Consider the following 72,089-nt stretch of genomic DNA (forward strand, 5'->3'; position numbering starts at 1 on the left):
TGGCTGAGAAGGCTCTAAATATAAGAATTCCTGAGGAGATATTGCAACAAGATTCCTAGGAGCTGCTTGACCCTCTGTTCAACACAGATAAAATTGGGGAAAGGCCCATAATGAATGCCAAGGTTGATAGAGAGGATAATGATGACATTAATCATTGGGCAAGGTATGTCATCAAGATGACACAAGATTGGATCAAGAAACCATTTCAACTTAATTGAATGCCTGAGACTATAATTTTTTATGCACAAGCTTGCCCAATCAAAGGAAGAGGGAAGAAGATCACCATCCCTACCTTTGCAGACCAGTTAAAAATAATTCTAGAGATAGTATACCAACTTGATTGGCCAACTGGATGCTATCACCCCTCAAAGAAGAAAGGAAAGGGAAAAAGAAATAGGATTTCTCCTCAAAGAGCCAAAATAGAAGAGGGCGAAGTCTAGGCACCTCCTGAGTAGAAGGAATTAAATGTGCAAGGGCTAGAAGTTACTAGAGCTTCTCAAGATGAGCTAGACCCTCAATTGCCACAAACTGCACCCAACAAAGAAGTAACAAAGGGTGAAACCCAACAACTCTCTCCTCCTTCATAGGCAGAACTAGCATCCCCTTTCAAATCTAAGAAATAGAAGAAGATCAAGATTCCCATGAAGAGGAGGCAAAGGGTGACTAGAAGGATGGTTCCTTTCCCATCTATCCTGGAACCTATTCTTGAGGGAGAAGAGGAGGAAGAGGAAGATGAGGAGGAAGATGTGCCTTTACCAAGAAGAACACAACTAGCTAGAGCCACGAAACAAGAAAGGAGGAGAAGTTCTGTAGTGAGACTACCATCTATCCTTGAAGAACCTTTGGAGATAAGTACATCAGAAGATGAAGTACAACAATGGGTGGATGAGAAAAATGAAGAGGGTGATGACATATTCAAGATGTTAGATTTTGATTTTATGCCCATAGGGATGGAGCTAATTGGAGATAAGATCAAGGATACCCAAAAAGGTGAGCCCTAATAGAAGGACTGGATGCAAATGCCTTCAGAATCATAGGGTCTTGATCTTATTCCTTCATTAATAGTATAGGTTGTAGTGGTGGATAAAGGTTCTCTTACTCCTTCACCTCCAAGTTCAAAAGAAGAGCAGGTTCAAAAGGAGCCTTTAGAAGAGGAAGAAACATAGAAAATGGCAATTGATGAAGTGTCTAAAGAGGGACAAATGCTCAAGTATTCTTAGCAAACCTCCCAAGACACTGAGGTTCAAACTACAGGTTCTATATAAATTAAGACCACTAAGGGGGAGCCATCACAAAGAGAAAGAACTCCTGAGAGGAGTGATAAGGGGAAAGTAGTGGCTAAGCATACTCCTTCATCCTTGAGAGGCAAGCTTTCAGTTGAACAAGTTCCAAGGTGGCTAAGGAAGTAAATGATGAGAAACAAGAAGCTACAATTCCATGCAGATGAAGAGAATATGATTAAGTTGGCTAAAGTTCTAATCAAAACTATGTCCCCATTAGAGGAGGCAAGACCATTGGCATTCATCAATGGTACTTAGGATCAAGATTTATTTGCACAAGTGGCAGTCCCTCCTTAGGATGTAGATGTAGAAGACTTAAGCCCACAGGATTATTAGATCAAAGAGGTCATGCTCAAGAAGCCCACATTGGATACAGCCAGGTTGATGGTTACAATGGTATAAAGGAGGTTTTTAGAAGCTTGGAGATTGAATGGGCCAAACTTAGAACACTTCATAGGGAAAATGAAATCCTGAGGGGATATTTAGCTGAAATTGTTGGCCCTCTAGATCCTGATCACCCCAAGGAGACTCTTGGTGTTGTACTTAGATAAGGGGGAGGTGTACATTTAGACCCATTTTTGAAAGCCTATTAGCAATGGCAGGAAAGTTTTGAGGAAAAAGGTGTTTTAATCATCTAGGGGAATTTGAAGTTATTGCATGCTACCCAGGAAAATGTAAATAAGATGATCACAATTTTGAGGCACGATTTCAGCATAATGGATGAAGTATGGACCTGGAGTAAGGATTTACAGATTTTGCAATCTATAAACAGGTAGAGATATATGATTTTGATAGATGTGTATACAATAGAAGAGTTAGATTTGATTGATGATTGGATTGAGAAGATATTAGATAGTAATAAGGTAATGAAAACATTACATGTAGAGATCCACTAGCTCAAGGTCCAAGCCTGAGAGAAAATTTTGGAAGTAGAGAAGCACTATGGTGATGCAGGTCTTAATATTTTTGAAGATGATGAATGGGAGAAAATAATACCCATAGAGGTAGTAGTAGAGAAGTTCTAGAAGATTTTTGAGGAAGCTTCTAATGAGGATGACATCAGGAAGACATTCAGGATAGAGGAAGCCTTGTTAGAGTTAGATACAAAACTCAGAGATTTTGCTAAGACCCAAATCGAAGTAGACAACTATAGACAAAAGGTTTGTAATGTCCCCATTTTAGCAGTTGACCAAGTGTGTGTGCATTAGCCTTGTTCTACATGGTCTCGAGGGCTAATGAAGGGTTTAATGGGATCCTGGAGTGTTTTGGCCTAGTCATTTCCAGTTTGGGCCAAAACAAAGTTGATTTACTCAGTTTTAGGCATACTTACTATTTTTAGTAAGTTGGCAAGACACAGTGCAGGTCAATTTTGGTGATTGGATTCGATACTCCTCGATGAGAGCTTTTCAGTGAGCTATCACTTGCATTATTCGGAGTTCAATTGCTAATACATTTTAATGCCTGAAGTTTTATTAAAATAACGTCTAATTTAATTGTAAAATATTAAAGTGTTACTTTAATATTTATTTTATGGTGATGTGTACCCAAGGGAGACATAAGGGGTATTTTAATATATGTTTTATATATTACACATCTTTTATCCCACATTGCCCATATGAGTTGAGGGGACCCTGGGAAATAGAATAAAAGGAAGCATTTGTGACTTCATTAGGCAGGTTGAATATGAGAAGAAATGGTGTGTGAGTTGCAGCTCCGTTCTTGGCATTTGGATGTCTATCCTCTCTTGTAACATTCTAGACGTCATTCCCTTGGGGTTTGGCCTTTGGAATTCTTTGTTATTGGCTTCATTATCAGGCAGTTTAGTTGCATTTTTGGCTACAGACAAATTTGGTATTTAGCTCATATCTTCTTCACTACTTGTCCAACGCTTATGTTGCTTTGAGGAAATGGTATTATGAAGGTAGTGGACTGATTGAAGGACAAAGTATTGCAGCAGCAAGTTTGAAAGCATGGGCTGGAGTATTATGTCAATATTGCTGAAGTAATTAGTGAGTTGATAAATCTGCCATGTATTTGGTTTTATGAATTCTGAAAATAACATTTTATTAGCAGCGATTCATTTCCACTTTGCATATCATTGTAGTTTCTTTCTTATTTATGTTGTATGATACCAATTCCATGCATAAAACACAACAAACAAATAAACGTTTGATTTCCAAAATTATAAGGGGTTTAAAACATTAAATGGAGAAATAAGAAGTTGAATGCAAACTGTTTGACATAATTACTTTCAATAATTTGGTTTAGTTTTTTTTTTGGGACATCCAGGGGTGCCCATTATAGTGGTATTAGAGCTATAAGTCCTGCCATCCTATGGAGGTCTTATAGGAAATTTGGAACAACCGGATAGAGGAAAAAAGTGTTTGATGAAATGTCAAAACACTAAAATCAGAAATAAGTAAAAAACACAGGCTAAGAATTTATGTTTGAGCATGCGACAGGGGTCTTATAATTTCTGTGATACCAGAGCAAGACAAAATAGGATTTCAGACTTGCAAAGCAAATAGTCTAGTACGTCTGTGCAGGTGGACATTGAATCCAACCATACAGACACAAAGGAGATATTCTTTGATTAGGACAATAATATGGGTGATCGAGATGACAGGAATACAGGATTAGGCAGAGGCGGAAATGCTAGTCCAGATCAGGGGGAGGTACTACTCAAACAGTTACTGGATACATTAGAGCAAGGGCAGCATATGTAGCAGGAGCAAAATAAGCAAATGGACATGATGTTGTAGCTCATGGCTAGATAGATGGGTGTCAATATTAATCCAGGTGATGCCAACAACAGAAACAATAACAACGAGGGAAACAATAACCATGGAGGCCAAGGCAACAACAATGGTCCTGAGAATAATATTAATGGTAATAATGGACACGGAAACAATGGGAATGAGGCTAATAACTTTAGACACGTTGCACAGCCAGCACGGACTACGAGCTTGAGACCTCTTCTACCCACTTTCCCATCCAGAGATTCAGTTCAACCAGTAAACAAACCATAGATTACCGAGTTAAAGGATCAGTTCAGGAGGGACAAGGAGGCTAGTGGACTAGAGTTTCAAGCGGATATTTCTCTTAGAGATTATATGGACTTGAGGATGAGACAAATGCCTAAAGAAGGAGAGAGGAATCAAAACTTTGAGCTGAGGAAGAAAGTTGGAAAACTTTATTTACCTTATTATGATGCTTCAGGGAAGATGACTGCACAAGCTTGGCTGCAGAAGGTAGATACATACTTGCAGCTAAATCCTATGCTTGAGGAGGAGGCTATCAAGTATGTGGCTATGCACTTGGATGGCATTGCACATGAATGGTGGCATCATGGCATGGTGACTTTGGGGCATAATCAGATTACATCCTATGAGGAATTCATCGAAACATTGATTGAGAGATTTGACACTAAGGATCCCGAGTTACATTTCAAGGAGCTAGCACAGTTAAAACAATTAGGTTTTGTGGATGCTTACATTGTCGAGTTTCAGAGCTTGTCTATACTTGTTACTGATATCTCTCCTAGGAGATTGGTGGTGTTATTTTGTGATGGTCTTGTTGATCCATTACGAGGTTGGGTGAAGGGACATGATCCACTCACCTTAGCTGAAGCAACTAAAAAGGCACGAGATTTAGCCCCTTCGGTATACAAAGGAAAAAACCATTCAACAGATTCTTCCTACCGCAAGGACAAAGACAAAAAATTGTTTCAGAGAGAGTATAGAAAACCCAAAGAAGGATCAAAAGGACTAGACAATGAAACCTTGAATGAACTTTGAAAGAAGAAGCTGTGCTTCCATTGTAGAGAGCCTTGGGACTTATCTCATAAATGTTCTCTCAAGGCTAAGGCAAATCAAATGGAGTATTTTTCAGCAGAAGAGTCGGAGTCAGAAGGGGAGGATCAACACTTTGATTCAGATGAGGATAACACTATAGAGGAGAGCAACATTCCTAAGGATGATACATCATTGGCATGCTTGGCAGTGGCCTAAAAGGCAATCAAATTTAAGGGCAGGGGTACTATCTAGGGGCAGAAAGTGATATCTCTTATTGACACTGGGGCTACACATAACTTCATAGATGCACAGTTAGTAGCTAGGAGAGGGTTACAGATACAGGAGCATGATGGGTTTAGAGTCATGGTCGCTAATGGTGATAAGTTATTATGCACTCGGAAGATATCTAACCTTTGCATCAGGTTTGGAGATGGCTATGAGTTGGAGGATGAGTTCTATGTTGTGGACATAGGAGATTATGATGTCAGCCTCGGCATGACATGGATGGTTTCACTAGTTGAGTTCACACTCAATCTAGCAAAATTGGAGATGAGATTCTAGCATGAGGGTAGAACTGTGGTACTTAGAGGACTTTTAGATGGAGGTTGCAGAGTAGTGTCCTTGAGGAGAATGCAGAGACTTTTTCGTCATGATGACATAAAGTGGGCGGCAGAGTGCTACATTATGCCAACTTCACCAGAGCCACAAGAAAAGAGTCATCCACCAAATATCCAGAAGATACTTGATAGACACGCTAAAGTATTAGGCAATATTTCTCATGGGGTTCCTCCTGACAGAGGGATGGAACATGTTATTGAGCTCGAGGAGGGAGCCAAACTAGTTATGATTACTCCCTATCGTCATCCTGAGAAACACAAGGATGAGATAGAGAAGGCGATTAAGGATTTGTTGGAGATGGGGCATATTAGGCCCAGTAAGAGCCCCTTTGCTTCAGCAGTAGTATTGGTAAAGAAGAAGGATGGGAAGATGTGTATGTGCATCGATTACAGGGCACTAAATAAGAAAACAATTAAAAACAGGTATCCCATTCCTAGGATTAATGAGCTGATTGATGAGTTGCATGGGGCATGCTTCTTCACAAAAATTGATTTGCGATCCGGATACCATCAGATCAAGACGAGAGCAAAGGAAATTGAGAAAATAGCCTTCCGATGTCACTATGGCCACTTTGAGTTCATGGCTATGCCATTTGGTCTAACCAATGCACCTGCTATATTTCAAAGTTGTATGAACCAAGTATTCAGGAAGCAGCTGAGGAGATTTGTCTTAATCTTCTTTGATGACATCTTGGTCTTCAGTAAGACCTGGGAGGAGCACTTACATCATCTAGAGGAGGTATTATCTATTCTAGAGAGAGAGTCATTGTATGCCAAGCAATTTAAATGTGAGTTTGGCATGACTGAGCTCATTTACATTGGGTATATCATTAGTGCAGATGGCGTTCGGGTTGATCCCGAAAAGATTAGAGCTATTGTAGAGTGACCTACTCCCACAAACCTTACACAGCTTAAGGGGTTTTTTGGTTTATGTGGTTTTTATAGGAGGTTTGTTAAGGGATTCTCATAGATTGCTACACCCTTGATAGATCTTACCAAGAAAGGAGCCTTCGTGTGGACAGGGGCAGCACAGATGTGTTTTGAGAATTTCAAGCAGGTAATGTCTTCATGTCTAGTTCTAGCTCTAGCAAATTTCACGAAGCCTTTTGAACTTCATTGTGATGCATCAGGTGATGGGATTGGAGTAGTATTGATGCAAGAGAAGCATCCCATTGCATTCGAGAGTAGGAAGCTCTGGGGAGTTGAGAAAAGTTATTCTATCCATGACCGAGAGATGTTGGCCATAATGCATGCATTGGCAAAATTTTAATCATATTTGGTAGGTGGACATTTTGTGATCAAGACTGATCACAATAGTATTAAATACTTCATGAGCCAGCTTGATCTTAATGACTGGCAACAAAAATGGGTGACTAAATTGCAGGCTTATGACTTTGACATAGAGTTTGTCAAAGGTAAGAAAAATGTGGTGATTGATGCCTTATCTTAGAGACCTCACTTAGAGATTTTAGGAGATTGGAGAGATCGGATTATAGCAAAGTATTTCAGAGATGCTTGGGCTTCTGGATTGATTTCAGGTACCATACAAGATGATCACTGTGAGGTGATAGATGGATTGATCAGAGTTCAGGACAGGGTTTATTTGATTCCGTCATCACATTTGAGAGACGTGATACTGAAGGTATTTCATGATGCACCCACAGCTGGACATCCGAGGGTCTTCAAGACCTACAGGCAGATCCGAGAGCAGTTTTCATGGAAAGGGCTCAAGGATGATGTTCAGAGGTATGTCAGGGAGTGTGTGGTTTGTCAACAAAATAAGGGAGAGCACACATTTCCTGCAGGTTTATTACAGCCCTTGCCCATTCCTGATAGGAAATGGGAAAGTATTTAGATGGACTTCATCACTGGTTTACCACGAGTGCAGGGAGGGATTGCATCTATGTGATGGTGGACCGCTTGACAAAGTTTTCTCACTTCTTTGCTATTTTGTCCACTTACACAGCAGCACAGGTGGCAGATCTTTTCTTTAGAGAGATATTCAAGTTACATGGGCTGCCCAGATTCATTGTCAGTGACCGGGATAGTAAGTTTATGAGTGTTTTTTGGCAAGAGTTGTTTAGGTTGTGTGGTACAGATCTTACACCTAGCACTAGTTATCATTCACAAACAGATGGGAAAAATGAGATTGTGAATAAATGGGTGGAAGGATATTTGAGGAACTATGTAACTACACAACAAAAGGCTTGGATCAGATGGTTGCATATGGGAGAGTATTGTTATAACACCACTTATCATATGTCCATCAAGATGACTCCTTTCATGGCACTCTATGGTTATGAAGCACCTAGCTTCATGGATTTAGTTTTGGGGGACAGTAGAGTGCCCAAAGCCAAAAACTTATTGCAGGATAGTCAGGACATCCTAAAAGCGCTCAAAGAGAATATACGACAGGCCCAGAATCAACAAAATTTGTATGCTGATCAGCACTGAATAGAGCATAGCTTTGAGGTAGGGGATATGGTTTACTTGAGGCTACAACCATATAGAAAGTCATCACTCAAGAAGAGCGGAGCTAAAAAGTTGAAACCTAGATTTTATGGTCCCTACAGGGTGATTCCCAAAGTGGGCAAAGTCGCCTGTGAGCTTGAGCTTCCAGAGGGCAATCAAGTGCACAATGTGTTTCATGTGTCTAGGCTTAAGAAAGCCATTGGTCAGAGTGTAGTGCCTTCTGCAGATTTACCCCATTTGGATGAGGAGGGGAAGCTTGTGTTAGTACCCGAGGCTATTTTGGACACCAAAGAGAGGAAGCTTAGAAATAGGATAGTGAAGGAGTATTTGGTCAGATGGAAAGACCTACTGGAGGAAGATTCTACATGGGAGAGTGAGCAGGTTATTCAGTAGGCTGGATTGAGATTGCTTGAGGACAAGCAATTTCAAGGGGTTTGAATTGTAATGTCTCCATTTTAGTAGTTGACCAAGTGTGTGTGTGTGTGTTAGCCTTGTTCTACATGGTCTCGATGGCTAACGAAGGGTTTAATGGGATCTTGGAGTGTTTTGGCCTAGTCATTTCCAGTTTGGGCCAAAATGAAGTTGATTTACTCAGTTTTAGGCATAATTACTATTTTTAGTAAGTTGAAAGAACACAGTGCAGGTCTATTTTGGTGATTGGATTCGATACTCCTCGGTGAGAGCTTTTTGATGAGCTATCACTCGCATTATTCGAAGTCCGATTGCTAATACATTTTAATGCCTGAAGTTTTATTAAAATAACATCTAATTTAGTTGTAAAATATTAAAGTGTTACTTTAATATTTATTTTATGGTGATGTGCACCCAAGGGAGACATAAGGGGTATTTTAATATATGTTTTATATATTACACATCTTTTATCCCACATTGCCCATTTGAGTTGAGGGGAACTTTGGAAATAGAATAAAAGGAAGCATTTGTGGCTTCATTAGGCAGGTTGAATATGAGAAGAAATTGGTGTGTGAATTGCAGCTCCGTTCTTGGCATTTGAGGATGTATATCCTCTCTTGTAACATTTTAGACATCATTCCATTGGGGTTTGGCCTTTGGAATTCTTTTTTATTGGCTTCATTATCAGGCAGTTTAGTTGCATTTTCGGCTACGGGCAGATTTGGTATTTTTCTCATATCTTCTTCACTACTTGTCCGACGCTTATGCCGCTTTGAGGGAATGGTATTATGAAGGTAGTGAACTGATTGAAGGACAAAGTATTGCAGCAGCAAGTTCAAAAGCATGGGCTGGAGTATTATGTGAATACTGTTGAAGTAATTAGTGAGTTGATAAATCTGCCATGTATTTGGTTTTATGAATTCTAAAAATAACATTTTATTAGCAGCAGTTCATTTCCACTTTGCATATCATTGTAGTTTCTTTCTTATTTATGTTGTATGATACCAATTCCATGCATGAAACACAACAAACAAATAAACATTTGATTTTTGGAATTATAAGGGGTTTAAAACATTAAACGGAGAAATAAGAAGTTGAATGCAAACTGTTTGACATAATTTCTTTCAGCAATTTGGTTTAGTTTTTTTTTGGGACATCCAGGGGTGCCCATTACAGTGGTATTAGAGCTATAAGTCCTGCTATCCTGTGGAGGTCTTATAGGAAATTTGGAATAGCCAGATAGAGGGAAAAAGTGTTTGATGAAATGTCAAAACACTAAAATCAGAAATAAGTAAAAAACACAGGCTAAGCATTTATGTTTAAGCATGGGACAGGGGTCTTATAATTTCTGCGATACCAGAGCAAGACAAAATAGGATTTCAAACTTGCAAAGAAAATAGTCTAGTACATCCGTGTAGGTGGACATTGAATCCAACCATACAGACACAGAGGAGATATTCTTTGATCAGGACAATAATATGGGTGATCGAGATGATAGGAATAGAGGATTAGGCAGAGGCGGAAATGCTAGTCCAGATTAGGGGGAGGTACTACTCAAATAGTTACTGGATACATTAGAGTAGGGGCAATGTATGCAGCAGGAGCAAAATAGGCGAATGGACATGATGTTGCAACTCATGGCTAGACAGATGGGTGCCAATATTAATCCAGGTGATGCCAACAATAGAAACAATAACAACGAGGGAAACAATAACAATGAGGTAAACAATAACCATGGAGGCCAAGGCACCAACAATGGTCCTGAGAATAACATTAATGGTAATAATGGACACGGCAACACTGTGAATGAGGCTATTAACTTTAGACACATTGCACACCCAACACGGACTGCGAGCTCGAGACCTCTTCTACCCACTTTCCCACCCAGAGATCCAGTTCAACTAGTAAATGAACCATAGATTACCGAGTTACAGGATCAATTCAAGAGGGACTGGAGGCTAGTGGACCGAAGTTTCAGGCGGATATTTCTCTTAGAGATTATATGGACTTGAGGATGAGACACATGCCTAAAGCAGGAGGGAGGAATCAAAAATTTGAGCTGAGGAAGAAAATTGGAAAACTTTCTTTACCTTATTATGATGCTTCAAGCAAGATGACTGCACAAGCTTGGGTGCTGAAGGTAGATACATACTTGCAGCTAAATCCTATGCTTGAGGAGGAGGCTATCAAGTATGCGGTTTTGCACTTGGATGGCATTGCACATGAATGGTGGCATCATGGCATGGTGACTTTGGGGCATAATCAGATTACATCCTATGAGGAATTCATCGAAACATTGATTGAGAGATTTGACACTAAGGATCCTGAGTTACATTTCAAGGAGCTAGCACAGTTAAAATAGTCAGGTTCTATGGATGCTTAAATTACCGAGTTTCAGAGCTTGTCTGTACTTGTTACTGATATCTCTCCTAGGAGATTGGTGGTGTTATTTTGTGATGGTCTTGCTGATCCATTACGAGGTTGGGTGAAGGGACATGATCCACTCACCTTAGCTAAAGCAACTAAAAAGGTACGAGATTTAGCCCCTTCGGTATACAATGGAAAAAACCATTCAACAGATTCTTCCTACCGCAAGGACAAAGACAAAAAATCATTTCAGAAAGAGTATAGCAAACCCAAAGAAGGATCAAAAGGACTAGGCAATGAAACCTTGAATGAACTTCGAAAGAAGAAGCTGTGCTTCCATTGTAGAGAGCCTTGGGACTTATCTCATAAATGTTCTCTCAAGGCTAAGGCAAATCAAATGGAGTATTTTTCAGCAGAAGAGTTAGAGTCAGAAGGGGAGGATCAACACTCTGATTCAGATGAGGGTAACACTATAGAGGAGAAGAACATTCCAAAGGATGATAGATCATTGGCATGCTTGGCAGGGGCCCAAAAGGTAATCACATTTAAGGTCAGGGGTACTATCCGGGGGCAGAAAGTGATATCTCTTATTGACACTAGGGCTACACATAACTTCATAGATGCACAGTTGGTAGCTAGGAGAGGATTACAGACAGAGGAGCATGATGGGTTTAGATTCATGGTGGCTAATGGTGATAAGTTATTATGAACTTGAAAGATATCTAACCTTCGCATTAGGTTTGGAGATGGTTATGAGTTGGAGGATGAGTTCTATGTTGTGGACATGGGAGATTATGATGTCATCCTCGACATGACATGGATGGCTTCACTAGTTGAGTTCACACTCAATCTAGCAAAATTAGAGATGAGATTCCAGCATGAGGGCAGAACTGTTGTACTTAGAGGACTTTTAGATGGAGGTTGCAGAGTAGTGTCCTTGAGGAGAATGCAGAGACATTTTTGTCATGATGATATAGAGTGGGTGGAAAAGTGCTACATTATGCCAACTTCACCAGAGCCACAAGAAAAGAGTCATCCACTAGATATCCAGAAGATACTTGATAGACACGCTAAAGTATTTAGCAATATTCCTCATGGGGTTCCTCCTGAAAGAGGGATGGAACATGTTATTGAGCTCAAGGAGGGAGCCAAACTAGTTATGATTACTCCCTATCATCATCCTAAGAAACACAAGGATGAGATAGAGAAGGAAATTAATGATTTGTTGGAGATGGGGCATATCAGGCCCAGTAAGAGCCCCTTTGCTTCAGCAGTACTATTGGTAAAGAAGAAGGATGGGACGATGTGCATGTGCATCGATTACAGGACACTGAATAAGAAAATAATTAAAAATAGGTATCCCATTCGTACGATTGATGAGCTGATTGATGAGTTGTATGGGGCATGGTTCTTCACCAAAATTGATTTGCAATCCAGATACCATCAGATCAGGATGAGAGCAAAGGACCTTGAGAAAATAGCCTTCCGATGTCACTATGGCCACTTTGAGTTCATGGTTATGCCATTTGGTCTAACCAATGCACCTACTACATTTCAAATTTGTATGAACCAAGTATTTAGGAAGTAGCTGAGGAGATTTGTCTTGATCTTCTTTGATGACATCTTGGTCTTCAGTATGACCTGGGAGGAGCACTTACATCATTTGGAGGAGGTATTATCTATTTTGGAGAGAGAGTCATTGTATGCCAAGGAATCTAAATGTGAGTTTGGCATGACTAAGCTCCTTTACCTTGGGCATATCATTAGTGCAGATGGCGTTCGGGTTGATCCCAAAAAGATTAGAGCTATTGTAGAGTGGCCTACTCCCACAAACCTTACATAGCTTAAGGGATTCTTTGGTTTATGTGGTTTTTATAGGAGGTTTGTTAAGGGATTCTCGCATATTGCTACACCCTTGACAGATCTTACCAAGAAAGGAGCCTTCGTGTGGACAGGGGCAGCACAGAGGTGTTTTGAGCATTTCAAGCAGGTAATGTCTTCGTGTCTAGTTCTAGCTCTACTGGATTTCATGAAGCCTTTTGAACTTCATTGTGATGCATCTGGTGATGGGATTGGACCAGTATTGATGCAAGAGAAGCATCCCATTGCATTCGAGAGTAGGAAGCTCCGAGGAGTTGAGAAAAGTTATTCTATCCATGACCGAGAGATGTTGGCCATAATGCATGCATTGGCCAAATTTTGATCATATTTGGTAGGTGGACGTTTTGTGATCAAGACTGATCACAACAGTATTAAATACTTCATGAGCCAGTGTGATCTTAATGATCAGAAACAAAAATGGGTGACTAAATTGCAGGCTTATGACTTTGACATAGAGTTTGTCAAAGGTAAGAAAAATGTGGTGGCTTATGTCTTATCTCAGAGACCTCACTTATGTGCTCTGGTAGAGATTTCAGGAGATTGGAGAGATCAGATTATAGCAGAGTATGTCAGAGATGCCTGGGCTTCTGGACTGATTTCAGGTACCATACAAGATGATCACTATGAGGTGATAGATGGATTGATCAGAGTACAGGACAGGGTTTATTTGATTCCATAGTCACATTTGAGAGAGGCGATACTGAAGGTATTTCATGGTGCACCCACAGCTGGACATCCGGGGGCCTTCAAGACCTACAGGCAGATCTGAGAGCGGTTTTCATGGAAAGGGCTCAAGGATGATGTTCAAAGGTATGTCAGGGAGTGTGCGGTTTGTCAACAGAATACGGGAGAGCACACATTTCCTGCAGGTTTATTACAGCCCTTGCCCATTCCTGATGGAAAATGGGAAAGTATTTAGATGGACTTCATCACTGGTTTACCACGAGTGCATGGAAGGGATTGCATCTATGTGGTGGTGGACCGCTTGACGAAGTTTTCTCACTTCTTTGCTATTCCATCCACTTACACAGTAGCACAAGTCGCAAATATTTTCTTTAGAGATATATTCAAGTTACATGGGCTGCCCAAATTCATTGTCAGTGACCGGGATAGTAAGTTTATGAGTGTTTTTTGGCAAGATTTGTTTAGCTTGTGTGGTACAGATCTTACACCTAGCACTAGTTATCATTCGCAAATAGATGGGCAAACAGAGATTGTGAATAAATGGGCGGAATGATATTTGAGGAACTATGTAACTACACAACAAAAGGCTTGGATCAGATGGTTGCATATGGGAGAGTATTGTTATAACACCACTTATCATATGTCCATCAAGATGACTCCTTTCATGGCACTCTATGGTTATGAAGCACCTAGCTTTATGGAATTAGTTTTGGGGGACAGTAGAGTGCCCAAAGCCAAAAAAGTATTGTAGGATAGTCAGGACATCCTAAAAGCACTCAAAGAGAATATACAACAGGCCCAGAATCAACAGAAGTTGTATGCTGATCATCACTGAAAGGAGCATAGCTTTGAGGTAGGGGATATGGTTTACTTGAGGCTACAACCATATAGACAGTCATCGCTCAAGAAGAGCAGAGCTAAAAAGTTGAAACCTAGATTTTATGGTCCCTACAGGGTGATTCGAAAAGTGGGCAAAGTTGCCTATGAGCTTGAGCTTCCAGAGGGAAATCGAGTGCACAATGTGTTTCATATGTCTAGGCTTAAGAAAGCCATTGGTCAGAGTGTAGTGCCTTCTGTAGATTTACCCCATTTGGATGAGGAGATGAAGCTTGTGTTAGTACCCGAGGCTATTCTAGACACCAGAGAGAGGAAGCTTAGAAATAGGATAGTGAAGGAGTATTTGGTCAGATGGAAAGACCTACCGGAGGAAGATTCTACATGGGAGAGTGAGCAGGTTATTCAGCAAGCTGGATTGACATTGCTTGAGGACAATCAATTACAAGGGGGGTAGACTGTAATGTCTCCATTTTAGTAATTGACCAAGTGTGTGTGTGTTAGCCTTGTTCTACATGGTCCCGAGGGCTAACGAAGGGTTTAATTGGATTTATGAGTGTTTTGGCCTAGTCATTTCCAGTTTGGGCCAAAACGAAGTTGATTTACTCAGTTTTAGGTATACTTACTATTTTTAGTAAGTCAAAAGGACATAGTGCAGGTCAATTTTGGTGATTGGATTCAATACTCCTCGGTGAGAGCTTTTCGATGAGCTATCACTCGCATTATTCAGAGTCCGATTGCTAATACATTTTAATGCCTGAAGTTTTATTAAAATAACGTCTAATTTAATTGTAAAATTTTAAAGTGTTACTTAAATATTTATTTTATGGTGATGTGTACCCAAGGGATACATAAGGGGTATTTTAATATATGTTTTATATATTACACATCTTTTATCCCACATTGCCCATATGAGTTGAGGGGACCCTTGGAAATAGAATAAAAGGAAGCATTTGTGGCTTCATTAGGCAGGTTGAATATGAGAAGAAATTGGTGTGTGAATTGCAGCTCCGTTCTTGGCATTTGAGGATGTATATCCTCTCTTGTAACATTCTAGATGTCATTCCCTTGGGGTTTGGCCTTTGGAATTCTTTGTTATTGGCTTCATTATCAGGCAGTTTAGTTGCATTTTCGACTACGGGCAGATTTGGTATTTTTCTCATATCTTCTTCACTACTTGTCTGATGCTTATGCCACTTTGATGGAATGGTATTATGAAGGTAGTGAACTGATTGAAGGACAAAGTATTGCAGCAGCAAGTTCAAAAGCATGGGCTGGAGTATTATGTCAATACTGCTGAAGTAATTAGTGAGTTGATAAATCTGCCATGTATTTGGTTTTATGAATTCTGAAAATAACATTTTATTAGCAGCAGTTCATTTCCACTTTGCATATCATTGTAGTTTCTTTCTTATTTATGTTGTATGATACCAATTCCATGCATGAAACACAACAAACAAATAAACTTTTGATTTTCGGAATTATAAGGGGTTTAAAACATTAAACGGAGAAATAAGAAGTTGAATGCAAACTGTTTGACATAATTCCTTTCAGCAATTTGGTTTAGTTGTTTTTGGGACATCCAGGGGTGCCCATTACAAGGTCAAAGATAAGTATGATTTTGTAGATCTTTTTGATGCAGCCAAAATCACTAAGATTATAGATAAATTCAAGGGAAAACATCCCAACATAGCTTTGGGATGAAAGAGAACAAAACCTAGAAGATAGAATTTCAATTTTAACACTCAGTGAAAGTTTGCATTTTTGGATCTTTGAGGTGTGCAAGTTTGTAGGTATGCAGGTATGTAGGTGCATAGGTACATAGGTACATAGGTGCACAAGTGTATAGGTGAGCTAGTGTACTTTGCCAGAGTTGCACCAATAGTTAACTACCAATTCCAAAAATAGAGCTTTCCATGCATCGGAAATGCATTCTACCAACAGTTTAACTTTAGCAGATGCCTAGTGAAGGACCAATTTTTATTTTTGGCACTTCCAAACACTTCTACTTTGATCAAAGGCTTTCTTATTCTTATTCTCTCATAAATTATTTTTTCTATGACATGTAAAGCCTTATGCATCCAATTAATGAATAAAAAATTGATTGAGTCCTACTAAACATCAGTTAGATTGTTAGTTTATATATAATTAGTTTTTTATATTAAATTAAAAGTATTTTATTGCATGAAGATATCTCTCACTCTCAACACAAATTGAGGAGATGATTTCTTATAAATACAACATTGTAATATGTAATTGGGGTTGTCATTATTTTGCAATAATATTATACTTTTGGTGCTTGCATTTGGAGTGTAGTGATTCTCGCCTAAATGTGTGATTGTTTTGTGAATTTATGTTCATGGAATTATGATTAAGTAAAAATTTTATTACCTTGTTTTTGGTTGTGTGATCTTTTAATTCCAGATTTTGTTATGGTTTTAATGAATTCTGTTGACGTATCTAGCTCGAGAAGAAATCATCAAATTGTGCCTACATAACTCCTTGTCTCGCATGAGTGCACTTTTTGTGGCCTTGCAATTTTATGAAGAGTGAAATATCATATGGTTATTAAGTTTCCCATTGATAATTGCATCAGTGGAATCATGGAAGCATTTCTCTTATTTTCATTGGTTACCCACCAATTTCTTTGAAAGCTTAACTTGCAGACGTGTTGTTTTTCATAGCTTATGTCCATTATGTTATTTTCTTTAAATTTCTTGTTATTTGATTTACTAACCCCTTTTTTATTTATGAATTCATATAGTTTCAATGTTAGACTGCATTCATTTGAAAAATAGAAAATACTAAAAACATATCTCTTTTGTGGTTGATTTTGAAACAAGAAGTAGATTGCTCATCTTATCTAAATTGTTTGGAACCATCAAAGGCGTCCTCATGAACAAAAACATTTATCTTTGACTAAGTGGATTTTAGTAAGTCACAAGATCACCCAGAAGCTTAGAGTTGATCCCCAAGATTAACTTTTCAAAAGAGGAATTCGAAAGGATTCCTGCCATTAGGCATCATGCAAAATAACAGCTCAACACCTCCAAAATAATCACAATGATAACCAAATAACTCTTCAAAAGTACCCCCTTTTGAGTAAGTGCACCAAGTTGTGGTGGCAAAAACATGACACCCAAAATGAATTTTTTAAATTCTAAAAGCATGTACATGCTTTTTAAAATCCCACCTTTTTATATATGGGCTGCAAACACATGACCCATTTCATTTTTTGTTGTTGCATTATTTCTCCTCAATAACGCACATACAAGTTGCAAAACTTGAAGAACTTTCTCATCCACCTCCTCAAAATGTCTTTTTTTCACTAAAGATCAAGATCACAATCATGTAGTATGTTTTCTACTCTTTTTTTTGCATTGTATTATATGTTTTTGCATTATTTTGTAAGTTTATACATTTCTTTGTAGGTTTCTTTAGTTTTTCTTTAAATTTATTTATTTAGAATGCAATTGGTTTCTTATTAGAAAATGTGAATAATGAACAGCCAAATCCCCAGGTTGATCAACAAAATCAAAATGAAAACCCTCCACAAGATCCAAATCAAACCCCTCCACAAGATGAAAATCAAAACCCTCCATAAGAAGAGCAAGAAATTTCACAACTTCCACCAATTGAAAGACCTCCTCCTAGCACCCAAGACAACATAATGAATGAAATGGAAAGAGGGAAAAATGAATTAGAAGCACTCATTGGTAGGTTGAAAGAATGTGGAAAAAACAATCCTATGAGAGCACAATTGGCATCCTCATTTGAGTTCATTATGACTCATGTAGCTTCTATTAGTGGTTAGTTGGATATTTGGTATGTTAAGAGGGATGAAAAAAGAAGATATTATGCAAACAAATTATCCTATAAAGATGTAAGAAAAAAGGGAAAAGCAAAAGGTAGCATTTGTGCATTGTTTAAAAATCCTGAAGAACAAGACATTGTTTAACATACAATGAAAAGCTTCCCCATCCATTGGTGCATACATGATGATATTATAAATAACTTTTAGGATAGATGGTGGATGGTCTCTAATGCCCCTTCCTGCAATAATCACAAGTTTCCAATGTATTTCTTAAAGAAATTGTATTTTGAATTTGTCCTTAGAGAGATCCCCAATTATTTTGATATGTTAGAATCTTAGGGTAGAGATGGGAAGGGGAATTTTATGGCCCTAATGTAGTTAGGGAACCTATTATCAAGTGACAGGGTGAGCATGTGATTATTCTTTCAATTGTGAAGGAACATGTAGAGACCAACACTCTAGGGACTACAAATGCCTTGACATAGACCCTCATTCATTGTGCTAGTTCATTAGTTGAGGAAGAGCCTTCTATGCATCATAGTCACATATGCACATCATGTGGATCCTTATGCACATTTGGTAGTCATGTTAGAGATAGTATGGATGATAGGCTAATCACTAATGAGTTCTTGGGTGACACATGGGTAAATTACAATTATAATAAACTAATCTGATAACATTTCATATTCATAGTGAATGACTAATTAATTAGCATTATTGACATTGTTCAAAATTTAGGGTAAGAGTGTTGATGGCCCTAGTATAGATTCCCCAGCCTCATTTACGTCTCATCGATGAGTCAAGAGGTATGTATTGATTTAATCATTTAAATTAATGCATATATTTATTAAGTAATCATATGAAGGATTGACAAAAAATTATCCATGTGCATATGTTCTCTACTAGACTATTGATATTCACAAAGACGAGCTTCGTAGAGGTACATAGTTTCGTGTTAATTTAATTCATTTGATTATATTTGTTTCATGTTTCATGTTACATTTGAATTGTATAATATGGCATGTAGTTGTTGATTTTTGAGACTCCTCCTCATCTTCACCAATCCATCGATCATGAAGTTGTTGTTGCAATGGCTAGTTTAGAGCCATTGACCGAGGTATAAAAGAATTTACTTAGTTTAGTTGTTGTTTATAATAGTTAATATTGAAATTTCAAATGTTATTTATAAGTTATTATATTGATTGAATTGTTGTAGGGCCTTATTATACCCAATTGTCTATGATCCTTTAAGGTGGACATACAAAGTAACTATTTGATAGTGGTAAGAAAATAATTAATTTTGTGTATACATATATTTGATTTAAATATATAATAATTATTGATTCATATCTACTTTTTTTGTATCATCCCTAGTTAGATAATAGGGTAAAAAAGAGGATGAGTAAGTGTGTGAGGAAGACCCCATCATCCCCATCATCTCCCTCCATACAATGACTGAAGACCTCTAGGGATTTATTTCTTTCCCCTTGTGGGAAGGAGAATATATAGGTATAGACACACATGTATAGGTATTAGTGGGCATATATGTTCGATTTTATGTTAGTAGACATATTCAATATATATTTGATGTATATATGACATTTTATATTTGATGTATGACATATAATTCATGCATGACATTATTAGGATTATGACATTATTTTTTAATATATGATATATTTTTTCATGTATGACATTATTGGTTATCATAATATATATCTTGTTTTTCTTATTTACATTTTAAGTACATTCCATGTATTTCATTTTAATGTAATTTGTATCTAAAATGATGTAGAGTGCCCACACCAAATGCTAGCGGATTCCCAACAAGAACACTTTTAAGGAAAACTATCTTTCCCACCTTCCTAAGTATCTTCAAAGACACTTTCTAACATGATTACAAAATTGAACAAACTTCTACCCAACTTCACAGAACTACTTGATCACTTTCCCTATTCAAGACTTGGGAAGCAATAAGGGAAAAATGAGCAAATTTGAGAAATGGATCATAATAAACTTCTTGCTTCAAACTACCACCTTAGCCACTTCAAGGAACACCTAATAACTATCTAACAAACTTTATTCTATCATCCATTCCATCCTTCTAAGAGATGCTTCAACATCCTATGAGTGAAAATATTCTTCCAACATCTTATGACTGTAATTTCTTTGCAACAACATACAATTTGCTAATATTTGGCCAACTCTTCATAGAGGGTATTTTCATCATTTGACATCCATTCCAACTAATTACTAGTTGGTTTGATTGGTTACAAGGTTAATTTCATTGTTTTCTAAAAAAATTCTAAAATTGCCAGAAAGTTGTTAGTAACTTTTATTACAAAATGCAATTTTTGCACTAACTCTTCCTAGAACTTAACCAAGTGGTTTTTGGTAACACATAGGACCTATATAAGGTGTAATGACTCTCAAAATAATTATTGGGCCAAATTATTAACAAAAACAACAAAAAATGAAAAATCCTTATGACTAAGGAAACTTGGGTTTATAGGTGACCTCAAGTTCCTTGACCTTACAAACAAGAATTACCTCGTTACCATAAAAAAATAACATGTTAAAGATGAGGTGTATGATCACCCTTTTACCTTCTATCACGAGTCCCCATCAATGGATGAGATGAAATATCTAGTTTCCACTTAGGTGCCCTTCACCACAAGTTTTAGTATTACCTGGGATGGGATCACAAAATCAAAATGGAATCCACTCTCCGAAAAGAGAGAGAGGTTATTGTAGCTCTCCACAACATGGTCTTGTAGTACCTAGAATTGCATCATACCTCGCAAGATCACTACCCTATGACATTTAGTGACTTTTAGAGATGATTTGGTTTGGCATGCCTGAGAATATTTGAGCACTCAATAGGATGGGAGGAGCTTGGAGCTAGGGTTTACCCAACCACTTGGAGCTAATGGAACAAATATTTTGATCCCATAATGAACACTAAAAGTTTTAGCATCATGTGAGATGGGGCCAAAAAATCAAAATAGAATTAAATCTCCAAGAAGTGAGAGAGGTTATTGTAGCTCTCCACAAAATGGCCTTATAGCACCTAGAGTGACATCCATACCTTGCACGAGCTCTGAGATATGACTTGTCAAAGATTATTACCCTATGGCATTTAGTGACTCTTAGGGACAATTTAGTTTGGCATGACTGAGAATGTACAAGAACTCAATAGGATAGGAGGAGCTTGGGGCTAGGGTTTACCTAGCCACTCAGAGCTAATAGAATAGATAGTCTGATCCCACAATGAATGGTGAGTGAGAATCAATAGTTGGCAACTTTGTACTAGCCAACATTACAATTTTTAGCATCACTCAAGATGGGGCTGCAAAAACTAAACCAAATCAGATCTCTAAAAAGAGAGAGAATTTATTTAGATCTCCACAACATGGGCCTGTGGCACCCATAATTGCATCTATACCTCACACGAGCTTGGAGATATACCTTGTTAAATATTTTTGCCCTATGGCATTTAGTGACTTTTAGGGATGATTTTGTTTGGTGTTTCTAGTAATGTTCAAGCACTTAACAAGATGGTAGGAATTTGGGGCTAGGGTTTAACCAGCCACCCAGAGCTAACAGAACTGACAATTCGATCCTACAAGGCAGAATGAGAGAGATTTAGTAGTTGACAACTTTGTACTAGGCAACACTACAAGTTTCAGCATCACTTGAGATGGGGTCGCAAAATTAAAACAAAATCATATCTCCAATAAGTGAGAGAGCTTATTTTAGGTTTCCACAACATGATCCTATAGCACCCAGAAGTGCATCCATACCTCATACAAGCTCCATGATATGCCCTATCAAAGATTGTTGTCCTATCGCATTTAGTGACTCTTAGGGATGATTTGGTTTAGTGTGCCCGAGAATGTTTGAGAGCTCAATAGGATGGGAGGAGCTTAGGGATAAGGTTAACCCAGCCACTCGAAGCTAACAAAATAGATGGTTTGATTCCACAATGAATGGTGAGAGAGATTTAGTAGTTAACAAATTTTAACTAGCCAACACTACAAGTTTCAGCATCACCCAAGATGGGGCCACAAAATCTAAATGGAATTAGACCTCTAGAAAGAGAGAGATTTTATTCTAGGTCTCTACAACATAGTCATGTAGGACCTAGAATCATATTCATACCTTGCACGAGCTTTGAGATATGCCCTGTCAAAGATCATTGTCCTATGGCATTTAGTGACTCTTAGGGTCAATTCGGTTCAGCATGCTTGAGAATGTTCGAGTACTCAATAGGATGGGACAAGCTTGGTACTATGGTTTACATAGCCACTTAGAGGTAATAGAATAGATAGTTTGATGCCTTGACAAATAGTGAGAGAGATATGAACAAGATATGTATGCCTAGGCCACTTTGTTCAATATATGAGCAAAAGTTGCTAATTAGGAAAAATTGGGTCTTTTTGAGTTTTTGGTCAAGATAGCCTAGGATTAGGTATTTTTAGTTATTTTTTAATATTTTGGAACCTTTTCCAAGTCCTAGAAGTGAAATCTAGTGAACTTTGCAAAAGTTGTACTTTTTGTGCAAAATTATAAAAGTTGTAAAAGTTGCTTAAAAATACAAATCTGACTGGAAACCTTCTAATCTTTGAAAATATGTTTTTCATGCTCATATAACTAAGCATGGATAGTTACAACTTCCTAAACATCCATTTACAACTTTGAGCAATTTTTGCTCTTAACATATTAAGGTCAAATGGGTCCATCTAGGACTATTCTAGGACCCTAGTTAAGATTCCTAGGACCTATTAGGTAACCAAATACCTTAGTTTCTCATGAATATTCAAAGGCAATAAATAAACAATTTCTTACCAGCTACAAATATTTCAAAGACTTTGAAAATGATATATATTATTCTTTCAAGACAAATGAGGTATCAATTCTGAAAATAAGATTGAAATGACTCCCATCAATGGCATGGCCAAGAACTACCTTTTTAATACAATGACCAATAGTTGGCCTAACTCCCCATGCCTTCTCATTCCTATGGAGGAAAGCTTAATATACAAAGGAATTATAGCTACGTCTATTAAATATACAAAGGAAGATATAGAAAACCTTCTTAATAGAGAGATTAATGTGAGGGAAAAGGAGATTTCAGAATAAAATGGTTATCTTGGTGTCATCCAAGGTATGCCAATTACTTAGGATGAAGAGAAAAAACCTACAACTATTGGGAAAGAGTGCATATGTACACAGACACAAAATTTTTAGATAGATAAGTAGCAAGTGCTATAGAATTATCCATAGAGCAATGTGAAGTGAAGCCTCCAATTGGCTCATTAGTAGGCAAAGAATCTAGTCATGCACTTCATTCTAGTACCATAGATGTTTCAATTAGAAATGCCCGTTCATCAATGGCCTTGCATTTACAAGACTTGGGAAGCCAAGATACTCAAGTTGGGCATGATCCCTCAAAGTTCTCATTGAAATATATTAATGATCTTAATAGAATAACAAGAAGATCATTGCCACCTTTAAATGGAGAGTTGAGTTTAAATGGAGATTTTCAATTCCCAAACTTGTCCCAACCAAGTAGATGACCAAGATGTTTCTTGAGTAAAGGGGATACTAGTTTATTAAGGTATCTTTATGATCCCACTTGCATTCAGTTACTATTTTTTGAGTGGCTAGCTAGCTACTTCGGTGTGGGATTTATGTAATATATAATGCCCTCCTACAAGTACATGCCATTTTTTGTAAAAAAATTATATTGTAAAGGATTAGCAACCAATATCTATAATGTCCATTTTTGAGACTAAATAATATAACTATTAGAATCGCAAAGCTTCCATGCCGTTGTAATGGAGATTCTTTGCAATATCATTTTGCTAATTCTGATTTGCTCAATAATACTGTATACATATGTAAGAATAATCTAGTTCATATATATATATAGTTCTTAATTATCTAACTATTATGAATGACTTATTGCCTTTGGTTTGGAAAAATCTTTGTTGTATACAATACTCAATATTGGTATTCATTTTTTTTTTAATTGGTTAATGTTCATATATGCATATATATCCTTCAATGATGTTCCTTTTCTTTATTGGATGCACTTGCTTCAGATTCTTACAATGACTATTTATTACCTATTGGAGGGTTGTGTCTCTTTGAAATCTTGTCAAGTGTAGTGTCTCTTCCATGCATCCCCTTCTCTCTCTCTCTCTCTCTCTCTCTCTCTCTCTCTCTCTCTCTCTCTCTCTCTCTCTCTCTATTCAATTTAATGAACCTACTAGATGTGCTCTACATTTTAATGTCTCAAGTATTGCATTATGGTCTGACTCACAAACTTTCCAAAGAGTCTTATTATGTGATTTTCTACCATATTTTATCAAGTGAACATTTGATGTGACAAGATGGTTCGAATAACGAAGAATCTTCCTCTCTATTTTCCAATTCTAGAATAACCACAAGTTAGGGTTCTTCATAAAATATCATCTAAGCCATGTGCTAGTTACAACCACTACATCAATATGGTACTTTAAACCTTCACCATCTATAATCGAGTGATCCAATTTTTGTTTGGCTTGAACACAATGAGACAAATAATAATATGTCCCTTCTTTATTATCTTCAGGTTTAATAACAACAAAAAAATGGCTTGTAGTGATAAATGTACAAAATGTGGTCATTAATTCAAAAAATACTTAGGTAAAAGTTATAAAGTTACATATTGAAATTACAAAGATATATATACATTACTAGGTCACACTAGATCAGACAAATGGTCAAAGTTAATAGATGAATCTATCTCTACCATTTCCAGTGCTTGTGGGGGATTATAGGTGTCAATTAGGTCTACAACTCATATGTCCCATTTGTCCACCTATTTAGTCGACTCACACTCATCCCAATTTTCCTCTACACATGATGGATAATAGCATGCCATTTTTTGTGTGTGGATACTCCATGAACCTACATCAAAACTTCTAAAAGAGTGCAACTTACTTGATCCTATTAGTGTGCAACAATCCTAATATGGTGCAATGTTATTATTATCTATCAACCAAAAAAAATTTACAAACTATAGACTCACCTTCCTTACCTAGACCTATTGTAGCGTTACACCACTAGACATGATGGATTTCACATCTATCAATAGTTCTCCATATTTGTATTTTAGTTCTTCATGAGCTAAGGGTCTTTTCATGCATACACTTGCACCATCATGCTCTCCCTTTCCATGACCAGCTTCTATGAAATTTCACATATATTGAATTCTAGACAACTTATACATCCTGCTCAACTAATAGAACAACCATGGATTCTTGAATTGAGATGTGCAATTTTCTGACCAAATAATGTGTCGATGATATGGTATGCCCCTATTAGCCAAATATCCATAAAATAGTTGAAAACAACCATGTACAAACTCTATAGAATGTGATCAATCATTGCTGATGTAAAAATGGTACTCCCTCAAAATCTTCATGTCATCCTCTATACTTGTAGGTGAATGCATGAATGTTATGTGAACAAATATGGAAACATGTTGAGAAGTATAATACTTTGCTTGCACCTCATTTTCTAGTTGTAATGTGTAGTTTTCTATGAAGTCTACAACCAAAACAATGATATCTAGTGGAAAAGTATCCTTGCACAACTTGAATTGCAAATCCAACCATCAAGCTCTATGTGTATGCCTTGCATACTTGTAAATAATGTTTTCACAAAAAATCTTCATGAACTCATACACTGGAATCTTTTCAATGAATAAATCACATCTTTTACCCTATTTCCCATCTTTTAGAGCATATGTCATTTTCTTATATTTTTTGTAATCTACTATTCCATTTTCTATTGCATGTGTACTATCCACATTTTCACAAGTTGATAAAAGTTGCAAAGAACCACAAAATAAGCATGTACCATCAAGTGTGATGTCTTGTAAAATTTTTGGCCATCTTCTATTTCACATAAAATGTTGGATATGAATTCCCTTGGAGATCTAGGTGGCTCATTCATGTCACAATCTTGCAAAACAAACTTAGAATGCAAAAACACACATATATGCCTAAAACATCAAAATGGTTAGAAAATTCAATATGTATGCTTCAATAACAAGTTTTGTGTGTGATTTATCTTCACATAATTTTTTTTTTACCCATTTTTAAAAATCTTTGACTTATTCAAATTTGAGGATACATACTAATAAATTTTGCAAAAAATTGTGTTTGAGTTGAGTCCAAAAAAAAATTTGCACGTGGGTCATGATTTTGGCTACCAATCCTCCTTCTTATAACATATCTTTGATTAAGGGAAACATGTGTGTTATGTATCCAAAAATCTTTGATCAATGATTTCAAAGCTTCACTAATTTCTTTATCCTTTCACAGTAGTCTATCGCTAAATGTCCATAACTCATTTTTTGTTGGATCTTCCAATCTCTCATGCCTTAGCATGGCTCTCCTTAGAGTACCTCTACCAATTTTCAATGTGTTTCTTATGTTTCTCATGAGTCGATCTTTCTTCATTTGGTTACTTACTATTGTCAATGTTAGTACTCATCTTGTGATATTACTATCTTTGGTGCATGATTTAGAACCCACTTTATCATAAGCACTCATTAGATTCTTTATAATAATTTTTTATTTGAATGGTCTATCATTCTTAGCCCAAGAATCTTCATGATAGGCCTAAATTTCAAATTCCTCATCATTTCAACAAATAATTGGCATTGACATGTAATATTCAATTCTTCAAAGAATAATCTCCACATATGATTAACTTTTCTTTGACAAGTACGCTTGCTAATCTTGTCCAAGCATTGATTTCAAAATATTAGTATCAATATCAATCAAATTTTTTGAAATACTAAAACAAATTCTAGAAGGTGTTATAAACTCTTCTATTACATTAACATTTTGAACATCAACATAAGGTTGAGTGCTTTGCGTACCTTGAATTAAAGATGATGTGTCTTGGCAATAAGATGCAAAAGATGGAATATCACCTACTTGATATATTAATATCATACCTTCAATATGACATGATGGACTATGTAGATCATTGGATGTACAAATTGGCATCTCTTCAGCATGAGATGATGACATGACTCGAACATTGGAAGATGGTGTAGCTTCAAAATCCAATTATCTTCTTGAGGTAACAGTCTCATTCATTCTCTTTGTCTTTCCAATTCTTCCTCTTTGTTTCTTTGTATTGGTGGTTCTTGTTCCTCTTGAAAGGACAATTCTTCATTATTGCTAGGCAATTTTCTTTGTTCATGTAGTAGTTTCATTTTATCTCTTTTAATTTCCAAACCTCTCTACCTCTGTTTTGTTGTTTGAGTTTTTGGTTTCTCCCTTGGCATGATGATGATTTCTATATGTCAAATTATTCAAACATCTAAATTACTTACAATTTGTAAATTACAAATAATTCAAATACATATACAAATTACAATTATTCCAATGAATACACAATATATATTAAACAACTTGTCAAATTTCTAACAATTTTCAAATAACAATCCATTGAAACATAGAAATTTCAATGAATTTGTAGGGCCCATTTGCCGTTGCGCCAAAAGCCATGACTGTTAGTGAACATGGAACACCACATAATTAACCACCTGTGGGCAGGGGAGCGCCTCGCATCACCCAACAATCTCCCCCTCGACGCGCATACCAGGTGCTTACATGGGTCGGGAAGGCACCGGGGAGATTTGAACCCATGACCAGGCCAAAACCAGGCTCTAATACCAATTGTAGGGCCTGGTTTTGGCCTGGTCATGGGTTCAAATCTCCCCGGTGCCTTCCCGACCTGCATAAGCACCTGGTATGCATGTCGAGGGGGAGATTGTTGGGTGATGCGAGGTGCTCCCCTGCCCACAGGTGGTTAATTATGTGGTGTTCCATGTTCACTAACAGTCATGGCTTTTGGTGCAACGGCAAATGGGCCCTACAATTGGTATCAGAGCCTGGTTTTGGCCTGGTCATGGGTTCAAATCTCCCCGGTGCCTTCCCGACCTGCGTAAGCACTTGGTATGCGCATCGAGGGGGAGATTTTTGGGTGATGCGACGCGCTCCCCTGCCCATAGGTGGTTAATCACGTGGTGTTCCATGTTCACTAACAGTCATGGCTTTTGGTGCAACGGCAAATGGGCCCTACAATTAGTATCAGAGCCTAGTTTTGGCTTGGTCATGGGTTCAAATCTCCCTGGTGCCTTCCCAACCCGCATAAGCACCTGGTATGCGCATCGAGGGGGAGATTGTTGGGTGATGCAACGCGCTCCCCTACCCACAGGTGGTTAATTATGTGGGGTTCCATGTTCACTAATATTCATGGCTCTTGGTGCAACGGCAAATGGGCCCAACAGAATTCACTATATATTAAACAACTTGTCAAATTATAATGAAATTTGTCTCTATATAGTAACAAAGAATATTTAAAAAGGACTGCGCTAACCTCTTCTATAGAAAGAATATTCAAAAGGCCTTCAAATAAAGTATCAAATGATTGAATTTGGTGTTTGCTAGCTTCAAATATAATGAAAGAGTGTTCAAAAAGCCTTCAAATAGTGTATTTAATGATTGAATATGGTGTTTGCTAACTTCCAATAGCATGAAACCTATATTTTCTATTGGAACAACATAACACACAACATATAAAAAATAAAATACAGATTAGTAGGGACCCATACTTTCATTATAACTATTTTTTGGTGTTTTCATATAGTGTATATGCACTATAGTAGATATGCCCTTTAAAGCATGTGCACACTATAGTGCATAAGCCCTATGTAAAAAATCTCTCCCCTATCTGACACTCTCCAATCCCCTACTCTCTCTCTCTTCCTCTCCCACCCGGGCCTACTCACTCTTTCTCATCCACTACACTCTCTCTCACACATAGATACTCCCATCCCATTCTCTCTCTCTCTCTCTCTCTCTCTCTCTCTCTCTCTCTCTTTCTCTCTCTCCCCCCCCACTACCTACTCACTCTCTCACATCCCCTAGTCTCTCTCATTCTCACACCACTACTCTCTCTCTCACTCGCTAGATCTCTCCCATCCCCTACACTCTCTCTCTCGCTCTCCCTCTCTAACTATCTACTCTCTCTCCCATCCCCTACTCTCTCTCTCTCTCTCACATTCTCCCATCCCCTACTCTCTCTCTCCCTCTCTCTCTCACACACACTCCCATCCCTCTCTCCCTCTCTCCCACCCCCTACTCTCTCTCTCTCTCTCACACACACACACACTCCCATCCCCCCTTCTCTCTCACACACACACATCCCCCTACTATCTCTCCCTACTCTCTCCCTCTCTTCTCTCCCATTCCCTACTCTCTTTCCTCGCCCATCTCCTACTCTCTCTCTCCCTCGCCCACCCCTACTCTCTCTTTACCATCTCCTAATCTCTCTCTCTCTCTCAAACACACACACACTCCCATCCCATTCTCTCTCTCTCACTCTCCCTCTCCCACTCCCTCTCCCACCACCTACTCTCTTTTACTCTCTATCCCATCCCCTACTCTCTTTCATTCTCCCACCCCCTACTCTCTCCCATCCCCTACTCTCTTTCTCTCCCTCTCTCACTCCCTCTCCCACTACCTACTCTATCTCTCTCACTCTCTCTATCTCACATCCCCTACTCTCTCTCATTCTTCCATCTCCTACTCTCTCTCCCACACACTCCCATCCCCCCTCTCTCTCCCTCCCACCCCCTGATCTCTCTCTCTCTCTCTCACATAGACTCCCATCCACCCTCTCTCTCTATCTCACTCTCACTCTCACTCTCTCTCTCTCTCTCTCACACTCCCATCCCCTCACTCTCTCCCTCTCCCTCTCTCTCATACACACACACATCCCCTACTCTCTCTCTCTCTCTCCCTACTCACTCTCTCACTCTCTCACTCTCTCTTACTCTTCTCCCATCCCCTACTCTCTCACTCTATCTCTTGCTCTCCCTCTTTCAATGCCTCTCCCACCACTTACTCTCTCTCTCCCATCTCCTACTCTCTCTCTCTCATTCTCCCACCCCCTACTCTCTACCTCTCTCACTTTCTCTCCCATCCCCTACTCACTCTCTCTCTCCCACAACCTACTCTCTCACACACACACACACTCCCATTCCCCTTGTTCTTTCTCTCTCTCCCTCTCTCTCTCTTGCTCTCCCTCTCCCACTCCCTCTTCCTCTACCTACTCTCTCTCTCACTCACACACTCTCTCCCATCCCCTACTCTCTCTCTCAGTCTACTCTCTCTTGTTCTCTCTCTCTCATCTCCCACCCCCTACTCTTTATCTCACTCACACATTCCCATCCCCCCTCTCTCTCTCTCTCTCGCTCTCCCTTTCCCACTCCCTCTCCCACTACCTACTCTCTCTCACTCTCTCTCATACCCTATTCTTTCTCTCATTCTTCCACCCCCTACTCTCTCTCACTCACTCTCTCTCCCATCCCCTACTCTCTCTCTCTCTCCAACCCCCTACTCTCTCACACACACACTCCCATCCCCCTATTCTCTCTCTCATATAAATTTCCTACTCCCTCTCCCATCACCTTCTCTCTCTCTCTCACTCTCTTTCTCCCATCCCCTACTCTCTCTCATTCTCCCACCCCCTACTCTCTCTCTCTCACATGATCCCATCTCCCTTACTCTCTCTCCCTCTCTCCCTTTCTCTCTATCTTGCTCTCCTCTCCCACTCCCTCTCCCATTTCCTAATCTCTCTCTCTCACTCACACACACTCTCTCCCATCCCCTACTCTCTCTCTCTCCCACCCCCTACTCTCTCACTCTCTCTCACTGCCTACTCTCTATCTCTCCCATTACCTACTCTCTCTCTCTCTTGGGATACTCTCTCTCCTCTCCCACCCCCTATTCTCTCTCATTCTCCCACCCCTACTATCTCTCTCACTCTATCTCATCCCCTACTTTCTTTCTCATCCCCTCTCTCTAACTCTACCACCACCTACTCTCTCTCTCATTCTTTCTCTCCCATCCCCATCTCTCTCACTCTATCTCTCTCCCACACCCCCTAATCTCTCACACTCACTCTCTCTCTCTCTCCCATCCCCTACTCTCACACTCTCCCACATCCCATACTCTCTCTCCCACCCCCTACTCTCCCTCACAATCTCTCTCTCCCACCCCCTACACTCTCTCCCTCTCTCCCTACTCTCTCTCTCTCTCACTCCTCTCTCTCTTCTCTTCCATCCTCTATTCTCTCTCTCTCACAATCCCATCCCCTACTCTCTCTCTGCCCCATCCCCTACTCTCTCTCTCCCCCACCCTCTACTCTCTCTATCTCCCTCTCTCTCACCCCCTACTCTCTCTCCCATCCCCTACTCTCTCTCTCTCTCTCTCTCTCTCACACACACACACACACACACACACACACACACACACACACTCCCATCCCCTACCCTCTCTCTTTTTCCCTTTCTTCGATCCCCTACTCTCTCTCTATTTCTCTCTCCCTCTCTCCCTATCCCACTTCCTACTCTCTTCCCATATTCTAATCTCTCTCATTATCTACCGTCTCTACCTCTCTCCTTTCCTCTCTACTTATCTCCTTCCCTCTCATTATCTAAAGAGTGTACATGCTATAAAAGCTTAAATTTAAAAATGCTTTAAATAATGCATGTGCACTATTAAGCACACACACTATTTAAAGCTTTGGATTGTACCAAGACTAATGCTTGTTTTTTCCTTGGGGATCCAACCCAAAAATTTGGAGTCTCTAAACTAGTCTGAGACGTGTTTTTTTTTGCAAACATATAAAAAATGATTCATTTTTCTTCTGTGTTCTCCTTCAAGTTTCCTCATGGTTGTCCATCGATAAAATAAGGTTACATGACATTGTAGGTCTCTATGTTAGCTATATGACCATATAATTTATTTTTTATTTGCAGTATTTCAAGCCTTTCAACTATAATTTATTTTGAATGTATGTCCATTTTTTGTCAAAAACCAACATGTACTAATTGAGCAGTAGATTTTAGCTTGTTCATAGAATTTTTCAACAACTTAGTTTTTTAGAAACTAGACTCCATTCTACACACTTTGAAAAAAAGAAGTTTTGATTTTATATTAGTTTTCACTCATTTATAGGGGTAGCACACAGATGTTTCACATTTTTGGGATGTGTCCAATTAAAAATTCATTAAAAAATACACATTATAAAATTATCTAAAAAATCTAGGATAAAATACACATTGTTAGGTAACTTTTGACTAGAGCAATTAAAGAATTTCAAAAAAAAAAGTTAAAATTTTAGAGGGGCCACACTTTGCACTACGTTATGTTTTTTCTGAATAAACAATACCACTTTTGTGGCTCCCTTTTTTGAAGACCTAAACATAAACCATTTTGAAAAAAAAATCGTAGATTAGAAACTAGATTGAAAGGATTAGTACTTTTGTTTTTTTCATATCTAAAAATTTTGAATGCAACCATCTTAAAATTCTTGTTGAAGTTCAAAAATTCTTGATTTCAAAAAAAATGTGGCCACTTGTACCCCCTTTTTGGTACCACAACTTTGTGCACTTACCCAATAGTATTTAAGTCATTTAAATGATCTACAATAGATCCACCTTCTTCCATTTTCATATTAAATAAATGCTTCATGAGAAATACCTTATTTGAAGTATAAGGCTTTTCATACAATTTCACTACAATTTCCATCAACTCTTCTATTGTCTTTGCTTTTGTAATATTAAATGCCAGCAATGGTGCCAAGCATAATCAAATGCTTCCAAGTTCCTTTCTATCTGAAAGATTCCATTTATCATTTTTCATAAATCCGTGATTCTTGGTTTTTCCTTCTAATGGCTTCCATAAATCCTTCTGATAAAGATAGTCTTCCATGATTGAAAGTTTTAACCATTAAACCTATCAAACCCATCTTACCGTCGTCTGCCATCACTCCCACTCAACCATGTGACTTTCCCACAAAGGATAACTAAAAAAACATGACTAGGCATTGATACCACTTGTTAGGATTAAATATCAAACAAAAACAACAATTACATGAAAATATAAACAATATCAAAAAATAACATATCACACAAAAAAGAACACAAGGCACCAAGATTTGACGTGGTTCACCCAAACCCTAGGTTGCATCCACCAAGTAACAAATCCAATATAATTATGATCCAATGATTATAACCTGATTACAATTTGTAATCCCTTACAACTTAATACCACTGCAAGAACCAATTTTTGCATCACACCTTATAAAACATTCCCTAATACTAAGCCCTTTTATACAAGTATTTTTGCCACTTTAGGGTTAAAACTAGTTACAACATGTCAACCATAAATTGGTAAATGTAAGCAATAGCCAATTGGAAAATATTAGTCATTGGTGAATAGTAGCCCAACATTGGTGAATAGTAGCCCAAATTTTTTTTTTAGACCGATAACCTGAACACCAAAGAATTTATGAAGTATTTATAGTACTTTCCTGATCAATCACCACAAACTAACAAAGCATTAGTTGTGAACATGAGCTTGGATGGATTTTTTTAAAGATGATGGTCCAAAGTTTGCATGTTGTGAGAATGATGGAGACAAGGTGATCGGTACTGTATAGGTGTTGGGAGTTTGACTTGTTGATTGAGAGCATCCTTATAGTTTCATTCTTTTACTACTCAAATGCTTCACTTCTCACCCCCTCCAACCTCTATGCTGCCTAAGTTTTCTTACCTGAGACTTGAAACAATATTGGTGAGCCAAGACCTATCTAGGAAAACCACAAAACTACTAAGAAAAATGGTTTCCCATGGTTTCCCATATGCAATGGGGTGATGGAGTAAAAATATCACAACATGTACTTTGAATTTGTGCGAGTATTTACATATTTACCTTAGAAAAACATTATTTAGGTCTTCATGTTTTGAACATTCAAGCATAGAGGGTGATAATTCTTTATAATTATTATAGAAAACTAATAGAGGCAAAGACAACATATTTTGAAAATCTTAGAATCAAGTTTGAAAAATCTAATTTGGGAATCGAACTTTGATATCATTAAAGTTGAGGAAGATTACACTTTTTTAGTTATAAATTATGCATTGCTTTACAATATTTTTAATTTGTTTTTGATAAGAAGTATTTTCTAATGTAAATTGAAATGATCAAATATTTTAGATACTAGTATTGATTTATGGCTTTTCTCGTGTAAGTGAGCACTATTATTCATAACTAATTTCTAATTTGGCTTACTATTTGGTGTTGCAAATGATATGTAAGGGCACCAAAAATTTTCATTGGTCATTGGTAAATTTTTCTTGAGATGTCCCTATTGGAGCAATTAAAGAATTTTGTCAAAAACTACCTGACCTATTTATAATTACTATAAATGATGGATCTTATCAATCACTATAAAGAGATCAGATATAATGGCATTATACCAACTTTGAATATTAAAAATATAAATATAAACCATTCTAAAGAACAAAGAGTTTGAGAGAAGGTAGATTCCATTAATTAAAGCTAGAATTATATTACAATTAAAATACATAGAGAGAAGGCCCCGCACATAAAAAATGTAGAATGAAAAATGTTACAAAAGTTATTATCAAATTTGAGATCTTAGTTTTTTTTTTGAAAGTTTAGAATATGGTTGTGATTGGTCGATTGATTAGTAGTTACTAAGTATTTATACTTAGAAGTTAATTTTTATATCGTAATGATATATTTTAAGGGTTGATTGAATTTTATAGTAGTAGGAGGAACCAATTTAAGGGAAAAACCATCAAGAGAGAGCTTCCAAGAAACTACTCTAGAGGTTCCTTTATAGAAGAGTCCTTGTCAATGTAGACCTCTTCTGGACACTTGGATGAAATGAGAACATTCATTGCCAAAAACCACAAATCTTATCATGAAAGACTAAAATGTCATGCTTCATGAAAGTAGGAAACAATTAAATACAATTTTCATATGTCATTTGTTAATTTTGTAATTTTTAATCATGCTAATCTAATTACAGATTGCATTGATATGATCTTGCATTAAATTAGTCTGAAGTCATTGTCTTATCCTCTTATGGATATCAGTGTCTATCTTGAAGTACTAGTTCAAGGACTAACTAATCACATTGGTTAGTTTAGATACTAAACTAATTATTGAATGGAAATTCACTGGCTTTAATAGATGAGTCAAAGAAGAATTGGAAGGGAAAGGACATGCCCCTTGATCTCTATATTTAATAAGGGTGTGGTTGAAGTTTAAGGACACACGAGAAACAACATGTATGCTCCTTAATCAATACTACCCTAAGACAACTTGTAGAAGCAAAAGTAGTTCTAGAATTATATCTCTCCATTCATTCAAGACTGTATATTGAAGATTATCTACAACAAGCATAAAGAAGGTACAGTCTAAGTTTGATTCATAACCAAATTTTGCACAAACTTTACATGGTATTATAGCTCTGGTAGTCAAATCTAGGATTTGCAAAATAAATAATCAAACTTGATAAAATCTAGCATCATTCTCATATTTTCAATGGTATACATAATCACAACCAAGCATAGGTATGATGGGAAAGAACACTTTGATGTTTGGATATTCAGAATCATGATGATTCTTGAAGAAAATTATGTAAAACAATTTGTTAATTCAACATCTAGACAACCTACTATTGAACCTCATAAAACTATCTAGAGTAAAGGAAAAAGAAAAGTCATACAAATCATATTAGATGGAGTGAAAAATGATAACTAGTACCCATACTAATGAATAATAAAAGAATTTTTTATATGATGAATGCATTACTAAATTCATATGAGGTTAACAATGCAACTACAATTCTTGCACTAAAAGGACAACTAAATCATATCCAAATAAAGAAGAGAGAATTGATGAATTCTTATTTTCTAAGGGTTGTCGATCTAAGAGATGAATTTTAAGTATAGGAACCATCATTTAATGATACAAAATTAACACTAATGGGTATAGATGGATTACTAGATTCATGGGAAACATTTGCACACGGAGTAAGTGTTAGAGATAATATTCTTGACTTCAATAGACTTAAGGGAGATTGTCTTTAGGAAGAATCCATAAAGCTTAAGAAAGGGGGAAAATTAAAAACTGAAGATGGAGAACTTCATGTTCTTAATATAAATTCCTATTAAGGCAAGAAGAAGCACTTAAAGAAGAAAAAGAGTAATCAAAATAATGACAAACTTAAGAAAGATCTATCCAAAATAAAATGCATCAGATGCAAAAAGTTGGGACACTCTGGGTACAAATCTAATTGTCTTGAGAATTCTAAACAGCAAGTGAACTATACAAACATTACTAGGGAAGAAGATAACTATGATCTTGAGAATCATGTATTATATTTGGCACTATCAAATAAAGTCTCAAGTAAGGCATGGGTGATTGAAAGTGGATCATCTTGACATATTACAGGATACAAAGAAGCACTAGACTCTATATCAGAAAAGGTTAATGATGAAGTCACCATTAGTGATAATTCAAAATATTCCATCAAAGGAATTGGAAATTGCACCTTGAAACTAAAGTTGGGTAGTTCTTCTTCTTCTCTTCATGGCCTCTAAAAATAGGAATGAAAGAATGTCTATATGGTAAATGATCCATCTCACCAAAATGCATAGGTATCCATCCACTACAATCGCCTAGTACATAGGATCAAATAATGAATACATATTGCACTCCATTGAACCAAGAAATAAATAGAATCAATATAATCCCCCTCTAATGCTGAGAAGTAAGACATGGCAACAAAAATTGAATGAAATATCTCATGTAGAAGGAAGAACTAGGAATATCGAGAGTGCAAAAGTAGTACAAACACCTATACTGACATGTGTCATCAACATATTATGAGGCTAATGTTGTGGAAGTAAAACTCACTTGACAAAGGTAGATGGTGAATATGGCCAACATAAAACCCCCTAAGTCACTTTATAATGTAGTGCGAGTACAACAAAACACAAAGATGTCCAAGATCCTAAAATGCAATAAAGTGGTACTTTATCTCAGTGCATTTGCAAACATACTACTAAATGATGTCAACACATATAAAAAGAGACATAAGGCTAATAAAATAGATAGTATAACCCATGAAAAATTATATAAAACAACAAAATTGATCCCTAGACCTAAAAGAACCAAGATATCCATCAGAATGCAGAAAAACAAAAGACTGAATGGGATGTGCCTGGAGCAAAATCTGGAAAACAAAATGTCTCAAAATATGTCTCTCAAAGTGAAAAGTATAACTTCTAACTTTGACTACTAAAATAGGAAACCAAAAAACACCAAAAATCCAAATAAACTATACAATCATGATGGACACGGAAAAAACTTTTCAACACTATTTTTGGATCAAAAAATAGACGCTGAATAAGCAAGTTATGGCCAAAAAACCACATGTAGGTCAAAAAAAGTGTTGTAAAAGTTAAAAAAATACAAATGTACTACCTTTGGATCTACACCAAAATGTCACAAAAAGCATGTAAAATAGTACCAAAAATTGCCTTGAGAAGCATGTTATTTTTGTACCAAAATTGTCTCGATTTGCTTGCACCAAAATCTTGATTTTCATGCAAAAATTTCTCAATTTTGTACAAAAACAACAAATTTGACAACTCAAGAAATGTGTAAAAATCTTGATTTTCAAAAAAAATCATTTTTTGTGCTCCAAAATCTCATTTTTTGTACAAAAAATCTCAAATTTTGTGCCAAAAAATGCAAAATCACTGCCTCGAGAAATCTACAAAAAATTAGAAAATCATTGCCTCAAGAAATGTATCCAATCTAGGACCAAAATTTTTAGCCTCAAATTCTAGCTTTATCCAAATTGGAAAAATTTTATATGAAAATAGGGCTTTTGGTTGCTTTGAGTTCAATGATGATGTTCCTTTGGGCTCAAAGTGCACTAAAAAATGGTGACCCCCAGATTCAATACTGAAAAGCTTTGAAAAATAAAACCCTCTAAAAAAAAGCACAAATCTAAAAGCCAAGAAAAAAATTCTCATAAATAGAATAGGGTCATGAAGATATGGAGCTCTGATGCCATGTTGAAGTCAATGAAAGCTCAACCCCATAGCTCCTAAGAATCACTTGCATGCAAACACCTATCATAGAAGAGAGAAGCAAAAAGCTATGGAGCCTAGAAATCCTAGATCCATAGATGAGACATTCTTGATGAGAAAAAAAAAAGATTCCTATTATCAAAAGTGAATAAAAATAAATTATAAAGAGATCAATCCTTATAAAAGGAGATCAAAACCCTAATAGGTAAAACCTAGGTTGCATGCTAATAATTAATTATTATATGCCTAAATTTTATCTTAAGTAAAATAGAGATAATAAGAAACTTGATAATTAAATAAAAATGATATAATTAATAATGCAATATCTTATTACTCTAAAAGTATATTATTCTGTATAACTCACAACAAAATGGGGTAATAGAAAGGAAGAATAAGACAATTATAGAAGTTGTAAGAGCTATGATATTTTATCAAAATCTAGAATATTATCTTTGGATAGAAGCCTCTTGTACTCTTGTCTATATTCAAAATAGAAGTCCTCACTCCTACCTTAGAGATAAAAATCTTGGAGAAGTCTTTACTAAGGTTGAACCTAATGTAAGTCATCTTAGGATTTTTGGGTGTTCAATATATATACATGTTCTAAAAGAAAAGAGAACTAAATTAGAACCATCGAGGAGGAAAGGTATTTTTGTTGGGTATGGTGAAACATCTAAAGCATATAGGATTTTCATACCTGGTCAGAAAAATATTGAACTTAGTAGGGATGTAATTTTTGAGGAAGATTTAGCATTCAAAAGAGACCTAAGTTTTGAAGAACCCTCTTCCTTACCTATTTGTGAAGGAAATATTGAGTTCAAGTCTTAGAGGGAGAACATTGAAGAAATTGAAGATGAAATTCAAAACCTCAATCTTAAAGAAACCAAAACTTGCATTATGACCATTTTTTGGTATTTTCATATAGTAAAGCACATATGCACTATGTAAAAAATAATCTCTCCCTATCCCACCATCCCCTATCCCCTGCTCTCTCTCTCCCTACTCTCTGTCCTCTCCCATCCCCTATTCTCTCTCTTCTCCTATCCCCTACTCTCTCTTGCTCTCCCTCTCCTACTCCCCTTACTATTGCCCACTCTCTCTCTCACTCTCTCTCTCCCATACCCTACTTTCTCTCTCTCTCTCTCCTCTCCCATCCCCTACTCTCTCTCACTTTCTCTCTCCTCTCCCATCCCCTACCCTCTCTCACTCTCTCTCCTCTCCCATTCCCTACTCTATTTCTCTCTCTCCCACTACCTACTCTCTCTCTCCCTACTCTCTCTCCTCTCCCATACCCTACTCTCTCTCACTCTCTCTCCTCTCTCATCCCCTACTCTCTCTCGCTCTCCCTCTCGTACTCCCTCTCCCATTGCCTACTCTCTCTCTCATTCTCTCTCCCATCCCCTACTCTCTCTCACTCTCTCTCCTCTCCCATCCTCTACTCTCTTTTGCTCTCTCTCCTCTCCCATCCCCTACTCTCTTTCTACTCCCTCTCTCTCTCCATCCTCTACTCTCTCTCACCCAATCTCCTCTCCCATCCCCTACTCTCTCTTATACACACTCCCATCCCCCCCTCTCCATCTCCCACTACCTACTCTCTCTCCCATCCCCTACTCTTTCTCTCAGGATACTCTCCCTCTCTCCCCTCTCATCCCTCACACACTCTCTCTCTCTCTCACTCACACACACTCTCTCTCTCTCTCACTCACACTCTCTATCCTCCTCTCTCTCTCTCACTCTCCTCTCTCTCCTCTCTCATCCCCTACTCTCTCTCTCTCTCTCTCTCATCCCCTACTCTCTCTCTCTCTCCTCTCTCTCCATCTCATTCTCTCTCTGCCACCTCCCTACTCTCTCTCACTCTCACACTCTCCTCATCCTCTTACACACACTCCCATCCCCTCTGTATCTCTCACCTATCCCTACTCTCTCTCTCACTCTTCTCTCCATCCACTACTCTCTCTCCTCTCTCTCTCTCTCTCTCTCTCTCTCTCTCTCTCTCTCTCTCTCTCTCTCTCTCTCTCTCTCTCTCTCTCTCAGGCTACTCTCTCTTTCTCCCCTCTCCCGTCCCCTACTCTCTCTCTTTCACACACACACACACTCCCATCCCCCCTCTCTCTCCTCTCCCATCCCCTACTCTCTAGATCTCTCACACACTCCCATCCCTCCTCTCTCTCTCTCCCTCTCCCACTCTGTCTCCCACTACCTACTATCTCTCTCTCCCTCTCTACTCTCTCTCTCCCATGCCTTACTCTCTCTCTCTCTCTCTCTCTCTCTCTCTCTCTCTCTCTCTCTCTCCCATCCCCTAATCTCTTTGCAACCCCTAATCTCTCTCACACTCACACTCTCTCCCATCCCCTACTCTCTCTCTTACACACACTCCTATCCCGCCTCTCTCTCCCTCTCCCACTCCCTTTCCCTCTCCCACTCTCTCTCCCATCCCCTACTCTCTCTCTTAGGCTACTCTCTCTCTCCCCTCTCCCATCCCCTACTATCTCTCTTTCAAACACACACCCATCCCCCCCCCCCTCTCTCCTCTCCCATTTTGTACTCTTTCTCACTTGCTTTCCCTCTCCCACTCCCTCTCCCACCACCTACTCTCTCTCACTCTCACTCTCTCTAGGTCTCTACTCTCTCTCACCCATCCCTTACTCTCACTCTCTCTCCCATCCTGCACTCTCTCTCTACCACCCCTACTCTCTCACACTCTCACACTCTCTCCCATCCCCTACTCTATCTCTTTTACACACATTCTCAACCCCTCTCTCCCTCTCCAACTCCCTCTCCCACCACCTACTCTCTCTCCCATTTCCTACTCTCTCTCTCTCCCCCCTCTCCCATCCCCTACTCTCTCTCTTTCACAAACACACACACTCATCCCCCCTCTCTCTCTCCTCTCCCATCCCCTACTCTCTAGATCTCTTACACACACTCCCATCCCCCCTCTCTCTCCCTCTTCCACTCCCTCTCCCAGTGCCTACTATTTCTCTCACTCTCTCTCCCTCTCTACTCTCTCTCTCCCATCCCCTAGTCTCATTCTCTCTCCAATCCCCTACTCTCTCTCTCTTTGCCACTCCTACTCTCTCACACTCTCACACTCTCTCCCATCCCCTACTCTCTCTCTTACACACACTCCAATTTCCCCTCTCTCTCCCTCTCCCACTCTCTCTCCCTCTACATACTCTCTCTCTCTCTCTCTCTCTCTCTCTCTCTCTCTCTCTCTCCCATTTCCTACTCTCTATCTCTCCCCTCTCCCATCCTCTACTCTCTCTCTTTCACACACACCTATCCCCCCTTTTTTTTCTCTCTCTCCTCTCCCATCCCCTACTCTCTCTTACTCATTCTCCCTCTCCCACTCCCTCTCCCACCACCTACTCTCTCTCACTCTCTCTTTCTCTCACTCTCACTCTCACTCTCTCCCTCTCTACTCTCTCTCTCCCCCATCAACTACTCTCACTCTCTCTCTCCCATCCCCTACTCTCTCTCTACCACCCCCTACTCTCTCCCATCCCCTACTCTCTCTATCTCTTACACACATTCCCATCCCCTCTCTCTCTCCCTCTGCCAATCCCTCACCACCTACTCCCTCTCTCATCCCCTACTCTCTCTCTCTTTCACACACACACACACACACACACACACACACACACACACACTCCTACCCCCCCTCTCTCCTCTCCCATCCCATACTCTCTCCTCTCCTATCCCCTACTCTCTCTCACTTGCACACTCTCATCCTCCTTTCTCTCTCTTGCTCTCCCTCTCCCACTCCCTCTCCCACCACCTAATCTCTCTCCCATCCCCTACTCTCACTCTCTCTCATCCTATACTCTCTCTCTCTACCACCCCCTACTCTCTCTCACTCTGACACTCTTTCCCATCCCCTACTCTTACTCTCTCTCCCATCTCGTACTCTCTCTACCACCCCCTACTCTTTCTCCCATCCCCTACTCTCTCTTACACACAATCCCATCCCTCCTCTCTCTCTCTCCCTCTCCCACTCCCTCTCCCACCACCTACTCTCTCTCTCTCACACACACTCTCTCTCTCCCACACACACTCTCTCTCCCATCCCCTACTCTCTCTCTTTCGCATGCACACACTCCCATCCTCCCCCCATCTCTCTCCTCTCCCATCCCCTACTCTCTAGATCTCTCACAGACACTCCCACCCCCCTCTCTCCCTCTCTCACTCCCTCTCCCACCACCTATACTCTCTCTCTCTCTCACTCTTTCTCTCCCTCTCTAGTCTCTCTCCCATCCCCTACTCTCATTCTATCTCTCTCATCCCCAACTTTCTCTCACACTCTCTTCCATGCCCTACTCTCTCTTACACACACTCCCATCCCCCACACACTATCTCTCCCTCTCCCACCACCTACTCTCTCTCTCTCTCTCACACACACACACACTCCCATCCCCCCTCTCTCTCTCTCCTCTCCCATCCCCTACTCTCTCTCACACACACACACTCTCCCATCCTCCTCTTTCTCATTCGCTCTCGCTCTCCCACTCCCTCTCCCATTGTCTACTCTCTCTCTCTCTCTATCTCTCTCCCATCGCCTACTCTCAATCTCTCTCTCCCAACCCATACTCTCTCTTTCTCTCTGCCACCCTTACTCTCTCACACACACTTCCTCTTATTCCCATCACCTACTCTCTCTCCCCTCTCCCATCCCCTGCTTTCTCTCTCTACCACCCCTACTCTCTCTCACACTCTCGCACTCTCTCCCATGCCCTACTCTCTCTCACACACACACCCATCCTCATCTCTCTCTCTCTCTCTCTCTCTCTCTCTCTCTCTCTCTCTCTCTCTCTCTCTCTCTCTCTTTCTCGACCTCTCTCCTTCCCTCTCTATGCACTATTTAGGTCTTAATAGTGCATGTGCACTAAAGTGTGTACACAGTAAAGTTCACATGTGCTATTAAGACTCCTTTTTTAAAAAACTTTAAATAGCGCATGCACACTATAGCATGCACCATTTAAAGCTTGGCACTCTACCAAGCCTAAGGCTTGGTTTTGCCTTGGGGATCCAACCCAAAGGTTTGGAGTCTATAAATTGGTTTGAGATGTGTTTTCCTGCAGACATACAAAAATGATTGATTTTTCTTGTGTGCTCTCCTTCAAGTTTCCTTGTGGTTGAGCATTGATAAAATCAAGTTACATGACATTGTAGGTTTTTGTGTTAGCTATATAACCATATAATTTATTTTTTATTTGAACTATTTCAAGCCTTTCAACTATCATTTCTTTTGAATGTATGCTCATTTTTTGTCAAAAACCAACATGTACTAATTGGGCTATAGAGTTTAGCTCATTCATCAAATTTTATGACAACTTAGTTTTTTAGAAACCAGACTCCATTCTACACACTTTAGAAAAAATAAGTCTTGATTTTAGATTAGTTTTCAATCATTTCTAAGCAGAGCACATAGATATTTCATGTTTTTGGGATGTGTCTAATTAAAAAATTCATTAAAAAAATACACATTATAAAATTACCCAAATTTTTTGGGATAAACTACATAGTGTTAGGTAACTTTTGACTAGAGTGATTAAAGAATTTCAAAAAAAAGTTAAAAGTTTAGTGGGGCCACACTTTGTACAATGTTGTATTTTTTTGAAATAAATAGCACCACTTTCCATGGCCCCCTTTTTTGGGGACCTAAAACTAAACCATTTTGAAAAATAATTAGTAGTTTAGAAACTAGATTCAAAGGACTACTATTGTTTTTATCATATCTTAAATTTTTGAGTGTAACTATCTTCAAATTCTTGTTGAAGTTCAGAAATTGCTGATTTCAGAAAATAAAAAAGGTGTCCACTTATACCCCCTTTTTGGCACCACAACTTGGTGTATTTACCCTAGTAGTAGCCTAATACAGATCTTATGATTTTTTTGTTGATTTAATATTTACAAATAGTCAATGATATAGGTATGATTTGTGGCCAAATTTTTTATCTTCAAAAACTTGTCACAATTTCCAAATAGGAGTTTGTAAATTAAATATCTCATGCGGGTGTATTTACCACTACTTAAACCAAAATTTCACCCCTTTCTTCATAATGTTTTTTCACATCTAGGGAGTCATTTGGTGCAACACTAACTCTAACAAATGGCCAAGATTGAAATCTCACCCTATAGTCTATATTGAAATGAATCTAACCCAACTACTTCTTGACTCCATCAAGATTTTAAGCCCCATTTTTGGGTCCATTCAACGGATAATATATATCAACAATTCTTATGCTTGTTTATATTTTTAGAAGGAATGGTGTTATATCAAAGACTTCCCTCAATGAAAACTCCTAACCTCACACATCTTTGATTAAGAACTCTACCCCCAACTCTATATGTAGACAATGACCAAGGTACAATCACATTTGGACTTGTATATCCAAACAATATCGAAACCTCATCCATTTATAGCCACTTGTAGTGCCATCAATATAGGTTTGTGAAATCTCATCTCAAGATTATGGTAGACCCACTAAAGACCTGAAGATAAATATCCAAACTAATCACTAACCAAGCTGGTGATTACTTTGGACATTTATCTCGCACTAATTTTTTATTTAAAGAAACTAGATTGGTCAAAATTTTGACTAATCTTGATCGACATTTCCACCAAGTATTGGTCAAAATTTTAACCAATGATTTGGTCATAAGTATGGCATCCTAGTCATTGATAGACTAGAATTGGTCAAACATTCAACCACACTTTGGTGGCCATTTGGACTAATATTTGTTGAAATTTTGACCAATGCTTTAGTTGTGAGTATGGCATCCTCGTCGTTGATAGACCAAAATTGGTTGAACTTTCAACCACACTTTGGTGGTCATTTTGGCTAATATTGGTTACTTGAACCATTTTTTTGTGGTGATTTCAACCAAGATTGATAAAAAATTAGACCAATAGTTTGACCATTGTTTGGTGGAACTTTTGACGACCATTGGTCAAAATTTTGACCAAAGTCTACAAATAATGCTCCCACCAAATGTAGCCCATTTTGACCAAATACTTGGTTGAAATTATGATGAATTGGAGGGTTCATTGAAATTTCAACGAAAAAAATTGCAATGCATAATTGAAACACAAATTTGACCAACATGGGTCAAAATATTGACTAATTTTCATCAAAAAATGGGTCAAAATTTACATGTGCTTGATATAATCATGTATATTGAAATTTAAAATAAGTCATTGTGATCACCAAGAATGTACATACTCATGCATTTAAATTTCAAAATATTTTAATACTACCTATTAAATGAAGTGAGAATTAATATAATAAACTTGGAACTACAATGTCTTAGAGAATACTAAAAAATCTAGTTAGATCATCTATCTTTAACCAAACATTTATCTCAACTAAAATGAAAGTAAACCATCATGCATATCTTGAATAAAATGAAAAGAAAAATTAGTAGAAAACATGAGGTATACAATATAAAATACAACCAATTCAAAGTCACTAATATAGCTTGACAAAAATATCAATGTCAATTAAAATGATAAAATATAAATTTAGATCACTTATCTACCTTGAGTCAATATTTATCTTAGTTAAAATTAACAAAAAAATCATTGATTCTACAATAACAAGAGAATAATCACATTCATGTCATAAAGCTTGACCCAAACATTAACTCAAATAAATGAAAATATAAATGACAAAAATAAACATTAAGATTTTAATACCTTAGAGAATACAATTATATCATAGCCACTAATCAAACATGACGTGTCATTTATTTTATTTAAGGAACATAAAAAATTAGTCCTATTCAAATTTAGGGTATGTTTAATTATTATTTTCAATCAAGAAACAAATTACACATTTATTGAAGGTTAACAAAAATAATAATAATTTAAATGGTATGCATTATATGATTTTGAAAAAATGAGGGAAAGTAAGTATTTGAAATCAACTAATCTAGTTTTAATATGTAGTTAACTATATCATAATATATAAAAGTAAGTAAATTTATAAATAATTTCATTAAAATGGTAGAAATATTAAATATTAATAAAACTTCATAATTAGTATAAAAAAAATCAATATAAACATGTCTCCACATAAATCAAATGAACTGATCATCATTGAGATAAATAGTTTAAATAATAATTACAATTAATAAATTAATATATAAATTTTATAAATATTTGATTAACCAAAAAATAATTCATAATGATGGGTCAATAAATGTTAAACTAATTCACTAATGGTGCAAAATGAATACAACTACTAGCCTATATAATATATATGATTGAAGGGTAAGTGCACCAAGCCATAATGTGATCATGTTTTTACATACTCAAAACACGATCATGTCATAACTAATATGACTAATTTTCTTTACTATGCATAATGATTTTTTCATCTTTCATTATTAGTGTCATGAGAGTCCCTTTTTAAGAAACATTAAATATAACTATACATTTTGTAGAGCACATGGAAACAACTATATTATATTTTTCAGCAAAAAATAAGAACAGTTTTCCATGCACACAGGGTTTGAACCTCTTAATCTTATCCATTTTAAAAATACCTTAGTAGTTTAGAAACTAGATTCAAAGTACTACAATGTTTTTTTTTACAATTTTTTTCGAGTGCACTCAAATGGTTCTTCCCACATTAGGTTTACCTGATTTGAGGAAAAAGGTGTCCACTTATACCCTTTTTGCACACCATCTAAAAAATTTAAACTTTTGACATGTCGATGATTGTCAAATTTAACCAAGAAGAATAAAAGTTAACATTAACATGCTCACACCATCTCACTCCCCCATTCTCCCATTGTAGAATTCCTATCGACATCAATAATCATTGTATTCTTCAAATCCCATACCATATATGATTACTTCTAAATTTTAACGAGTCCAAATGCTAATACATAGGACTGTTCCAATTCCTTCTCAATTTCATTTGAAAGAGAATTTACTAATATATAAGACTATTCTAATTCCTTCTCAATTTCATCTGAAAGGGAATTTAAAACCAACCAAACTTATGCAATAATTCCTTATAAATTCCAATTCAATAAACAAGCCCTTAAAATGACACATATATCTTAATTTAGCACACACTAATACATTTGGGCCCCTTCATTTAGGAAAAAAAGAAAGAAAAAGAAAAAGTTATAAACCCGAATTCAAATTCATTATAGCTATGAATATCTGCGAAAGCTATTCACATCTCATCCAAAGGAGAAAGTGACATTAAAGAACTCCCTATCCAACTTGAAGAATATAATAGTACAGATTCTAGTTTCCTTTGCCTCCACAAATTAGGGAGGAAGTCCTTCTATGAATGCCTAGGGTTTAGAGGTCTTTATAACATTTATGAAGCCCCATCTAGGAGCAAAACTTATGCATATTTAGGACAGGGTTTTCAAATTTTCCTCAAACACATCCCCAACTGCATAAACCTTAACTCTACAAATCTAAGCTCTATTCCCTTGCATACATGATTGCTAACTACCCTACGGTGCTCCTACATTAGACATCCCACTTGCAAAGAAAAGATGTTCTTAATAACTAGAAGAACATCTTTCAGGGTGTGGCACATAAACCCCAAACTAGTTCTTCACATACATGTCCTCCAAATTATCAACTCAGATGCTTTTTCCTTTGTTCCACTTCTGAAACTCATTTCCAGCAATAAGCAATTGCTTACTCTGCTTCTTCATATCTGTCTTTAGTGTGCCATATGTTAGTTTTCCATGTTGATCTCTAATCCTTCAAGAGTCCTTCAACTTAGATTGGCTACCAAAACTCATGTTCCTCCTATCAAGTTTTACATTCTAGAAAGGAATCACAGAATGCTTCCTACCACCTTTTTCAACAATAAACACAATCTTAACATAATCATGCACTACCCTACAATCATACTGCCAAAGTCTACCAAGTAGTATGTGACAACTAATCATATCCACAATATCACACAACACTTGATCAACATACTATCCAATATGAAAATCAACAAGACATTGATCTCCTACTTCCAAAGCATGCTCATCTTGCAACTAACCAATACTATAAGGACAAGGATGTCTTACTCTCTTCAACCCACATTTCTTAACCATCTCTATAGTACTACCACTATCAACAATTAAATTCCAACATTTCACTCTAGACTTACAATGAGTCTTGAACAAATTCCTTGATTGACAGGGTTCCAATCTCTTCTTACTAAGAAGCACTCTTTGAATCAACAAATTATCCACATCTACCTTAGGTTCATTCACTAAATCCACATTCTCATTCCCAAATAATACTCTTCTATCACCAACCTTCCTATTAGCATTATGAAACTCAAATGATTTGTAACCTTCTTCACCACATCTGTAGGATGTACTCTTAAATGCACCTATATCTATTATGTTGTTTTGTCCAATAGGTTTTGGTTCATGTTTCACAATTTTAAAATCTTTTTTAGAGGGTTCTTTCGATGTCTTCTCTTCAACTTCTCTTCTTCCCTTAGAGCATACTCATAAACATCTTCAACTAAAGCAATATTCAACATACCAATCTCATCCTGAATATTGAATCTTAGGCGATTAATATATGTAGCCACCTTTTCCTTAGAAAGGTCCCCATGTCCCCCATGTCTAGACTGACTAGAACTCTGAGATCTATGGTGTGCTTCTTGTTTACTATTTTTTCAATTAAAGCTATAGAATGCTTTTGAGAATCCGTAGCAATTTATGTTTTTAATAATTCTTTCTAGCCAATTGTTGAACCCTAATCATTATATGTAGGAAGCAAAAGGATTTAAGCAAATCTTGGCAGAAACAAAGGGCAGGTGTTTGCATTCTTTCTTTGATTTGTCCCTCGGAAGAAAAATTACTTATTTTATAGCTGAAATGAGTCTACTATGGCTTAAAATTGACTGGGGTTTCAACAAATTATACTTTCCTTCATGGATTCCTATGCGGAAATTGCACTATTTAAATGTTTTTTGTGTACAAGAATTGTGGAGTAGTTTTCCACAACAGTTGCAAATCAATGCCCAGATAATTCCACATTCTTTGCTGCAAATTAAGTCTCCTTTCAGAATGCTTATCTTGTCAAAGATGATTAAATACTGAGAACTGATCCATTTTGTAATACAACTGACAATGACAGGCCTGTTTCCAGTTGAGACAGCTATGGATTGAAGAGTTTAATAATTGATGTGCATTGGCACTACATAGACTGAAGGTAATACAGTTTTTCCTCAATGCAATACTGGAAAGCCAGTTTATTTTTGCGTTAATTTTAGAAAGGGAAATGAATGTCACATTTTTTTAAGTTGTATTTTAAAACCTTCTTTCTTTAATTAGTAGTTGCATTTTTGAGAGGTGCAAGGGTTACATCGATAGTGAAATAGATATTTATGAAAGGATTACATTGAGATACTCATTTCTCCCTCCCTATTTCTATCTTTCCCATTTTTTATCTTTATCGTCTTCACCTCTATTTCTCTTTAATCTATCTATCACCTCATTATTATTATTGGTCTATCTCTTCATCTCTTCATCCTCTCTCATCATCACCAATTTGATAGTTTATTATGATTCATTTATCTACACTCTCTTTTTTCCTCCCTATTTTTATCTCTATCAATCTTGCTCATTAGGATACACATATCATAAATGAATATTCAGTTTCAACAAGATGTATAGATTCTTATTCACATGACAAAACCTAAAATACATCAATTCATAATAGAATTCTTAGTATTCACAATGATGTATGAATTCATAAGGATATGTGAAACAAGAATTAGAAAGGCATGTCCATTTTAGTTGAGGGAAATTTACACTTTCCAAGGTTTCTAATAGCATTGCAAAACCTTCTATTAATTTAATTCATATTTGCAAAAGATTTATGTTGATATTAGATTATTGAAAAGTTTACTTCCATATCTTTTATTCATGAAGTATGCAACTGGTTACGAATGAACTCATTGAAAAATATGTAGACTGAAAATTAATTTTACTTACTTATACCTATATTAAGTGTGTGAATCTTGGAATGTTCTCCAAATTCTTTTCTTATTTACAACAAATTGCTGTGCATTCAATCTAAAATGTAAGTCTTGTTCTTTTTCACTATTGTATTGATGATTATGTTCACTTGTATGTACTAGTTTTTATCAATCTAATAATTCTTGTTAGACTAGTATGCATGCCATTCATAATCTATTATCAAACTTGAATCAATGTTATGATGATTTAATTCAATCCCATGGCATTAATGATGGGGGTGGATGGATTGGATCCACAATGATAATAAAACACATAATACACAGTACAGACACTTACAAAAATTATATACTCATTTCATTGCCTGATTCTTGATACCAAAATACATTACATTGTGCCTCTTTTATAGAGGTCTTTGATTGTTTTTGGAAACATCTAAATTAACTGACATAGGAGAAATAAAATTTTCTAGAACTATCTACGACTTCTAGAACTTTACCTAACCCTATATGACTTCCAGAACTTTACCTAACCCTATTCGATAATCCTCTTGGAATTTCTAGAATCCTCTACAATTAATTTGAGTTGAAATTACACATTCCAACACTCCCCCTTAATTTCAACCTCAAATGTTTTTAAATACAAATTCCAAAATGCTTTCTTTTTCCGAATACCAAAATGCCATTTTCCAAAAATAATGCCTTTGTTAATGCATGCCTGTCACTTGCCTCATCTGCCACAAATGCCAAATTTTTTTTCCCTTCTTTGATGCCATGCTGAAAACCTTTTTATGCCTTGATGCCATGCTGAAAACATGTTTCTTCTTTGACTTTCTCTAATCCTTTGCCAAATGATGTTGCATTTCTTCTTACTCTTGAACATTTATACTTAAACAGACTTTTGATCACACTTGTAATCTTCTGCCAACTCGATCCATAGCTCCATCCACAATTCATTTTGATACAACTTGCCATAGAATCACTTTTGCAATTTCTATTCCAACACATCTCTTCACTATGACTCTTTAAGCCACAAATATTACATGGATGTAGATCCCAACATTTGTCTTTTGTGTGTCCTTTCCTATTACAATGTGAACATTGCAAAATATTTATGCCTTCAACATATTCTCTTAACCCTTTATTCATCTTTCCACTGCCTGCATCATATCCAAAACTTAGATATTTTGGCCTGACTATAGCCTCAATCAGATTCCTTAATCCTTGTTCATCCTTTCCTAAACCTTTACCTTTGAAAACCATTCTTTTCATAATCTTCAAGCCAATACTATTATTATCATAACAAACATAATCTACAAATTTTTTGTCATTTACTTTCTTACACTTTTCATCACAAACACTTTTAGTTTTAGAAAAATCACATTCACTCAAATCATTTGTGTCACAAGATACATCACATACAAATGGTTTTACAAGAAAACATTCTTTCTCTTGTTTCAAAGTAGACAGATCCTTCTTTAGCATACTCTTTTCCTCTTCCAATTTCTTCACATTTTCTTCTAAATATTTGTTCATTTTCTCAACATCATCAAACAAATTTAACTTTTCTTCTAATTCTTTATTTTTCTCTCTAAACTTATGTGTTTCCTTCACCTGCCAATTATGTACTTCTTCAACAAATTTTAGCCTATCCTCTAGCTCTTCAATTGCCTCTATATGGACACTAATTCCATTTAACAATTTAGATTTTTCTTCTCCCATTTCATTTCTTACTTTTTCCAATTCCTTTTGCAAGATATCTTTTTCACACAATAATTTTACATTTTCTTTCTTCACCATCACTAGTTCTTCTTCTAACTTGTTTGTCTTCTCTTTTTGAACTCTACCAGATTTTCCCATTGAACTCAACAATTAAACACACTCTTTTTTTTTTGGAAAATTCTAAATACTTTTTTTTACTTCCAAAATTAAATCTTCAAACAGCTTGAAACAAACCTTTAGATAGCTAAAATCCTCGCAATATTCTTCTGCTGTTATAATTTCTCAAATATAATTATAAAAATTCAAACCATACCTTTTTTGCTAACTTGCCCTCTTTCCTGCTCAACACTTCTTGTGTGGTCTTCTTCTAAACCATTATCCTTCTCATAACACAAACATTCCTCCACCATTTAGCAGCACCAACACACTTGCTCTTTTATCACAATCTAAAATTCTATCCAACCTAGCTCTGATACCAATATGATGGGGGTGGATAGATTGGATCCACAATGATAATAAAACACATAATACGTAGTACAGACACTTACAGAAATTATATACTCATTTCATTGCTTGATTCTTGATACCAAAATACATTACATTGTGCCTCTTTTATAGAGGTCTTTGATTGTTTCTGAAAACATCTAAATTAGCTGACATAGGAGAAATAAAATTTTCTAGAACTATCTACGACTTCTAGAACTTTACCTAACCCTATTTGGTAATCCTCTTGGAATTTCTAAAATCCTCTACAATTCATTTGAGTTGAAATTACACATTCCAACAATTAATAGATCATCTTGACATTAGATGTTAGAAAATATACACAATTTTCTTATAAGTGTGAATCTAATTCCTGTAATGAATATTGAATATTCTCTTATAACCATGAATCTAATTCCATTTGATGTAACAACTTATTATAAATTATTATCTTATAAGAACAATAAAACTAAGAACAAATAAATTTTTGAAAGGTTATTCACAATCAATTAAATCTAAGAAATATAATAATAACTTAATGTTTAGAATTATCTAATATTTATAATATTCAAAAAAAGCAATAATCTCTACATTCCAATGAAAGTTAAATATTATTTCTTAAATAATTAATAAATATTAAAAATGATTAAATTAATTAAAAATATATTTAATACAATGATTATAAATGTATAAATTATATTTATTATTTTATCAAGTTTTTATTTATAATTATAATATTATTTTTGATAATATTGTTCTATTTGATTATTAATTTTATTTAACTATTTATTATTAGCCGAGAGGCTCTTCAGTCACATAAAAGACCTTGAATCTGTGAAGGAGCGGAAATTGGCGAAGGATCAAAATCTGTGAAATTCAGGCAATAATCTTAAATAGGTGCAATAGTGTTAAACATATTTTAATTTTTATTAAAGACAATAGATATGTTAACAATGTTATATAATGGATCTCATATAACTAAATAGTAACAAATTTCTACTACTAATTGTTTCATTGATGATTCTTTAACAATTTTCTATTTGTGTTTCACAAAACAAAAAACCTCTATCAACATCAGATTTCACACATTCTCGAAAGATTCAAAGATTGGAAGGAAACTAGGTTCCCTATGCTTGTCAACGATATTTTTTAATGTAATTATATTTAGATTTATAATGTTATTCAATCATTTTCTTAATGTTGTCTGTGGATGCAAAATTACAGAGTGCGAAACTACACATAGATTGGAGAAAAGAATTGGAAAGATTTAGAGATTTGAAGAAAACCAGGTTCCCTCTCTGACACTATTTTGAGTTTTAATGTTATGATAAAAAACCTTATGAAACTCAGTTTTATTTTATGGATATTGTACTTTATTTTCATTATCTATTGAGAGTGGAAGCCACAGAGCAAGCTCACAATTTGAGGCTCTCTTTCATTTCTTCTACTTTCTTTCCATTTGGCGATGGCAACCTCTCTTAATTAGTAATAAATAAATGCTTCAACCTAGGAAGGACATTTACTAATCTTGGGCTTAATTGCTCCTTGTTAAACTGGAAACCCAAATGTACAAATTCTCTTATTTCTTGAAACTCCACATCTATTTCAGTCATAATGCTACCTCTGTGATGAAATTCTTTGCTTCTGCTCATTGGATTTTCAATATGTAAAATCTAAGACTTGATGTAGTCCTTGTCGATGGGAAAAGTAAAGGTATATGAATGGTTTTTATGCGTATATGAATAAAATCGCATGCGCCGAATAAAGAATTAATTTTTAAAAACGTTGGAAAACATGGCACTGTCTTTCCATGGTAGAGACGGTGTTTGATATTAATGTATTACCCTTACTATTTCATATTTTAATGCAAAGTAGCCAATTTAATTTTGACTTCCACATATGTGAACTGTGTTGTGATATGCTTTCAGCCATGTCTATTGTTGATAGGCATACTATGAGTAGCATAGTTTGGTGTTGAACTGAGGTCACAATCTTATTTAAACTGTAAACATGATTCGTTCGAAGGGTTGGTTCCCATTTGTAGAGGTCTTATTTACCATTTTGGTTTAGAGGATGTGCAGATTGCTTGCTTTATGGATTTGGGTATTCCCTTTCCCACTTCAACTGAATGTTGGCTCTACGGTGATTGATGAAAATGTTGCATCTACATTCTTCCATTGGAGTCTTCAATTATCTATATTATCATCTACTATACATATTTATATGAAATATATTCATCTCTACATACTCTATCTTTTCTTTCTTTTATAACCCTAAAGATTACAACGAATAATTATATGAGAAATCTCAATACATTTTCTTGATGCTGGAACAGATATCCTTGGCTAAAAGATATTAAGGAACTCGCAGGTATAAGGGCACATAGTTTTTGGGCTTTGGATCTGCATTCCACACAGAGAAAGCGCTAGATGAGTTCATCCATTTTTCTACCATTTCTGTGAAGTGATGATTAAGAATATTTTTCAAACTCTCTATACTGTTTACCCTTCTTAAACCTTCCTTTGTGTATACTTCCATGTTAAAATAATTGGTGAAGAAACAATCCACCTTTAGCCGCCTGAATTGAAGTAAATATATCAAAAAAGATTAATGAAAAGTAAAGAGAAGAGACAAATATTAACCTTGTTGCCATTAGTAAGAAGACAAAGAAACTTGTTTCACTGATTGCATAACCTTTAATTTTCTTTTCTTTCATTAGTCCAACCAACAACTCTATATTTTCAACATCATTATCATAAACATCGTAAAGAGCTTGAATGACTTCTTTATCATCGGTAGTCTCCTTTCACTTTGTAATTGGAATCAAAAGCATATTTCTTTTAAATTTGTTGTATCTTGGTACACTCTTCTCTTGATCAGGATAGACTGAGCCATATGAATGGAGGATACAATATATGGAAATTTTAGTGATGCATTTTTTAGTGTGAATTTTATTTCAGAAGAGTTTTATTTTTTAGTATGAATTTTTTAGTAAATAAATTATTATTTACTGTTTGATATCGTTAATAAATTCACAAATAAACTACAATCTTAACAACGGATTTCAAATTCCCTCATTTTTTAGTCACAACTCTAAATGAATCTGTTAAGATCGAAAGGGATTAGTAAGCTTAGCAATTTCGAGCATCCGTAAAATTACAATAAGTCTAGTGAATAAAACAAGGAATTCACTCAGTTTCACGATTTTCTAGAGTTTGGAGCCTAAAACTATGATAGAGATCAAAAAAACATTTATAGAATAATTAATTCAAAATATCAAAATCTCAATACTATAAATAGAACAAACAATTTTAAAATTTAATATTTTAAATATTACGTTTAAAAGACTCAGAAAATTTGGAATATTAATCATAAACAAAATACTATTCATAATGATGCGAGACTTTCAAAGTCAGTTCTTGATGAAAGAGGCTTTAGTTAGACGAAAATAATGTGCCATATTAAAACAGCCTCTCAGGTAAATGTCAAGTTTAGAAATTCTTTCTCTAAGGAAATTACAATACAATCGATGAGAATTTTTGAGTTAAGAGATTGTACATTCTAAACAGATAAACATTTTCTCGACCATGCCCTGAAACATATTTGCGTAAAGTAAATGGTGCTCTAGGTTTTGTTCATGATATTGTGTACAAGCCACAAACCATGCCACCGAAATTACCCTTGTATGTACTGGTGAAATTTGACACTTACTCTGGATTCCCATTCAATGAAGAAAATTCAAAATTAGTTCCAATATGTCCAGTACAAAGAGGTTTTACAACTCAAATACCTTTGCGATTGGCTTGGGCATTGACAATACACAAATCTCAAGGTTTAACACTTGAAAAAGCAACAATTGATATAGGTCCAATAGAGAGAACAGGAATGACATTTGTTGTGATTTCTCGTGTAAAATCATTACTAGGATTGAGGATAATGCCACCATTTTCCTATGATCACTATGAGAAAATGCAAAAGGGAAAACAACTTGAAAGAAGAAAAGTAGAAGAAATAAGGCTTAGAGAAATAGAAAATATGTCATAAAACATTTTTCTTTAATATTATAGTACCTTCAACTGCAATAGGTACCTTTTTTCTTATTGTAATGGGATTGTAAAATTGTTTGTAAATAGTTCTTCTATGAATATATAATTTGGATCATTTGCTGAGATGTTATATGTGTTCTTTTTCTTGGAAGGACTAGAAAAAATTATTCTATCATTCTTTGATATTGGTGCCAGTTAAACTACAAATTATAATGTTTTTTAAAAGAACATATTTTCAATTATTTCTATTTAGTTATTCCACGTCAATGTTATATTTGTGGCTATCTAACTATATTAACACATTGTAATATCTCCTTATGAATATATAATATGGTTCAATATCTATATTTGTGAAATCATTTGTAAATAGCTTTTGTATGAATATAATATGGATCATTTATTGAGATGTTATATGTTCTTTTTCTTTAAAGGGCTAAAAAAAATATTCTATCATTCTTTGATATTGGTACCAGTTAAATTGCAAATTATAATATTTTTTAAAAGAACATATTTTGAATTATTTATGTTTAATTATTCCACTTGACAATACTCTTTTAGGTTTTTAATGAATATTTTCTTTAGATTTCATTATCTTTTACGCAGTCAATTTTCTTTTCTTTCCTGTCTTTCAGATATTTCAAAAAAAAAATGTTAAGGCAAAGAACAATTAGAACTAATGATTTCTACGAGTATGTTGATCTTAAAAGAATTCATAGTAAAGAAAGAGAAAAATATTTATCTTCAAAAAGAAATCTTCTGGAAGCAAGTTTTCTTAGATTTTATCCTCCAGCTCTTCGAAATTTCAACCATTTCTATAGAGATCCTATTTTTGAAGAATTGGTTTGTTGCGAGGAGTGCAATCCCACCAAATTGTACTTTGTTCCTTTAGAGATCTACTTAGAACAAGCTCCTTACCCCACAAATTTACATGAAAATGGTTCTCATTGGTTGAAAACAATGCTTCAAGGTCCGCAAATTAGTACTCAAGGTCTAGAGAAATTTTACTATCATGGCCAAATTTTTCGTATACAATTTGCTGGATTACATGACGCACCTTGGAATTTGCATGTGTTTGACAAGTGGGGGCCTCATGGGGTCTTTTTGAATCTTTCGTTTCATGAAAGAACAACAAAAATTGTAATAGAAAATATACCTAGATGGACACAATCAATCTGTGAATTTTCTATACCGAGGCATTCAAATAATGGTACTTCATATATGAGACGAAGAACCTTCGAGCACCTATACTGGTTTGATGTGTTGGATCCAGATATACATGACTTACTTCAAAGAAACATGATTCACTATAATGAATCTAGTGATTCGGATTCAAATGATTGATTCTTGATACTATTGTAATCAATTTCAATATCCTATCTATTAAAATAATTCCACAATGATTTCAGTATTAAATCAAACAATTTCAAATGGGAAAAATTGTCATTCATATTTGCATTTACTTTTGTGGTAACTCATATTAAAAAGTATATATATATATATAATATTTATTTCTAATTATTTAATATATCTCATTTTTTATTAACACATTTTGATAATTACAATTCAAAATTAAAGATTTTAGATTTTTTATGAGATATATTTATACTTTTAGATGACCACATGCACTCTACAATGTATAAGAAACAATTAAGAATATTAATGTATTATACTTCTGTATGATAAGTTTAATTTTTGTTTAAATTAAAAATGAATATAACAATTTTAATTTATTGCAAATTATAATTTCTTATGTGTACATGATCTATATTTTTTAAGGCATCCATATATGATAAATTACATGTAATAAATTTTAATTTATAACCTTTTATGTTTTTTCTAGGATATAATATTAATACAATGAACCATTTTGACAATGAGTCTGAAATCATTATGCCAAGTCTAGTGGGCTCAGTGAACTCTGATGGATCCCCTCAAACTGTTATTGATAAATGTGAGAAATCTACATTTGAGAGTTGTTATAAATTGCTTCTACATTTTGAAAATGCAGCAGCAGGAATTGATTTCATCTCAGATAATGAAATTTTAAGAATGAGAAATGTTATAGAAAAAGTAAGGGAGACATTTAATAGAATAACTATTTTTTCAAGTGTTTTGGAAGAAGTCAAAGCTGATCATGAAGAAAATGAAGGTCACAATACTTATCTCATAAGTGATTATTTTATAAGGTCTTTACATCAAACAAATTAGTTATTATTGATAAAAAGATATGATTTTATTCATGCATAAAAAATGTATTCATATTATATAAACTACTATAGAATTTAATATTATTCAGCACAATATGCTTTTTCAATAAATATGTTTTCCCCTATTCCTTTAAATTGCAAATTGTAGCCCTTGTCTATAATATATGTGTTTTATAAGTTATAATTCATTTTTTATTATTGTAAATGATTGTTTGTTAATATAACAAGATCTAGAATCAATTTTTTAAATAAAAATATTTATTTATTTATTTAACCTCATTGTTAAATTTTTTTGATTATTCTTTGTTCTATTTTTTGGGTTGATTGTATTCTAATTTTTGCTTCAAGGTTTTCAATCACACTATTATCTACAAAAAACATTACTTAGTAACATTAAATCAATTGGATATATTGAATCATATATTTAGATAAACAATTTTTAAAAAAATATTTTAATCATTAAACTAGATTATAATTAAATATAAATACATATATGAAGTAAATTGAAATTATTGTAATAAATAAATCAAAAAATAGGTTCAATATTGAGCAATAGGTGAAATATTATTATATAAGATTAGAGAGGGTGATCTATTAGGAGAGGGATATGAATATTTTTGTGTGTGCGTAATATAGAGAGAGTGGATCTTTTATCATTATAGGCATATGTCATAGGGAGAGTAAAGAGAAAGATAGGGAGAGAGATGAGGAATAAATAGAGATTAAGGAGGAATATATGATGAGATGAGGGAGAGAATAAAGTTAAATAAAATAAAGAGAGAGAGAGAGAGAGAGAGAGAGAGAGAGAGAATAATTAGGAATGGAATCAAAGATTCAGGGGAGTGGGAGAGAGAGGAGATGGACCTTGAGAATCATAATTAGGGATATCTCTTAGATGTATACATATAAGAGATATAGATGGAGAAGATATGGTAATAGGTGTGAGAAAGAGAAAGAGTGAATGGAAGGTAAGGAGATAGAATGAATGACTATAGGTGGTAGATAAAGAAGAAAAATAGCAGAAAAATATGGCGAGAGAAGGGATCTGATTAATTATTAGAGAAGCGATAGATAAGATAGAATGGGGACAAGGTAAGAGAAATTAGGTAGATAAAGAAGGAAATATCTTGAGAGTAGGGAGAAGTGTTAGAAAGAGGGGGGGAGGGCTATAAAAGAGATTTATTAAAGGATATAGATGCATATGTACAAGAAATAGAGATGACGAAGATGTGGTGAAAAGAGGGAGTGAAAAAGAAGTGAGTTGATGATAAAGAGATACAGTGAGTAATTATAGGTGGTAGATAAGATATAATGGAGATAAGGTGGTAGATAAGATATAATGAGGTAGTTAAAGGAGATAAGTAAGGGGAAAATATGGTAAGAGAGAGACTAGGGAGAGACTGTACATGAGAGAATTAGGGGGATATAGATGTGTACATATAAGAGATATAGATGGGGAAGATATGGTAACAGGTGGAAGAAAGAGAAAGATTGCATGGAAGGTAAAGAGATAGACTGAGTAACTATAGGTGGTAGATAAGACATAATGGGGACCAGATGAGAGACATGAGGTAGATAAAGAAGAAAAATAGGGGAAAAATATGGCAAGAGAAGGGATTTGATTAATTATTAGAGAAGTGGTAGATAAGATAGAATGGGTGCAAGGTAAGAGAAATTAGGTAGATAAAGAAGCTAAATAGAAAAAAAATCTTGAGAGTAGGGAGAAGTGTTAGAGAGAGAGGGGAGGACTATAAAAGATACTAATAAGTAGGGTATAGATTTGTATGTATAACAAATAGAGATAGGGAAGATGTGGTGAAAAGAGGGAGCAAGAGAAAGAGTGAGTGGAAGATAAGGAGAGATAGTGAGTAACTATAGGACATAGATAAGATAGAATTGGGACAAGGTGAGAGACATGAAATAGATATGGGAAAAATATTGTGTGTGTGTGTGTGTGTGTGTGTGTGTGAGAGAGAGAGAGAGAGAGAGAGAGAGAGAGAGAGAGAATTGGGATGAAGAAACATTTACATTTGTTTAGTATTAAACTAAACAATACAATTATACAAGTTCATATTATAAAATTTATGTAGTAATATTATATTATATAATAAATATTAGAATCCTACTTTTTTAACATCCCCGACAGATGCTACTAGCTATATACATATTATATATTTATATAATATATATAGAGAAAGTTGAGATATATCGAAGCTTTAATTTACACAAAAAAAAACTCATATTTATAAATTAAAGCCTTGATATCTCTCGACTTTCTCTATATATATATTATATAAATATATAATATGTATATAGCTAGTACAGAGTACAATTGGAGATAAATGAAAATTCAAGTGGGCCCCTTTCTACTCTTGTAGTACTCAATGCTATATTGGTCCACCTTTGACAGTGAAAATTTAGAAGTTGTCCCACCATGAAAGGAAAATGTGGTGATGGGCCAATGTCGGACCAAGAGTTCTTGATTGAAGAGTGTACTTCATTATGAATCAAGCTCCTCCAGATGAAATTTGATTTCCCATCATCTCATATAAGTGTGAGGCGTAGTATAGGAGAAATAGAGCGGAAGAGCATCTTGTTTATCCTTTTCTTCCCTTGTTTTACAAGATATTGTTTCTATGTAAAAGAATAAAAGTAGTTGATTTTAGAATTCAATTATTTATATGTAACGGGTTGTTTGGCTGTGGGAATTCTGGAATACTTATTCTGAAATAGACAATGGGGGTACATATTCCTATTCTCTGTTTGGTTCAGCCAGAATTTGATGGGGAATTTGCGGACCTAAAATTTATATTTTCTAAAATAAATAAAACTGGAATAGGAATACGTATTCCAATTCACCTCATTTTTGGCCAAAATTAGAATATATATTCCTATTTTATTTCATATTCTAATTTCGATTCTGTGCATCAAATTTACATATGCATATTCCGCTTGTTTCCCATTGATAAATTGAAAAAAGGGAAAAACTAATAAGCTAAATTGCAAGACATAAATTTATTATATTCAAGATGAATGATATACTCCACCCACTGGAAATGAAAGTTAATTGAGAGTAAAGCCAAAATATGAGAATCCAGCTGATTTCTATGCTCCAAAATTTTAGAATTCAGACTGCGACCCAAAATGAAATAATTTTAATGGAAAGACAACTGAAATGGCAGTGCTAATGACTGCTTGCAAATGCAGTTAGAAAGGAATATGAACAAATGATTTCCATATGGAAAAGCAACTAAAACGCCAATGCTAGTGAGTGCTTGCAAACACAGTTTGAAAAAAGAATGCCTCCTTTCATCTGAAAAAATATGAAGTAAAGAAATGCTTCTGCAAGTTGTGTCCATCCATAAAATCTGAAGCCCTTTTATTTCAAAGATCTGGATCCGAATTTGAGTGTGGCTGTCCTTCAATGGCTGCCACTTCCTGAGGGTCTCCCAAGATAGGCGCGAGCAATAGCAATTGCGTTTTCAATCTGCAAAATAAAAACATGATAATCTTATCACATTACAAAATGGTTGATTTGGATTAAACAACTTAAGCGACGAGAGATATAAGTTTCTACAATTCGTTATAATTGTTTTTATAAATTTCTGGATTCGATTTTGTGTATGTTTTTTTATCCATCACATTTTCTGATCCATCATCAAGATGAAATGAAGTAAGAGATCCAGTTTCTATTATTTATCTTTTGTTTTGCTTCACCTTCATGATAGATTAGAAAATGTGATCTAAAAAATAGATGCTTAAAAACATACATACAATCAAATTCAAAAATCTATAAAAATAACTTAAGAAATACTTAAAATTTAAGTAAATGTTTAAAATCATTTTACATTGTCACACTATATGATCTATTATGAAATTAATTCTTAAGAAAAATTAATTTCTGGTACACATTATAGTTCCAATAAAACTAATTGCGCTCTATCCTACATAGCCACATGCAATTAGCAGCAATGTTTCAATCTACGAAACAAAAGTATAATCTTATTATACTACAGAGATCACATTACATAATAATTTGAGATTGATCTATTGCGGCTATGCTATAACACTAAATTTCATTGATCAGTGGCGGTTAAAGATATCATCATTATTGGCCATCAACTTTGTTTTGTAATTTGTTCTTGCAGCATATTATCTATATTCAAAAAGACCCAGTCCCCATTTTTCGTAATAAAGGATTTGAAAGATCTTAAAATCAAAAGAATTTAGCATGGATGAACTATGATCAAGTTTATCTTATATTTCAGAGTGTTCCGAAGTCTATCTAGCGGAGTCATCTTTAAAGGTGCATCTATTTTTTTTATAGCTAATATTGGCGTCCACAGAGTGATTGATATGCATTGTAATTTATATTCTGAGAATATAAAATTTGATATAGATTTTGCCAACTATAACTATGACTTTTATAAGATGGATCAGGGAGTATACATAGTTGCAATAAGTTGCGAAGATGAAATGTGGCCAATCAAGGAGTATCCGTTATTGCGGTAGATCTGGAAAAGGGTTCAAAGTGGGAATGAATGGGTATATATATTTTGTGCACAATCTATTGGAACATATTCTGAACTAAATAGTTTGAATCAAATTATATTTCTATCAATGAAACTAAAAATTATTCAATATTTCAAATCACACCATCCAAAACTCTAATTGCACCATACCATACCTCTTGTCTTAAGATCTGATTCTCCTGCTGATAATGGTTTATGTTTGAAATCATCTGCTCCACACCCTGACGTCCTATACATGTTTTACAGGTAGCATTGGTAAGTGTGTGGTGAAGCAACATGTTGTCATCGCGGAGCATTTGGTTTTCCTGGCGACGAGTGCAGGTGTCACTACGACTTTCTTGACCCTGCTCCAAACTCCAAACAATAATGATACAGTTAGGCTATGATCTAACATTGTAGATCTAAATGTTCATGAATTCGTTCAGTAAAAAATACATTGATTGATAACCTTTATCATAGTTCTCCTATTTTGAAACCAGAACTTGATTTGTTGCCGGGTGAGATCCAATTGATTGCTCAGTTCAGCCCTCTGTTTCTCAGTAGGATGTGGGCACTGATTGAAATATCTGTACAAAGAGAGAACTCATGAAAATGACAATCTATAGCATACTTCAAAAAAAATTGTTACCATAGGAAATGATTGAAAGGGGCGGATGAAACAAATGACCTTTCCAAATACTGAGTTTGTTCAGGACTCAAACGCTGATAGAGTTTTCTTGGTTTGGTTCTCATCTCATCATTGCCCATGCTTTCCATTTTTCTATTTCGCTCTTTGTCCTAGTTCTGTTTCTGTCTGCTAGTGAAATGAAGATAATTTACAATGCTAACACTTATTTAAATAGGACATCTTAACAGATAATTTTAAGGTAAAAGTGTTAAATTGTCAAAATTGACTAACTTTTTTATGGACTTGATTGGTTCTTAGTATAGGTTACCCTTAAACATCCCAGACTAAAGATAAAATTAAACTTAAAAAAGTAAGAGAATTTTACTTATTTAACACTTAAATATAGGAATGAAGCCATCATGTATGATTTTAAGTTGATCTCTTAGTGTGTTGTTTAGAGAGAACCCTACAAAGGTTACATAATAAAAACCTAAAATTTCCTTAAAAGATACAAACTACTATACATTTTTTTTGCCATTGGTAACATAGTATAATGGTTAAATCACATTCTTGTTATAATCATGCATATTGTAATTTCAAATAAGTCATTGTGATCACCAACAATTTACATACTCATGCATTTAAATTTTCAAAATATATTTCCACTACCAATTAAATGAAAATGGGCAAACAAACCTTTTGCCTCAGCAAAAGCCTTTTGCCTTAGCAAAAGCACTTGTTGATAACCCTTTTTAGGGTCATGGTTATCAAAGATCTTAGGCTCTAGTTCTTTTTGATTAAGATGGTCTTATAGGAGGTAAAGTTGTATTAAGCACTCATGTCAAAATTGTGCAATATGTTAAGGGCTCCTAGATATTTAAGGCACCTCCCCCCTTTTTGTATCTTGGTGAGGGTTGGTCTTTTATTCTGTGGTTGTTTCTTGCTAAATGTCTCTCTGATGTTGGATATACTTTTTCAATTAAAAAAATGAAAAATAATAGAATAAAATTGGAACTACAATATCTTAGGAAACACAAAGAAATCCAGCTCAATCATCTTCCTTTAACCAAACATTTATCTCAACAAAAATGAAAATAAACTCTTATATATCTTGAATAAAATGAAAAAAAAAAACAATTAGTAGAAAACATGAGATATACAATATAAAATTCAACCAAATCTAGGTCACTAATATAGCTTGACAAAAATATTAATGTTAATAAAAAATGATAAAGACATTAATAAAAAATTGATAAAGTAAAACTTAGATCACTAATCTATTTTGATCTAATTAAGCCGAGAGGCTTCTACAACGGGAACATCCTTCGTTGTAAACAATTCAATATTTAAAAAAAAATTGAATCGTGATAACCATGGCTTCTACATTTGCGAATTTCTTTTCCTTCTCACAGCCTTCTATTTTGCCTATATACAAGAAGAAGATCACCATTGATGATCAAAGTGCAGAGATCGAAAGGTCAGAAATAGAGGCACTCAAATCTGAGAATGTCAAAGTGCAAAGGCTAGTGGAGGACAGCCAACGGTTTAATGGCAGATTTGGAGAAGGTGAGGATGAGATTGTTACAGACGGAAGAAGTGGAGGAGTGGTTGTGTTCATAGCTGGACGATTTGGAGGTGGAATCGCTCCTTCAGACCCAAGATTATAATCGACAAATCAATTTTCTTAAATAGCAATTGGCTCAAATGCAAGATCTTCTTGCGTAGTTTCAACAGAATCGCTCTTAAAGATTTTGCTACCCAATTTGTGTGTGCAAAATGAAGAATGAAATTGTTTGTACAGAATTAAGAATGAATTTGTAAATTTTGTATAGGCAAAGGCACTATTTTGTAAATCCTGATGAATTTCTTTTGAAGATCTCTATTGAAATGAAAATAGAAAACTTAAATTAAAGGAAAGGAAGGGTTTCAATGATATTGATTATTCGGTTTAGTATAGATCAACAGAAGTGTCTGTGATGAAATCATTATTCTTATTATCGCCTATTTCTTTTATGTTCATGTAAAGTCTTTATTGTGAGCAGATTTTACATTTTTTTATTCTAGTATAATAGGCTTTCATGTTAGGTACAATGAAAGATTACAATTATATGTGACATTTTTATTTGAATGTTTATACAAGTTTTGTTTCATAGTTCGAACATTCATGGCATTGCTTGAAGGAAATTTGAAATTCTCATCCACCTGACATTGTGAATGTTTTGCTTGGCTTGATTTATAAATTTATAGAATAATTTTGTCTCATTATAAAGGCCGGATATTTGATCGCCATCTTCAGAATTCCAACATTAACCACTCCGTTTCAAATTTGAAGGTTAGGGATTCTAAAATTTTAAGAAAATATTTATAAATATCCCCTCATCCAATGAATTAGTGTAAGAAACACTTGTTATTTTGTCCTCCCCATTACATTGAAAGGAGTTTGTCCAGCTGAAGTTAATCCTTATTTTTTCTTAAAAGGCTCTCTATATCTGCGGAGAATTCATAATAGTTATCTTTCAAAGCGGTAGGTGGATGCATTTTGGAAGTTGGGATTATTGATTAGTGTGGGAGTGAAGAGACATGATCATCCATCCTGCAATCCACTAGCCGAGCAATCCATTAGCCGAGCCAAGAAAGTTGTGCATGACTTCATTAAAGTTGTGTTTGATAGATATAATCAACAATGCACACAGAATAGGAGGCCAAAATGAATTTATCTCCAAATTGTATGGAAAATTGTTTAAAGAGATATTCTTTTCGAGGCGCTTATTGCAGTCAGTCAGATTATGAAAATAGGTGTCTTGAGAAGGATATTCTCGACTTGAAAATAGGTGCTTTGAGAAGGATATCTCTCAGCTTTTTCATATGTATGAAAAATATATATGCCTCAGTATTTTTTATTTCATAAGAAACATATACTTTCGAGAGACAGAGATAAACAAGCATTAAATACAATTTGTATACCTAATAAAACATTGAAAAATAAATATGTTATCATTATGAGCTCTAGAAAGGCTGCAATAGCTGCTATTACAAGCTAAGCTAGGAAACAGTATATTGGTCCAACTTTGACAGTGAAAATTTTGAAGTTGTTCCACCATGAAAGGAAAATGTGGTGATGGGCAAATGAGGGACCAAGAGTTTTTGATTGAAGAGTGTACTTCATTATGAATCGAAGCTCCTCTAGATGAAATTTGATTTCCCATCGTCTCATATCAGTGTGGGGCATAGTATAGGAGAAATAGAGCGGAAGAGCATTTTGCTTATCCTTTTCTTGCCTTGTTTTACAAGATATTGTTTCTACTGTTTATCCTTTTGTTCCCTTGTTTTACAAGATATTGCTTCTATGTAAAAGAATAAAAGTAGTTAATTTTAGAATTCAATTATTTATATGTAAGGGTTTGTTTGGCTATGGGTATAGGAATAGGGGAATATGAATAGCTCTTCTGAAATACCTATTCTAGAATAGAAAATGGGGGTACATATTCCTATTCTTTGTTTGGTTCAGCCAGAATTTGATGGAGAATTGGTGAACTCAAAAATTTATGTTTTTAAAAATAAATAAAACTAGAATAGAAATACATATTTCAATTCCACATATTTGAGTGGAATTGAAAAACCTCATTTTTGGGCCAAAAAATTGGAATATATATTCCTATTTTATTTTATATTTCAATTCCAATTTAGTGCATCCAAATGATGAATTCAAAATTTTAAAAATTTACATATGCATATTCGGCTTGTATTCCCATTGCTAAATTGGAAAAGGAAAAACTAATTAGCTAAAATTGCAAGACATAAATTTATTATATTCAAGAGGAATGATATACTCCATCCACTGGAAATGAAAGTTAATTGAGAGTAAAGCCAAAATATGAGAATCCAGCTGATTTCTATGCTCCAAAATTTTAGAATTCAGACTACGACACAAAGTTAAATAATTTTAATGGAAAGACAACTGAAATGACAGTGGTAATGACTGCTTGCAAATGCAGTTAGAAAGGAATATGAACAAATGATTTCCATATGGAAAAGCAACTAAAATGACAATGCTAGTGAGTGCTTGCAAACAAAGTTAGAAAAGAGAATGCCTCCTTTCATCTGAAAAAATGTGAAGTAAAGAAATGCTTCAATTTGTGTCCATCCATAAAATCTGAAGCCCTTTTATTTCAAAGTTTTGGAGCCGAATTTGAGTGTGGATGTCCTTCAATGGCTGTTGCTTCCTGAGGGTCTCCCAAGATAGGTGCATGCAATGGCAGTTACATTTGTAGAAAATTAGAACTAAGCAAACAAGAGGAAAAACCATTAAGAGGAGAAGCTATGGAGAAACCCAAAATGGGCTTTGCTGAACACAGGCCCAGTCCATTATATTTATAGAGAAATACATATTAAATGCCATTTACACTATAGGAGGAGTTGTTAATTATTGTTAGTTGGACAGCTGTTATTTCTGACTCGAAAATAGCAGCACTATTTATGTGTAGCTTGGACAGCTGTTCATCCTTATCTATGAATAGCGGTTGTATTTATGGGTGGTTTGGACAGTTGTTTATCCACTTGCCAAAAATTAGTAAATGGTTATTATTTACTAATTTTAGTAATTCTTTTTGGACACTTTGCAACCAATTCTATTATTGGCTGTCGAGTTGTCTTAATCTCAGCCGTTGGTTAGATTTAATCTCGGTCGTTGGTTTACCAACAAGAGTAGTATAGAAAGGGGTCATGGGTCATTTGGACAGATGAAGCTTTGGGAGAAATGTTTGCAGTGTTAGCAAATCGTCTTGCAGTGTTAGCAAGGGCACAGTGTTAGCGCAAGGATAGCAGTGAGGAATATCAGCGGGAGAAATTAGGAGGTTGTCAGAGTTCTGCTAGTGTGAGGCAAAGAATTTTGTATCTCTTGATTTGCTGAGGTTTAATATAATTTCTCATCTGTAGAACTGGTTTTCCCTTAGGATTTTTTCCATGGACAATTTGTCTGAAAATATTGTGTTGATTGTGTTGCGCATTTCTTTCCGTATTTTAAGTGAAGTTGCAGTTGTGTTATTTTTTGATATTAGCTGGGAATTTGTTTTCAGTAGTTTAATAATTATTTACGATAAGAGATTAATAATCAGTGACTGCAATAGTTGATTTTTCACATGGTATCAGAGCATTGTTAAGGGTAGAAGAGTTTTTCCCTAGGAAAGAAATTTTGATCTCTTTAGATTTATTATTGCTTTAAACCCTTGAGATGGCTTCAGCTGGTTTGAGAGATCAGGACAGATTGGATGGTGCTTCAAATTTTGGTGTCTGGAAGGCCAGAATTTCTTTATTGTTGGAAGAGAATAGTATCAAGGATTATGCTACCAGTGGTGCACCTGTACCAACAGATGCAACATAGCTTGCAGCATATAGGAAGGATGATGCCAAAGTGAGGAGGATTATCCTTGATGGTGTCAAGGATCATATTGTTCCACATATCTCGGAGCTAGATACAACAAAGAAGATGTGGGATGCCATTCTAAATCTGTACCAGAATGCTACCACCAACAGGAAGTTGATTCTCAGAGAGAAGCTAAAGAATACTTGGATGAATCAGGGAGAAGACGTCACAAGTTACCTCACCAGGCTTAGACTTGTCAAGGATGAGTTAGCAGCTGTTGGAGATAGCCCTAGTGATGATGAGCTAGTGAGAATAGCCCTAAATGGGTTTACTAAACAATGGAGTGTCTTTGTTCAAGTTGTCAATGGACGAGATACTTTACCGAGTTGGGATCGACTATGGACTGATTTCACTCAGGAGGAGTTTAGACTAATTCTTGTCAATGGGGCCAACAAGAGTCGAAAAAATGAGGTGGAACAAGAGAACGTTGCCCTAGCAGGTAAAGGGAAAGCAAAGAATGGATCTAGCAAAGGATCAAATTCACAAAGTGAAAAGAAGAAGAAGGACCTTTCTAAGGTCAAGTGCTTTGGATGTCACGAGTTTGGTGATGACGGGGCACACCACCCGTACCAACTCACAACCAAAAATGAAATAATATGGAGACAAGAGAGATGACAAAATGCTTCATAAAACATCCATTAATACTTGAAATCTATTACAAGAGATTACATACAAAGAGCTTGTACTTGAAGAGCTTACACTTGAAAAGCTTCAATTTCTCGAACTTTCATTAGAAGAGCTTCCATTTCTTGAACTTCTTGAACTTCTATTTCTTGAACTTGATTACAAACGATTATAAGCCTTTCTTAAATAGGCACTTCTAACCCAAGACATTACAAACACAAGCAATGTGGGATAAAAGGTAAATACAACTACCTTTAAATAAATATTAAATTCCCACCCAAATACAACTAAGCACCCAACAAATATTAAATGCATGATTTAAGGAACTTGCCACCTACACACCTCGATTAATGGAATGAAAACTATTTTTATTATTTTCTATTTATGCCACCCATGCACCTTGAAAATAGAGATTCCTCTTTTCTCCTATTTTCTATTTTTAATTATTTTTCTTCCATTTTCGTCACTTTCTCTCTCCTCCACGAATTTTTTTTATTTTTTTATTTTTTTATTTTTTTTTTCTAATAATTTAATTTTCCCATGTAAGATGCTCCTGCATCAGACTCCCTTGGTAGATAGAAAAGTGTGTCCCACACTTTGATGCCAAAAGAAAAATATACATCCATCTTCATCTTCACTAAAGGCTTCCACATTTTATTTTATTTTTTTTTCCTGATGCATGATGCTCCTGCATCCGACTCCCATGGTAGGAAAAAATTTGTGAATATAGAGTCACAAAATGAAGTAGCCATTGTTGACATAATTTTTTCTTTTCCTCCAACACATAGCTGGAACAAGTATCTGATGCCGATATATTTCCTTCTTTCTTCTTTTCCAACACCTGGCTGGAACAATTGTTTGCTGCTTAAAATGCTCCTTTGCAATGAACTCTATCCAAGTATGACTCTCATCCTCATCCAATCTTGTTGAATTAATCACACCTGTAATCAACCTAGCAATACCATACCAATCTTCCTTTGCATACCACACATCACTAACAAGATCCTCATGCAAAACATCATCAATATCTTTTAAACTCACCTCAAAGAAAACATCCCATGATTCATAAGAATTTACCTGTTTGACATCTTCATTTTTGCTTGCCTCTTTTATGTCGTCAATAATGCACGTAACTACTCCACCTGCTTGATCTCCAACTAAGGCACTATACTCTTCCTCCATTGTTTTAGTCTTCCAATCACCATCATCTACTTTTGGCATACAAATCTGGTTATCTTCATGCTCTTCCTCTTCTCTTTCATCTTCTTCAACTTCTGGTTCGCAAATAATTTTCTCTTCATCCGCTTGCTCTTCCACTGGATCATCTTCCTTTTCCACATCCAAGGAATTATCAACATCTCTTTTCTGGTGACATGCTCTTCGTTTTCGCAACTCAGCTTCTAATTCATTCACTTGCTTCTGCAAATCAACTAGCAATGATTGTTGATTTCTTGCTCTAAATTTCTCAAGTCGAGGAATCTTCAGAATCCATCCAATCACAAAAGTCATCTTCTTCTTTCTCTTCTCCATAATCAAGTCTTTAGAAGACAAATCTCGTCCAAAATAAGAACCTCGTGCAAACTGCCTCACAGTCGACGCTCTATCTACACAATTAAGAACTTCTTCACAAACTTCACCCAACTCAAGGTCCTGGTGCAAACTGCCTCACATTCGGCGATCTGTCCGCACACTCAGGAACTCCTGCTCTGATACCACTGATGACGGGCCACACCACCCGTACCAACTCACAACCAAAAATGCAATAATATGGAGATCGAGAGAGATGCCAAAATGCTTCATAAAACATCCATTAATACTTGAAATCTATTACAAGAGATTACATACAAAGAGCTTGTACTTGAAGAGCTTACACTTGAAAAGCTTCAATTTCTCGAACTTTCATTAGAAGAGCTTCCATTTCTTGAACTTCTTGAACTTCTATTTCTTGAACTTGATTACAAACGATTATAAGCCTTTCTTAAATAGGCACTTCTAACCCAAGACATTACAAACACAAGCAATGTGGGATAAAAGGTAAATACAACTACCTTTAAATAAATATTAAATTCCCACCCAAATACAACTAAGCACCCAACAAATATTAAATGCATGATTTAAGGAACTTGCCACCTACACACCTCGATTAATGGAATGACAACTATTTTTATTATTTTCTATTTATGCCACCCATGCACCTTGAAAATAGAGATTCCTCTTTTCTCCTATTTTCTATTTTTAATTATTTTTCTTCCATTTTCGTCACT

The sequence above is a fragment of the Cupressus sempervirens genome, chromosome 9, assembly GCF_028749045.1.
Source record: "Cupressus sempervirens isolate cs-2001-9-10 chromosome 9, ASM2874904v1, whole genome shotgun sequence".
In the NCBI taxonomy this organism is placed as follows: Eukaryota; Viridiplantae; Streptophyta; class Pinopsida; order Cupressales; family Cupressaceae; genus Cupressus; species Cupressus sempervirens.